Here is a 72,089-nt window from a genome sequence, read left to right on the forward strand (position 1 = left end):
TAAAAAACTGTGTATTGCATGGGAGCTGGGCCAGCATCCCCGTTGAAATACAAGAGCCAATCAAGCCGTTCCAGCGGCGAAAGGACGAGCTGTCCAGTTAGGCAGACTGCCTGTTGTGGGGTAACCGCGTAGTGCTGCCAAAAAAGTGCAGGGAGACGTTCATCTCGGATCTCCACAGCACACACCCGGGTATAGTAATGATGAAAGCGATAGCGAGATACCACATTTGCTGGCCCGGTATCGATTCTGACTTAGACTCCTGTGTACGGCAATGCAATTTATGTGCTCAGTTGAGCAACGCGTCCACAGAGGCACCACCAAGTTTGTAGTCCTGGCCTCCAGATCAGGGTCGAGGATCCACGTCAACTATGCAGGCCCATTTCTTGGTAAAATGTTCCTGATGGTGGTGGATGATTTTTCAAAATGGATTGAATGTGAAATAATGTCGGGAAGCACCGCCACCGCCACCATTGAAAGCCTGAGGGCCATGTTTGCCACCCACGGCATGCGTGCCATACTGGTCAGTGCCAACGGGCCATGTTTCACCAGTGCCGAATTTAAAGAATTCATGACCCGCAATGGGATCAAGCATGGCACCTCGACCCCGTTTAAACCAGCCTCCAATGGGCAGGCAGAGCGGGCAACACAAACAATCAAATAGAGCCTCAAACGAGTCACAGAAGGCTCACTCCTAGCCCTCCTGTCCCGAGTACTGCTCAGCTATAGCACGAGACCCCACTCGCTCACAGGGGTGCCCCCGGCTGAGCTGCTCATGAAAAGGACACTAAAAAGCAGACTCTCGCTGGTCCACCCCAACTTGCATGATCAGATAGAGTGCAGGCGTCAGCAACAAAATGTAAATGATGGTCGCGCCACTGTGTCACGGGAAATTGATCTGAATGACCCTGTGTATGTGCTAAACTATGGACATGATCCCAAGTGGATCGCGGGCACGGTGATCGCTAAAGAAGGGAATAGGATGTTTGTCGTCAAACTAGACAATGGATCAATTTGCAGAAAGCACCTGGACCAAACGAGACTGTGGTTCACAGGCTGCCCTGAACAACCCACAGCAGACACCACCTTTTTCGAACCCGCAACACATACCCAAAGGATCAACGACACCACCACGGACCAGGAAATCGAACCCATCACACCCAACAGCCCAGCAAGGCCAGACACACCCAGCAGCCCTGCAGGGCCAACAACACACCAGCCCAGCGAGGGCACAGCCAACACACCAGAACAGACATTTGTACCGAGGTGGTCCACCAGGGAAAGAAAAGCTCCCGACCGCCTCAACATGTAAAAACTTTTTACTTTGACTTTGGCGGGGGAGTGATGTTGTGTCTCTGTAGAGCATGCACTCCCATGTTCCACCACCAGGGAGTGCATCATCTGAAGTTCCAAGGGATCCCAAGAGACTGTTGGATGCTCCAGTTACAAGTTATTACTCTGGAAAGTTTCAGACCAGGCTCTTGTTCAGTGTTCCTGGAAGGCACAGTGACCGGGATATCCTCTACCCGGGGTTTTCCTGAGCCTGTGCTCGGTGTACGGGGAGCTTTGGTCCGGGTCCGAGATAGCTTGCATCATGTGACAATGTACCCCGGACTGCTCTTGTTCCATTTTATCGTCCACAAGTTTTCATTTCAAAAATGTTTCCGCCAACAGGCGCTCAATCCCTCTCTCAGCAAAACGTTCCTTTTACAAACATTTCTGTGACCGGAACTGCACCAAACAACAATGTTCCTTTCAAAGTCTTTAAACTCCCCAATTTACACGTCCGCAATTTTAAGGACAAGGACTGAAAGCGCATTGCGATCAGAAAATTGGCGGACCCCCTGTGGTTAATGACAGAGCTTTTGATGGTTGATCTCCGTACACACCTTGGAATTCAGGAGAACCTGTTTCGTGGTTTGAAGTTCGAGATAAACCCACGGGGCGGAGCCAACAGGCGCCTGGCAGCAATCAGCGACAGGAAGATGCAACTTGAGCAGGGCCGGCTATCAACGGCATTACCATCGCCGAATCCCCCGCCATCAACAGCCTGGGATCACCATTGACCACTAACTGAAGGGGATTGACTGGAGTGATGTTGAGAAGCCCGGCTAGCACAGTCGGTACAACATGAGGTTCTTATTCTCAGGGTCATGGGTTCGAGCCCCACGTCGGTTGAATTATTTTCCTTAAACTTTTATGTTGCTTTCACGAGAATTAATCTTCTTTTGCACAATGAAAGAAATGCTAACAGTTTTGGACTCCATATTTAAGGAGCGATATACTTACATTGTAGGCAGTTCAGACAAGGTTCACGAGGATGCAGGAAGAATGTTCCCGATGACAAGTTGGCAAAAATAATTCAAGTCTGTGAGATACTCAATCATTATTTCAATCATTAATCCACCCACAACATTTGAGATACAACAAGGATCCATAGCGTTGCCAAGCCCAGCTAGCTCAATTGGTCAAACATAAAACTCTTAATCTCAGAATTGGGGGTTTGAGCCCCACGTTGGGTAAATAGCTTTTGTTGCAAGCCAGTAATGACATGGACTCTTTCACGAATCCACCCCAACTTACAGTAACACAGTCCCGCCTAAAGAATGAGGAATTGTGGGTGACTGCATGTTGATCAGCAGAGAGCTTCCTCCTCTGCGAATCCACGAAGGCTCAGCCTCCCATGATCACCTCTCGACAGTACAGGCTGCTGTCCAGATCGATTATACAGAGGCTTGGAATACAAGAGCAGGGAGGTTATTCTTGAACTGTTCGGCCACAGCTAGAGTACTGCATGCAGTTCTGGTCACCACATTACAGCAAGGACGTGATTGCACTGGAGAGGATACAGAGGAAGTTTATGAGGATGTTGCCGGACTGGAGAATTTTAGCTCTGAGCAGAGATTGGATCGGCTGGGTTTGTTTTCCTTGGAACAGAGGATGCTGAGGGGAGACCTGATTGAGGTGTATAACATTATGAAGGGCCTGGATAGAGTGGACAGGAAGGACCTGTTTCCCTTAGAAAATGGGTCAACAACCAGGGGGCACAGATTTAAAGTAATTGGTCGACGGTTGAGAGGGAATTCGAGGGGAAATCACTGGAACTCACTGCCTAAAAGGGTGATAGAGGCACAAACACTCAGCACATTTAAAAAGTACTTGGATGTGCACCTGAAGTGCCGTACCCTACAGGGCTACGTACCGAGAGCTGGAAAGTGGGACTGGGCTGGGGAGCTGTTTGTCGGCTGGCACCGACACGATGGGCCGAATGGCGTCCTTCCGTGCTGTAAATTTCTCTGATTCCATGATGAGCAATTAACATTTAAAACCAGTCTCCTAAAACACAGAGTGAGTAAAGTCAGATGGGGGATAAAAATTCCTCAAGGGACACACAGGGTAAGATAAAGGAAAAAGGGAAGCTTAGGACAGATAGCGAGAACTCGACACTGCAGAAACTCGAGAGGAGTATAAAAAGAGCAGGGGTGCAGGATCAGAACAGCCACGATATTATTGGATGGTGGAGCAGGCTCGAGGGGCCGAATGGCCGACTTCTGCTACTTGCGTACTTATGTTAATTGTTGAATAATTCCCCATTGCACGCACTTTACTTGAGGTGTCTAATTCAGCATGTTCATTGTAACATGTAATGAACATGTAACAGTGTAATATCTCCAAGTTTGCAGATGACACTAAACTGTGTGGCGGTGTGAGCTGTGAGGGGGACGCTCGGAGGCTTCAGGGTGACTTGGACAGGTTAGGCGAGTGGGCAAATGCATGGCAGATGCAGTATACTGTGGATAAATGTGAGGTTATCCACTTTGGGGACAAAAACACTAGGGCAGAATATTATCTGAATGGCGGCAGATTTGGAAAAGGGGCGGTGCAACGAGACCTGGGTGTCATGGTTCATCAGTCATTAAAAGTTGGCATGCAGGTACAGCAGGCGATGAAGAAGGCAAATGGTATGTTGGCCTTCATAGCGAGGGGATTTGAGTATAGGAGCAGGGAGGTTTTACTGCAGTTGTACAGGGCCTTGGTGAGGCACCACCTGGAATATTGTGTTCAGTTTTGGTCTCCTAATCTGAGGAAGGACCTTCTTGCTATTGAGGGAGTGCAACGAAGGTTCATCAGACTGATTCCCGGGATGGCAGGACTGACATATGAGGAGAGACTGGATCAACTGGGCCTGTATTCACTGGAGTTTAGAAGGATGAAAGGGGATCTCATAGAAACATTTAAAATTTGGACGGGACGGGACAGGTTAGATGCAGGAAGAATGTTCCCGATGTTGGGGAAGTCCAGAACCAGGGGACACAGTCTAAGGATAAGGGGCAAGCCGGACTGACATATGAGGAGAGACTGGATCAACTGGGCCTTTATACATTGGAATTTAGAAGGATGAGCGGGGATCTCATAGAAACATTTAAAATTCTGATGGGACTGGTTAGTGCCAACTTTAGCTCAGCCGTTACTTCGTAAAACCAACTTTGTGAAAAGTTTGAATTTTTCTTAATGTGGTCAATGCCTGGTGTTTTTGTTGTCATTTTCAATCTCCTTCTTTCACACTGAAACAAATGGTAACCCTATTTGTAAATTAGGAATGCGAGATTTTTAGAGAGCATATTTAAATGCTTCACAAAAACATTCTGATCACGACAGCTACCGGTGTTCGATTCACAGTTGGAGAAGTAATTTTGTTACCACCGTTTTTAATTAAAGTGAAGTAATTTAATTAAATTACACAGATGACCCAAAGCACTTCAGAGTGGTGTCAAAACAAATGAGTTGGTAATTCGAAATAAGGAATGTCAGAAGTTGGATTTGAGTTTCTGGGATGGAGTATAAATAACCATCTGTGCAGTTGAACTGGGATCGGGGAATAATGAATAAGTTGATTCCGGGTTTGAAATGCGGCTTGTATCTGCTGATATTAACCGATAGCATTGTTTTGCAGATTGTAAGAAATGCTAACATGATCACTGAGGGACAGTCGAATCTTCAACAACTTAATTTTAATAATTTGTGAAACTTGAATCATTGCGAAGTTTTATTCCCTTTCTGATTTTACACACTCTGTATTTTAGGAGACTGGTTTTAAATGTTCCTTGTTCATTATGGAATCAGAGAAGTTTGCAGCACGGAATGAGGCCATTGTCACATGAACAATGAACATTTAAAACCAGTTTTTGTTTCAGAACTAATGTTTCCGCCCAGGCTTGAACCGGGGAACTTTCGCGTGTGAGGCGAATGTGATAACTGCTACACTAGAAGAAACTGGTGCCTTGTTCTATGCCCAGAGAGAAGTGTTCAGCAATAAGCTGAAATACTCAATCCCTCTCTCCACAAAAAGTTCCTTTCACAACATTTCTTTGACCGGAATTGCACCAACCAAAAATATTCCTTTCAAGTGTGCAAATTATTTTCGTTTAACATTTATTTTGCTTTCATGGGATAACATCGTTAATGAATCGATAATCTGCTTTTGCACAATGAAAGAAATGCTAACTGACGGAAAGTCAGTCGGTCAATAATTGGTTCTGTGCTCTGCATGTTGCTAATGTAGCCAAGGTGATCCAAAGATCGGTGGGAAAGCAAGTTGTGAGGAGGACACAAACAATCTGCAAAGCAATATCGATAGGCTCAGTGGCTGGGCAGTAATTTGTCAGGTGGAGTATAATGTATGAAATATGAGGTTATCCACTCTGGTAGGGATAATAGTCAGGCCATCCTGACTATTCAGTGCTGTGCGTGGCCACCTGCAGGTTGATTTTGAACTTTTGTCTCCTCTCACATGAAATAAATGAGGACAGCAGGCGTATCTCTGCCTGACACCGGGGAAACAGTGAGAGAGACCTTGGAGCAAGGGTCTGGTTCTTGCCAAACAGAAAAAAAAATATTAATTCTGGAAAAAAAATGTCTGACAGAACAGTGACCCCGACCTGATTTGAACACACAAAATTCGGATTTAAAGTAAGACACACTACCTTTCCGCCACGAGGCCTACATATTAAGCTGGAGATGTTCGTCGAAATGAAGGTTCCGCAATGCAAGTGGCTTGGAAATCAGGAGAACCAGTTTCGAGGTTTGAAGTTCGAGATAAATCCATGGTGCGGAGCCAACAAGCCCCTGGCAGCCATCAGCGACAGGAAGACGCAACTTGCGCAGTCAGGGTTAGATCAGTTCATCGTTTATGAGACTCTTAATCTCAGGGTTGTGAGTTCAAGCACCACGTTGGCCGATTTATTTTCCTTAAATTTTTATGTTGCTTTCACAGGAAAACATCATTAATTAACCCATAAATTATTTTGCACAATAAAAGAAATGCGACTGAGGGAGAGTTGATCATTTAATCATTTGTTTTGTGTTCTCTATAAGAACACAAGAACCAGGAGCAGGAGTCGGCCATTTGAGCCTGCCTTCTTTTGCACTGAAACAAATTATAACCGTGTTTTGAAATGAGCAGTGCGAGACATTTCGAGGGCACCTTTCAATGCTTCACAAAACCATTTATTTCGTTACACCCACCCGTAATCGATTCCCGGTTTGGGAAGTAACTTTGATATCACTGTTTGCAATTGAAGTGGGGTCATTGTATTAAGTTCGATGGATGTCCCAAAGCACTTGAGAGTGGTGTCCAAACAAATGAGTTTGTAATTAAAAACACTGAATGTCAGGAGTGGGATTTGAACACACGCCTCCAGAGCAGACTGCGACCTGAACGCAGCGCCTTCGACCGCTCGGTCAACCTGACTGTTGGGTGTTCAATTTGCAAGTTATTACACAGGAAAGTTTCAGACCGGTCACTTGTTCAGTGTTGCTGGCAGGCCCAGTGAACGGGATATCCTCTCCCCCGGGGTTTTCCTGAGCCTGTGCTCGGTGTACGGGGACTATTGGCACGGGTCCGAGGTAGCTTACATGTGTAGGCTGCTTGCTGGCATCAGGTGGTCTCTTACCAGTTTGCTCAATTCTTCAAACGACTTGCTTGCTGGTTTCTCGGGTGCCAGCAGATCCTTCATTGAAGCGTATGTTTTCGAGCCACAGCTGGTCAAGAGATGGGCTCTTCTCTTGTCTGCCTTATTGTTGCGAACCAGTCTTTGGTTACAAAGCTTTGCTGGAGCCTTTCTATAAAGTCCTCCCAATTTTCTCCAGCATTGTATTTTACATCTGAGCCGTTGGTCGCCATTCTGTGGATTCTGTAATCCCGTAACTCGTCGCCACTGAAAAGTCCTGACCCTGTAGTACAGACTCACACGAGGCACATACTGAAGTCAAGGTCACTCAGAACCTGCACCTTTATTACACAGCTCTCGAATGCCACACTTTCCTAAGACCTGTCCTCATATACCTGTCTGGCAACGGTCTCCAATGTCTCCTGCAAATGCACCCCTGGTGGTAAGGTAAGCTTGTGGTTACAGGTCATCTCTGGTTTCAGTCATGTATGGCACGGTAAGGTAGTTATGTACAGTAGTGTGAGATACATGACAGTACTGGTATTCATGGTGATTGCAGCAATTATTAATCGTCTCACAGACCTCAATTATTTTTATGCGATGAATTGATCGAGGATTGAAACCAGTTTAGTGCGCCAGATCTTAACCCCTCGACCACCAGGGAACAGTTACGATACATGTCGATATATTTATATATATTTATATATGAACCTGATTATCAACGGCTACCTACCTAGACCTCATGGTGCAACGGTAGTGTGTCTAACTTTGAGTGAGAGAAATTGTTCCACAATGACAACCATTTCACCTTTTGTTCACTTTTAAACACTAGAAACTGAGACAGGGGAATAAATAGAGAAACCAAAGCACATGGATATTGACAAGAGGAAGAGAGAAGGGGAAACATAAACATAGAAACATAGAAAATAGGTGCAGGAGCAGGCCATTCAGCCCTTCTAGCCCGCACCGCCATTCAATGAGTTCATGGCTGAACATGAAACTTCAGTACCCCCTTCCTGCTTTCTCGCCATAACCCTTGATCCCCCGAGTAGTAAGGACTTCATCTAACTCCCTTTTGAATATATTTAGTGAATTGGCCTCAACTACTTTCTGTGGTAGAGAATTCCACAGGTTCACCACTCTCTGGGTGAAGAAGTTTCTCCTCATCTCGGTCCTAAATGGCTTACCCCTTATCCTCAGACTGTGACCCCTGGTTCTGGACTTCCCCAACATTGGGAACATTCTTTCTGCATCTAACCTGTCTAAACCCGTCAGAATTTTAAACGTTTCTATGAGGTCCCCTCTCATTCTTCTGAACTCCAGTGAATACAAGCCCAATTGATCCAATCTTTCTTGATAGGTCAGTCCCGCCATCCCGGGAATCAGTCTGGTGAACCTTCGCTGCACTCCCTCAATAGCAAGAATGTCCTTCCTCAAGTTAGGAGACCAAAACTGTACACAATACTCCAGGTGTGGCCTCACCAAGGCCCTGTACAACTGTAGCAACACCTCCCTGCCCCTGTATTCAAATCCCCTCGCTATGAAGGCCAACATGCCATTTGCTTTCTTAACCGCCTGCTGTACCTGCATGCCAACCTTCAATGACTGATGTACCATGACACCCAGGTCTCGTTGCACCTTCCCTTTTCCTAATCTGTCACCATTCAGATAATAGTCTGTCTCTCTGTTTTTACCACCAAAGTGGATAACCTCACATTTATCCACATTATACTTCATCTGCCATGCATTTGCCCACTCACCTAACCTATCCAAGTCACTCTGCAGCCTAATAGCATCCTCCTCGCAGCTCACACTGCCACCCAACTTAGTATCATCCGCAAATTTGGAGATACTGCATTTAATCCCCTCGTCTAAATCATTAATGTACAATGTAAACAGCTGGGGCCCCAGCACAGAACCTTGCGGCACTCCACTAGTCACTGCCTGCCATTCTGAAAAGTACCCGTTTACTCCTACTCTTTGCTTCCTGTCTGACAACCAGTTCTCAATCCACGTCAGCACACTACCCCCAATCCCATGTGCTTTAACTTTGCACATTAATCTCTTGTGTGGGACCTTGTCGAAAGCCTTCTGAAAGTCCAAATATACCACATCAACTGGTTCTCCTTTGTCCACTTTACTGGAAACATCCTCAAAAAATTCCAGAAGATTTGTCAAGCATGATTTCCCTTTCACAAATCCATGCTGACTTGGACCTATCATGTCACCATTTTCCAGATGCACTGCTATGACATCCTTAATAATTGATTCCATCATTTTACCCACTACTGAGGTCAGTATATACTGTCCCCACCCAGAACTAATGCAGAAACCCCTCTGCTGCGCTCGGGGTGACCACTTGCAGCCTGGATACACTGATGTCCCTACAGCTCATTGACTGTCGGAGTGGGACCGTGCGGTGCTTCAGAAGACAGGTCGAAAAAGCAAAGTCACTGATTCCGTCTCATGTGCTCCTCCGATCAAGAACAGCAACACACCAAAAATGCTTCAATAATGGTTACACCTTATCTACACATTTGTTAAACAGTTGGCTCTTTGGTCTAGGGATATGATTCTTGCTTTGGGGTTGTTACTTAAATTTTGCGAGAGGTCCCGGTTTCAAATCCTGGACGAGCCCTCAGTTTCGCCAAGAAATTTGAAATTGCATCGAACTTTTGCAAAGAAGGACTTGAATTTCTACAACACCTTTCAGAAACTCATGACGCCCCAAAGCGCTTTACAGACGTTGAGTTATGTTTGAAGTGTTGTCGTGTGGGGAAAGATGTGCCCAAATCACCCCACACGAACTGCAACTCTTTGCGAAGGAGTTCGGTGTAAATAATTAGGTGCCTCAGGGACTTGGACTTTCTATGAATGAGTTCTGCTTGTACCTGCGTTCAAGCTGGAAAAAGTAACTGGGCTTCCATCTCACGGGAGCAGCGTGTAGCGGTTAGTGAGTCGGTGACCATATTGAGGTGCGCCACTTTCAATCTTTGAAATTTCACCAAACAAAGAAACGGTTAATCCAACTGTCACTGTAAGCAACGGATTGAAGTGGTCGGTGCTCCAAACAGAGCTGGAACACGCGCAGTGAAGTAATAGGGTCCGCAACATTAAATGTCAGAGTTATTAAGCAGACAATAATTAAACATACACTTAAGAACAGTACTTACACCCAAACCTTGCGAATGTTAGCCGAAGAACTCAAACATGTTACCTTTCCCAGGTCGGTGTACAAATTGATCAAACATTAACCGGATTCTAAACTATCTGTTCCAAATGCCACATTTTATATCTTTTCCTTACCCCTGCTACGTGACAATTGAAACTTTTAATAGTATTACCGAACACAACTGCCCAACTTCTAATGGAAGGTCATTAACCTGAAACGTTAACTCTGTTTCTCTCTCCACAGATGCTGCCTGGAGTGCTCATTGATTCCAGCATTTACTCTTTAATTCATCAAACTTATAATCAGAGTATCACTTCCCTTGTCATGTAACTACACTCCTTCCTGATATGTAGCCTTGTCCTACAAACAGGCTCCTTTCGCACGATATAGGCATTCATTGGAATTATAACTTCTTAACGATAACAATTATGTGATGTATGTAACTCTGTAATACTTGCCACCAGAGGGCGCGACTGTTGGAGTCCTAATGGTCACCTGCCCACACAGGGCCAATATAAAAGGTAGGCTGCCATGTTGTTCAGACACTCTGGAGTTGTAATAAAGAAGACTAAGGTCACACTAAGTTTAGGTCACAGTACTCAGCCTCGGGGAGTTTCTTCTATACACAACAATTGGCGACGAGTAACAGAATACGAACCTTCACCCAACCATGGCTGTTGTTGGAATATTAGAGAGATCCGTAGAGGGTGATGATTGGGAAGCATTCGTCGAGCAGCTCGACCAGTACTTTGTGGTCAACGAGCTGGAAGGAGACACTAACATGGCGAAGCACAGGGCGGTTCTCCTCACCGTCTGTGGGCCTAAAATATACAGCCTCATCAAGAATTTGCTCACACCGACAAAACCAACGGAGAAGGAATATTCAAATTTGTGCACAATGGTTTGCGACTACCTCAAGCCGAAGGAGAGTATCCTCATGGTCAGATATCGTTTTTACACGCACCATCGCTCCAGGGACCAGGACCTGGCGGATTATGTCACCGACCTGAGACACCTCACGGGAACTTGCGATTTTGCAGCTGCGTTGGGTCAAATGCTGTGGGACTTTTCCGTGCTGGGCATCAGCCACGAGGTCATTCTTCGAAAGCTGCTGGCTGCTGAAACCCTAGACCTGAGCAGGGCCATCGCGATCGCCCAGGCTTACATGGCCACGGACGATAACACGAAACAGATACCTTCTCAACATCGAAGCTCACCGGCAAGTACTGTGCATAAAATGATGTCGCTAGCAGGCCGTACTGCATATGGCAGGGCCCATACGTCTGTGGCTGCAAGACCTGTGATGACTCAGAGTGCGCCATCGGGGGTGAATGTGAATCTATGAGCACCGTGTTGGTGCTGCGGGGGTAATCATCGTGCCCATCAATGTCGATTCAAGCACTTCGTGTGCAAAGGCTGCACAATGATGGGGCACCTCCAGTGAATGTGCAAACGTGCTGTGACAAACCACGTGGCAGAGAATGATCGATCCGGAATGGATCACGCAGCACAGGCAATTCAACCCGAGGAACAAGGACTCCCAGGTGCCGCTGGGGATGTTGCATTTTATCAGGGAGGCTTTGAGTGTGTGCCCGAAAAGTTTCCTCTGCCTGTAAAATCCTGACCCTTGCAGTACAGACATGCACGAGGCACATGCTGAAGTCATGGGCACTCTGGACCTGCACCTTTATTTCACAGATCTCAAGTGCCAGTCTTGCCTGAGACCTGCCTTTATATACCTGTGTGGAACAGAAATGCATTGCCTCCTGCAAGTGCACCCTGGTGGTAAAGTACGCTTTGGTTAGAGGTCATATCTAGTTACAGTCATGTATAGCATGGTAAGGTACAGTTATATATAGTAGTGTGAGATACATGACATAACCCTCCCCCAAGGTATTATTGTCTTTATAGGTTCAGTCTCTCAGGTGGTCTCCGCTCTCGCATTAAGCGTCTTAGTTGTGGTTCAGTTGTTTGCCTTGGTGCCTGTTTTTCTTTCGGTGTGATTGCTGGTATCTCGCCTGGGCTGTCGTTTGAGACTTCCCTTTTCTCAGGTTGTTCCTCTGTCTGTCCACCAGGTGTGGTGTGAGTTCCAATTTGTAGTCTGCCTCTGGTTCTGCAGTGTTATCAGTGAATCTACTTTTTACTTGGCCTACATGCCTTCGGCAGGTTTGGCCATTGTCCATTTGTACCACAGTAGCCTGTTTACTTCCTTATATGTTACTGTCCCTGCAAACCATTTGGGACCCCGGCCATAGTTGAGCACAAACACTTTGTCCTCTATCACATTCCACCTCCCCCTCGAATTTCTGTCATCGTAATCAGTTAGCTTCCGGCGCTTTGCCTCAACAATTTCATGCATATCTGGGAGGATTAAAGGGAGTCTCGTCTTTAAGGTTCGTTTCATCAATAGTTGCGCGGGGGGAACCCCAGTCAACGAATGCGGACGAGGTCTGTATGTCAGCAGCAGTCGCGGCTCTGCAGCGTGGGACCTTGGATTTTTAGCATTCTTGTTTCACGATTTGCACTGCTCGCTCCACCTGGCCATTGGAGGCCGGCTTGAATGGTGCCGTCTGAACGTGATTTATGCCGTGGTCAACGATGAAATCTTGAAATTCTGCGCTGTTGAAGCACGGACCATTATCACTGAGCAATATGTCAGGGATTCCGGGCGTTGCAAACATGGTTCTAAGGCTCTCCACAATGGTGGAGGTGGTGCTCGAGTTTAAAATGGTGCATTCGATCCACTTTGAAAATGCATCAACGACTACGAGGAACATTTTGCCCATGAATGCGCCCGCATAGTCTACATGCACCAGCCACCACGGTTTGGTGTGCGAGGGCCAGGGGCTTAGGGGGGCCTCACTGGGGGTATTACTGCGTTGGACACAAATGGTGCATCGACGGACGCAGAGCTCCAAGTCCGCGTCAATGCCAGGCCAGCAGACGTGGGATATGGCTATGGCCTTCATCAGGATGATCCCTGGCTGCTCGCAGTGGAGCTCCGGGACAAACGCTGTCTACCTCGCAAGGGCATAACTACTCGGCTGCCCCACGTCAGGCAGTCTGCCTGTAGTGATAGTTCATGCATGCGCCTATGGAAAGGTTTGATCTCCTCGGAGCAGGCATCACGAGTCTCTGCCCAGTCACGAGTTAAAGCACATCTTTTGACGAAGGATAACGTGGGGTCGCTGGTCGTCTAAGCTCTGATTTGGCGAGCCGTCATGGGTGAACCTGTGGATTCAAAGGCATTGATTGCCATGACCATCTCACAGTCCTGTTCGTCGGACCCTTCCGTGGTCGCCAGGGATAGCCTGCTAAGCGCGTCGGCACAGGTGTCTGTGCCAAGTCTGTGCCTTATTGTACAGTCGTAAGACGCTAGCATGAGTGCCAACCGCTGAATGCGCGCCGAGGCGTTGGCGTTTATTGCCTTGCACTCGGATAGCAGGGACGTGAGGGGTTTGTGGTCAGTTTCTCACGCGAACTTGGCCCCGAAAAGGTATTGGTGCATCTTTTTGACACCGTACACGCACACGATGCCACCTTCTCAACCATACAGTACCCGAGCTCCGCCCGCGAAAGTGACCTGGAGGCGGAAGCTTTGGGTTGTAATTTACCCGCATCATTGACATGTAGTAAAATGCACCCGACCCCATACGCTGACGCATCACATTTGAGAACTAGCTTTTTACCTGGATCAAAGAAAACCAAAACACTGTTCGAACATGGAAGGTTGCATGCCTTATTGAAGGCGCGTTCCTGGGTCTCCCCCCAAAACCAATCGCACCCCTTCCTGAGTAGCACATGGAGAGGCTCCAGCAGCGTGCTCAATGTCTGCATAAAGTTCCCAAAGTAATTGAGTAGCCCGAGAAAGGCGCGCAGTTCTGAAACATTCCGGGGCCTGGGTGCCAGGCGAATTGCTTCTGTTTTGCATTCTGTTGGGCAGATTCCATCAGCGGCAATCCTTCTGCCCAAAAATTCAACCTCGGGCGCGAGAAACAGACACTTGGATTTCTTAACTCTTAGGCCTACCCGATCCCATCGACTTAGTACTTCCTCCAAATTGCAGAGATGGGAGTCGGTGTCCCTGCCCGTGATAAGTATGTTGTCTTGAAATACAACCGTCCCCGGGATGGACTTGAGCAGACTCTCCATTTTGTGCTGGAATATAGCAGCTGCCGACTTGATGCCGAATGGGCATCGATTGTACATGAAAAGGCCTCGATGTGTGTTGATGGTGGTGAGTAGCTTAGTCTCTTTGGTCAGTTCTTGCGTCATATACGCAGATGTGAGATCGAGTTTCGAGAAAAGTTTTCCTCCAGCCAATGTGGCAAATAGATCCTCCGCTCTGGTCAGAGGGTACTGGTCCTGTAGGGAGACTCTGTTTATGGTAGACTTATAATCCCCACAGATTTTTACGGATCCATCAGGCTTCATGACGGGGACGATGGGACTTGCCCAGTCGCTTAATTCCACGGGTGACATAATGCCTTCCCGCAGAAGCATGTCCAGTTCGTGTTCAATGTTTTCCCTCATCACATAAGGCACAGCTCTAGCCTTGTGATGGACCGGTCTGGCATCCTGTGTGATGTAGATTTTTACTTTCGCCCCTTTGAAGGCTGAAAGAGATGTTCAAAACGACTTGGAACTGTTGAGCAGGAGGTCCGTTCCTCTGACGACACGGTGTGAACATCATCCCATTTCCAATTTAGTTTTGCCTGACAGCTTCTTCCCAACAATGTTGGGAGATCTCGGGGGACAATCCACATGAAAATCGGTTCACTGTCCCTTTGTGTGTGACAGAGAGCATGGCGCTGCCAAGGACTGGGATGACTTCTTTGGTATAGGTCCTTAGTTTGGTGTCGATCCTTGTGAGTTTTGATCTGTTGCTTTTGTGCGGCCACAGATGTTCAAATTGTTGAACGCTCATGAGAGATTGACTAGCTCCCGTGTCCAGTTCCATGTTGACGGGTATCCCGTTGAGTAGGACCCTCATCATTATTGGAGGCGTCTTGTTGTAAGAACAGTGGACATTGATCGTGTTGACCCGCTGTACCTCGGTGTCCCGGGCACCTTCTTCTGGTCCGCTTTCCGACCCTTCTGATTCGTATACCAGCCGAGCTGCTGTTTTTTTGCACGGAGCCAGTTGTCCTGGAAAGTTGCAGTTTCTGCAAACAGCATGCTGAAATCGACACCCCCTTGTTGAGTGCCTTCCCCCACATTTCTCGCACAGACCGCTTCATTTGTTTCCGAAGGATGAGCTGCGTCTGGCTGATCTCTCTTGAGCTTCTCTCATTCTGAAGTTGATTGCTCGCATTGTGGGTAAATGAGGTGTGAATGGCCGTTCATTTGGCCCTTTATCGGCTTCTGGCGCCACTGGCTGCTGTGAAGCCCCGCTCTCCTGCCTTTATCTGTGCGTGGGGGTAGCGGCTTATTTCTAGCTGTGAACCCCTTGTTGCGATGTTTCGTTAGTTGTCGTACCCGCAGTGTCGATCAACCTTGTTTATTCTTCTCCTGCCAAGAATGTCTGTGCAATCAGTGCTGCTGCCTCTAGGGTCAAGTTCTTGGTCTCAATAAGCTTTCGGAATATGCCTGCGTGGCCTATTCCTTCAATAAAAAAGTCTCTCAGTACTTCTCTCCTTAGTTCATTGGAGAACACACATAAACTAGCCAACGTCCGAAGTTCCGCCACAAAGTCGGGTATGCTCTGGCCCACACAGCGTCTGTAGTTGTAGAACCTGTGCCTGGCCATATGTAGGCTGCTCGATTGCTTCAGGTGGTCTCTCACCAGTGTGCTCAACTCCTCAAACGACTTGCTTGCTGGTTTCTCGGGTGCCAGTAGGTCCTTCATTAAGGCGTATGTTTTCGAGCCACAGCTGGTCAAGAGATGGGCTCTTCTCTTGTCTGCCTTATCGTCGCCTAACCAGTCTTTGGTTACAAAGCTTTGCTGGAGCCTTTCTATAAAGTCCTCCCAATTGTCTCCAGCAATATATTTCTCATCTGAGCCGTTGGTAGCCATTCTGTGGATTCTGTGATCCCGTAACTCGTCGCCACTTTAAAGTCCTGACCCTGCAGTACAGACTTACACGAAGCACTTGCTGAAATCAAGGTCACTCTTGAGCTGCACCTTTATTTCACAGCTCTTGAGTGCCACACTTGCCTGAGACCTGCCTTTATATACCTGTGTGGAACAGGTGTGCAGTGTCTCCTGCAAGTGCATCCCTGGTGGTAAAGTATGCTTGTGGTTACAGGTCATATCTAGTTGCAGTCATGTGTAGCATGGTAAGGTACAGTTATATAGAGTAGTGTGAAATAAATTACACTGCTCACCTGGGGCTCGCTTACCGTGTCGGAATTTTGAGTTGAGCGCTTGCTTAGGGAGTCTCGTGTTGGGCATGTGGACAATGTGGCCCGCCCAGCGGAGCTGGTCGAGTGTGGTCAGTGCTTCAGTGCTGGGGATGTTGGCCTGAGCGAGAACACTGATGTTGGTGCGTCTGTCCACCAAGGGGATTTGCAGGATCTTGCGGAGACAGCCCTGGTGGTATTTCGCCATTGATTTGAGATGTTTGCTGTATATAATCCATGTCTTGGAGCAATACTGCGGGGCAGGTATCACCACCGTCCTGCACACCATAAGCCTGGTGCCAGATTTGACGTCCTGGTCTTCAAACACTCTCCTCCTCAGGTGATCGAAGGCTGTGCTGTCACACTGGAGGCGGTGTTGGACCTCGTCATCGATGTCTGCCCTTGCTGATAGACCGAGCTTACAGACTATCTGGCTTCTCCTGCCCTTTGCCAGGCACGTGTTCGAGGAAAAATTTTGTAAACAGGGTGAGTTCGCTGATTGCGGGGAGATGGTAGGAGACTCTGTGGCCCCATTGTGAGGATGTGAACACGGTGGCTGGGTGATTGGTGACATTTCTGTAAAGGTCAGCGGAGGAGAAGGATTGAGAACTTTCAGTGTGGGACAGAAGTTGTTTAAGGTGAGCCAACACATTCCCACTCAGCACAGAGGGAGCTCACTGGTCATTGTTCTTTTGGATATTGTCCTTCCAGAATTAATATTTCCTTTGCTGTGTCGAAATAACCAAACCCTTGCTCCAAGGTCTGTCTCACTATTTCCCCGCTGTCAGGCAGAGATACGCCTGCTGCCCTCGTTTCTTTCATGTGAAAGGACACAATAGTTCAAAATCAACCTGCAGGTGGCCACACACAGCACTGAATAGTCAGGATGGCCGAGCGGTGTAAGGTGCTGTGTTCACGTCACTGTTCTCCTCTGAAGATGTGGGTTCCTGTCCCATTTAATCATTAAGCGAAACCAATTTGTTTTGTGACCACCAATTCCTTAAATGTGCGATTCAGCAGTCCACCTGCTCGCTTAACATTTCCGTCTGACCTGGTGCTGAAGTTTGTTCATTCTTCTGTCGACCATCAATCATATATTTTGCTCTGAGCATGTCAGGAAAATTTATCCCGATCTCATTGGGTTTAACTTTGGTAATCTGGTGCTGAAAGTGGAGATGTTTCCGCAGTGTAACGGTTAACACGTTCGCCACCCACGCGAAAGCACCTCGGGGGGAAATATTTTCTGGAGCTTTCTCATGCATGTTCAGAGGAGAGTTTGTTCTTCTGTGAAAGGTCAAGAGATCAGAAGAACGTAAGAGTTAGGAACAGGAGTCAGGTACTCGGCCCATGTTCAAGTTTTCAAGATCTTTCCGCCCGGTTTCGGAACGGGGACCTTTCGTGTGTGAGGCGAATGTGATATGTACTTCACTACGGAAACACTGTGATAGAATCTATCTGAGGATAAAACCACAGCTCTAACCTACACAGCTAGCCGAGAATTCAGCAGCTTGTTTTAAGAGAATAGATTAAGGGTGCTATATTTAGGAAGGCTGTAAGTGCCTTTTCCACGCCTCGGGAACCTTTTCCACGCCTCGGGAACCTACTATCAGCAATGGCAGACATCGATGACGAGGTCCAACACCGCCTCAAGTGTGCCAGCACAGCCTTCGATCACCTGAGGAGGAGAGTGTTTGAAGACCAGGACCTCAAATCTGGCATCAGGCTTATCGTCTACAGGGCGGTGGTGATACCTGCAACGCGATATGGCTCCGAGACATGGACTATATACAGCAGACATCTCAAATCACTGGACAAATACCACCAGGGCTGTCTTCGCAAGATCCTGCAAATCCCCTGGGAGGACAGACGCACCAACATTAGTGTTCTCGCTCAGGCCAACATCACCAGCATTGAAGCACTGACCACACTCGACAAGCTCCGCTGGGCAGGCCACATTGTCCACATGCCCAACATGAGACTCCCTAAGCTAGCGCTCTACTCAGAACTCCGACATGGTAAGCGAGCCACAGGTTGCCAAAGGAAACGTTTCGGGCACACCCTCAAAGCCTCCCTGATAAAATGCTACATCCCCACCTGCACCTGAGAGTCCTTGTTCCTTGGGTTGAGTTGCCTGTGCTGCGTGATCCGTGCCGGATCGATCATCCTCTGCCACGTGGTATGTCACAGCACGTTTGCACATTCACTGGAGGTACCCCATCGTTGTGCAGCCTTTGCACACGTAGTGCTTGAATCTACATTGATGGGCCCGAGGATTACCCCCGCAGCACCAACACGGTGCTAATAGATTCACATTTACCCACGATGGCGCACTCTGAGTCATCACAGGTCTTGCAGCCACAGACGTATCGACCCTGCCATATGCAGTTCGGCCTGCTAGCGACATCATTTTATGCACAGTACTTGCCGGTGAGCTTCGATGTTGAGAAGATATCTGTTTGGTGTTATCGTCCGTGGCCATGCATGCCTGGGCGATCGCGATGGCCCTGCTCTGGTCTCGGGTTTCAGCAGCCAACAGCTTTCAAAGACTGACCTCGTGGCTGATGCCCAGCACGTAAAAGTCCCACAGCATTTGCCCCAACGCAGCAAGGTCCCGCGAGTTGTCTCAGGTCAGTGACATAATCGGCCAGGTCCTGGTCCCCGTGCGATGGTGGGTGTCAAAACGATATCTGGCCATGAGGATACTCTCCTTCGGCTTGAGGTAGTCCCAAATGAGTGTGCACAACTCTGAATATTCCTTCTCCGTTGGTTTTGTCGGTGTGAGCAGATTCTTGATGATGCCGTATATTTTAGGCCCACAGACGGTGAGGAGAACGACCCTGTGCTTGGCCACGTTAGTGTCTCCTTCCAGCTCGTTGCCCACAAAGTACTGGTCGAGCTACTCGACGAAGGCTTCCCAATCATCACCCTCTACGGATCTCTCTAATATTCCAACGGCAGCCATGGTTGTTTGAAGGATCGTATTCTGTTACTCGTCGCCAATTGTTGTGAGAGAAGAACTCCCCGAGGCTGAGTACTGTGAGCTAAATTTAGTGTGACCTTAGTCTTCTTTATTACAACTCCAGAGTGCCTGAACAACATGGCAGTCGACCTTTTATACTGGACCTGCACGTGTGGGCAGGTGACCATTCGGACTCCAACAGTCGCGCCCTCTGGTGGCAAGTATTACATAGTTACATAATTCACATAATTGTTATCGTTCAGAAGTTATAATTCCAATGAATGCCTGAATCATCCGAAAGGAGCCTGTTTTGTAGGACAAGGCTACATATCAGGAAGGAGTGTAGTTAGATGACAACGGAAGTGATTTTCTGATTATAAGTTAGGAGAATAAAAAGAGTAAATGCTGGTAACACTGAGCAGGTCAGGCAGCATCTGTGGAGAGACAAACAGAGTTAACGTTTCAGGTTAATGACCTTCCATCAGAAGTTGGGCACTTGTATTAGGTAATACTATTAAAAATTTAAATTGTCACGTAGCAGCGGTAAGGAAAAGGTATAAAATGTGGCATTTGAAACAGATAGTTTAGAATCCGATTAATTTTTGATCAATTTGTACACCGAGCTGGGAACTGTAACGTGTTTGAGTTCATCGGCGAAAATTCGCAAGGTTTGGTTGTAAGTCCTGTTGTTAAGTGTATGTTTTATTATTGTCTGTTTAATAACTCTGACATTTAATGTTGCGGACCATATTACTGCACTGCGCGTGTTCCAGCTCTGTTTGAAACACCGATCCCTTCAATCTGTCGCTTGACAGGGACAGTTGGATCACCGTATCTTTGTTTGGTGAAATTTCAAAGATTGAAAGCGGCGCACATCAACCTGGTCACCTACTCACTATCCGCTACACGCTGCTCCCGTGAGATGAAGCCGAGTTGCTGTTTCAAGCTTGAATGCAGGTACAAGCAGAACTCATTCAGAGAAAGGCCAATTCGCTGAGATACCTGATTCTTTGCACCGAACTCCTTCACAAAGAATTGCAGTTCGTGTGGGGTGATTTGGGCACATCTTTCCCCACACTCCAACACTTCAAACATAACTCAACGGCTGTAAAGCGCTTTGGGGCGTCATGAGTTCCTAAAAGGTGCTGTCGAAATGCAAGTCCTTCTTTGCAAAAATTCGATGCAAGTTCAAAATTCGTGGGTAAATTGAGGGCTCGTCCAGGATTTGAACCCGGTACCTCTCGCAAATTTCAAGTAACAACCCCAAAGCGAGAATCATACCCGTAGACCAACGAGCCAACTACTGCACAATTGTGGAGCTCAGGTGTAACCATTATTGAAGCATGTTTAGTGTGTTGCTATTCTTGATCGGAGGAGCACATGGGACGGAATCAGTGAATTTGCTTTTTCGACCTGTCTTCTGAAGCACCGCACAGTCCCACTCCGATAGTCAATGAGCTGTTGGGACGTTACTGTATCCAGGCTGCGGGTGGCCAACAGGCGCCTGGCTGCAATGAGCGATAAAATCCAGTGTTATCCAGAAGCCTGGCGTGCTCAGTCGGTAGAACATGAGACTATTAATTACAAGGTCCTGGGTTTGAGCCCCATGTTGAGCGATTGCATTTCTTTTAATTTTATGATGCTTTCATGGAAAATCATCATTAATTAATCCACAATCTTCTTTTGCACAATTAAAGAAATGCTAACTGAAGGAACTCCATAATTGAATCATTTCTTCTGTGCTCTGCAAGTCAACTCTGAAAACATAAACCATTTTACACACTGTGCTTTCGGGGTCTGGGTCAAAATGTTCATTGCTTATAACATCAACAGGAGACTGGGGAAACAGTGAGACTGACTTTGGAGCAAGGGTCCGGTTATTGTGAAACACCAAAGAAAATAGCAATTCTGGAAGAATAACATCGAAACGAAATGTGAGCTGACATCCTGAAAGAAGTGTTAAGGCAGAAGGTTAAATGCTGCATCCCTTTCTGCAAAAATTCCTTTCACAAATATTTCAATGTCCGAAACGGCACAAAGCAAAAATGTTCCTTTCAAAGTCAATAAACACCTGAATTTCCGCACCCCGCGAATCTCCTGAATCAGATGCCTCTATTTTGCCGACTCAATCCATGTCCCTTTGCAATGTTGTGCTCCCACCCACACTATGAAATGTGCCACTAACTTATAGAATCATGGAATGGTGACAGCACGGAAGGCCATTCGGCCAATCGAGCCCGTGCCGACTCTCAGAGAGTACCACTCCCCCGCCCTTCCCCCGTAGCCCTGCAATTGTTTTTCCTTCAGACACTTATACAACTCCCGTCTGAAAGATAAGGTTGAGTCTTCCTCCACCGCCTTTTCAAGCCGTGCATTCCAGATCCTAACCACGCGCTGCTAAATGGCCATCTCCTATTCCTATGTGTAAAGTCTGGGAAACACGAGATCAATTCCTGCCACACTCACAGCCTTCCTAAATATAGCAGCGTCATTCGATTCTCGTAAAACATGCTCCTGAAGTATCGGCCAGCTGTGTAGGTTAAAGCTCTGGTTATATTCCTGAGATTACCTGAACCGCAGCGTTTCTGTAGTGTAGCGGTTATCACGTTCGCCTCACACGCGAAAGGTCCCCGGTTCGAGCCCGGGCAGAAACATTGTTTTGGAGACTATTTTTGCTGTGAAATAAATTGAACAAAAGTCGCCCCAGGTTCCTTGTCGCATGAGCACTGAACATTTTAAAACAGTCTCCTAAATGCAGAGTGTGTAAAGTCAGATAAGGGAGAAAACTTCATCAATGATTCAAAATCCTTGAATGATTAAAGTTCAGTTATTGAAGTTTCCACTGACCCTCAGTAACAATTCTACAAAACAACGCTGTCGGTTAATGAATGGGCAATAAAACAAATAATCTTCACCCATCCCCATCCCCCGACACACAGTTTAATTCGTTGCATGTCATTATTTTAAAGATTTTGAATGAAATAGTTACTTTCTGAATCCGGGCTCCCTCTGTGAGCGCCGCACCACTGAACCAGTAGGAAACACATTAAAGAGTTTACCACAATTGCTGACATTTCTTAAGCTTTTGTCTTGTGTTTTTTCAGCTCTTCGTCCGTTTCAGCTCCTGACTGCGGATATTGCTGTGATTAAACCTGAACACAATGCAATGTCTCACAGCCCCTGCCTCGGTTAATACCAGCAGATCTAAGCCGCATTTCAAACCCACAAACAACTCATTAGTTATTCGCTCTTCCCAGTTCCAGAGCTCAGAGGGTTATTGTCCATTCCTGGGTTGCAAGCTACCTCGGACCCGGGCCAAAGCTCCCCTTACACCGAGCACAAGCTGAGGAAAACCCCGGGGGAGAGGATATCCTGGTGTGGGGGGCTACAGGGCCGTCGTACCCTTAAATAATCCCTCACAGCTCATCTGAAAGCAGCCGGAATGCGCCTGCCTCAGCCGTGAGGTTACACTTGTTTATTTATAAAAAGAGAAGCAACTATCCTCATTCAGCAGATATAAGGCAAGATATCATCAAAAGAGGTTTTTGTACATTTTAAGTGATGTGTTTAATGCTTCAGTCCTTTTTGTGTTTCATTCCCACCCCCTCTCTGGCTGTGCCTGCACTGAGCTTACTTCTAGGTAAGGTTGTTCTGAACTTACAAAAGTGGGCACTTACTCGAGCCGACGTTAGTTTGTATTACGTTTTCACTGCCGAAACTTGCAAAACAGGCCTGAGTGGCTGGACACGCCCATTTGTGAAAAAAAATACCTTACCTGAAGCCAACCTCAACTAACCTAGTAGACCTGGAGCAAACTATTATCCGAGAATTGCAATTTCTAACATTCTCCAAAGTAAACTAGTTGCTCCAAAAAACTAGGAGCAACTCCACCCGAAATTGGGCCCTCAGTGTGGGACAGAAGTTGTTTAAGGTGAGCCAACACATTCCCGATCAGCACAGAGGGAGCTCACTGGTCAGCTCCCCTCAGTTGGGACTGTTGTACCAGAAGTTTCTGTAAGGCAATAAACGGCAACGCCTCGGCGCGAATTCAACGGTGGGCAATCCTGCTGGCGTCCTACGACTATACCATAAGGCACAGACCAGGCACAGACAACTGTGCAGACGCGCTCAGCATGCTACCCCTGGCGACCACGGAAGGGTCTGACCAACAGGACTGTGAGATAGTCATGGCAATCAATGCCTTTGAGTCCACAGGTTCACTCCTAACAGCTCACCAAATCAGAGCCTGGACGGCCAGCAACCCCATATTATCCTTATAAAAAAGATTTGTCCTAACTGGTGACTGGGCAGAGGCTCGTGATGCCTGCCCCGAGAAATTAAAACCCTTTCACAGGAGCATGCATGAGCTATCACTACAAGCAGACTGCCTGATGTGGGGCAGCCGAGTAGTCATGCCTCTGCGAGGCAGAAAGGCATTTGTCCGGTAGCTCCACCGCGAGCACCCGGGGATCGTTCTCATGAAGGCCATAGCCAGATCCCATGTCTGGTGGCGTGGTATTGACGCGGACTTGGAGCTCTGCGTCCGAAGGTGCACTATTTGTGCCCAGCTCAGCCTTGCCCCCAGGGAGGCTCCACTGAGCCCCTGGCCCTCGCCTACCAAACCGTGGTCGCGGGTGCACATAGATTATGCGGGCCCATTCATGGGCAAAATGTTCCTCGTAGTAGTAGATGCATTTTCAAAGTGGATCGAATGCACCATGTTAAACTCGAGCACAACCTCCACCACTTTGGAGAACCACACGTGGAATGTCCCCGGTTTGAACCCGTGTAGAAACATTATTTTGGAGACTACGTTTGCTGTGAAATAAATTGAACAAAATTCGCCCCAGGTTCCTTGTCGCATGAGCACTGAACATTTTAAACCAGTCTCCGAAATACAGAGTGTGTAATGTCAGATAGGGGAGAAAACTTCATCAATGATTCAAGCTCCTTAAATGATTAACAAAAGAACATAAGAAATAGGAACAGAAGTCGGCCATTCGGCCCCTCGATACTGCTCTGCCATTCAATAAGGTCATGGCTGATCTGACCATGGACATTGAGTTAAGGGACTCGGGGGCATGTTCTCTCTCCCCTGAGAAGGTTCACGTTCTAAGAGTCCAGCCTGTAAAAGGCACCACTCTGTGCACAGTACTTGCCGGGTTTGAGTCCTGAGGATGAGTCATCTGCCTAGAGCCACAGGTCGAGGTCATGAATGCTTGGCTCATGGAGATGGCCTTCTGCAGTGTGACTATGGTATCTGCTGACAGTAGCTTATGAAGAAGGCCCTCGTTGCCGATTCCGATGACAAAGATATCCCGCAGTGCTTCAGTGAGGTGGGCACCAAAATCCCACGGTGCCGAATGCCTCCTGAGGTCTGCAGCATATTTCGTGATCTCCTGGCCTTCGGGCCGTCGGTGTGTACAAAGCCGCTGTCTGGCTGTGAGGATGCTCTCTTTGGGCTTGAGTTGTTCTTGGATCAGTATTACAAGCTCCTCGTACGCCTTGGTGGTTGTCTTCATTGGTGCCAGCAAGTCCCTGACGAGGCCACAGACCGTGGGCCCACAACTGGTTCGCAGGATAGCTCTGTACTTATCAGCCAGTGTGGCCGGGTCGTCACCAGCCAGGTCGTTTGCTGTGAAGAAATGGACAAGCCTCTCCACAAAGGCTTCCCAATCATCACCATCAGCAAAATGCTGCAACGTACCAAGGTTAGCCATTTGCGTGAGAAGATCTGGAATCTCGTCGCCAATTGTTATACCTTCAGATGCTCTGATGATGACTCTACGAGACAATGTGTCCTTTATTGATAACCACAGAGTGAGGATCACACCTGGTGGCCTGCCTTTTACACTAGGCCAGGCACACCTGCACAGGTAAGCTAAAAGTCTCCCACTGCAGTGCCCTCTGGTGCACACCTTGTAATAGTACAAGCAGTAACAATGTAGAACACATGACAGGTGTCACTGTGGAACAATTTCTCTCACTCAAGTTTAGACACACTACCGTGGGCACCACGAGATCTAGGTAGCTAGCCATTGACATTCAGGTTCATATATAAATATATATAAATATATTGAAATGTATCGTATCTGTTCTCTGGTGGTCAAGGGGTTAAGACCTGGCGCACTAACCTGGTTTCCATCCTCGATCAATTCATCGCATAAAAATAATTGAGGTCTGTGAGACGATTAATAATTGTTGTAATCACCATGAATACCAATACTTTCTGTGATAGACTGAGCTTACATACTATCTGGCTTCCCCTGCCCTTTGCCGGGCACTTGTTCGGGGTTTAATTTTGTAAACTGGTTGAGTTAGCTAATCGCGGGGAGACGGTAGGAGCCTCTGCGGCCCCACTGTGAGTCTGTTGAAGTGCACACGGTGGCTGGGTGATCCGTGACATTTCTGTAAAAGGCAGCGGAGGAGAAGGATTGAGAACTTTCAGTGTGGGACAGAAGTTGTTGAAGGTGAGCCAAAACATTCCCGATCAGCACAGAGGGAGCTCACTGGTCAGTTCCCCTCTGTTGGGGCGGCAGTACCAGAGGTTTTTGTTGTGCAGTGGTTATCACGTTTGCTTCACACGCAAAGGTCCCTGGTTCGATCCTGGGTGGAAACATTATGTTTAAACTTGCTGTGGATGAACAATCGGAGGCGAGTTTCGTCTCCCTGCAAATGCTGCCTGACCTGCTGAGATTTCCAGCATTTGCTGTTTTTATTTGCTATATATTCTCCTGGCAAAAGGGCTCCCTTATTCCTTAATTGCTTTTTATTTCACTTTAATAAATAGATAAATTTGAGTGAGAGAAAACGGATCCACCGAGGACCTTTCGCGTGTGAGGCCAACGTGATATCCGCTGCAATGCAGCCCATCAAAGGGCGAGAAACCACTGAATATAAAGGATGAGGTCACAAATATCAGGGGCAGTGCAGTCTGGTCAATGTCAAACCCTCCTTTCTTATTCAGCAGTGGCATGAACGGGAGTCAGACGTCACAAAGTTTAATTAAAGACACAAATACAAGGAACACTTCCAAATCTTTTCAGTGTAAAATTCTTTCACTTTATTTGAAATCGTACTGCGTTGAGTCTGAAAATACGCATAGTGGGATTTTATCTTCACTACTGATTGTATTTTGTGTGCACGGTAGGAATAACCGGTGCTGTTAAAGTTGATAAAAGTTGCCCCAGATTCGTGGTGTCATCGGCAATGAAGAGTTTGAACCAGAAATCTAAAATACAGTGAGTAAAATGGGATATGGTTTTCGAGTTAAGATGCAAAGCACAGCACAAATGATTGAAGTATGGAGTGTCCCTGAGTTAGCATTTGTTTGAATGTGTAAAAGAAGGTGAGGTGTTAATTAATAATGCTTTCCTGTGAAAGCAAGAGAAAAGTTTTCGAACAAACCATCCGGTGATAGTCAGGTGAGCGCTGCTTGTGATACCTGGTGGGAATGGGCGAGGATTTTAAAGCCCCTTTTATTGCAGAACCGTCATATAGACAAACATCCATTAACTACTCTGTAGACCTTGTGGTGCAACGGTAGTGTGCCTGACTTTGGGTTAAAGGGTTGCGTGTTCAAATCATGTTGGTGTCACTGTTCTTTTAGCAATTGCTGTTTCACCATAACCAGACACTTGCTGCAATGTCTCTCTCACTGGTAAGTAGTGGTCAGGTTGGTGACAGCATCAAACAAGAAAGAAGGGATGTGTGCAGTGGTGGGACAGCAGTTATCATGGGTGACTTTAATCTACACAGTGATTGGGCTAACCACATGGCAGTAATGTGGTGGAGGAGGATTTCATGGAGTGTGTTATGGATGGTTTTCTCAACCAAGAAGGGAGCTGGCCACCCTTAACTGGTGAATGTGTAACGAGAAGGGACTAATTAGCAATCTTGTTGTGCGTGACCCATTGGGGAAGAGTAACATAATATGGTAGAATTCTTCATTAAGATGGAGAGTGTCACAGTTAATTCGGAAACTTGGGTCCTGAAATTAAGGAAAGGTAATTTTGACGGTATGAGGTGTGAATTGGCTAGAATAGACTGGCCAAGGATACTTAAAGGGTTGACGGTGGATAGGCAATGGCAAATATTTAAAGGTCACACGGGTGACTTCAGCAATTGCACATCCCTGTCTGGAGTAAAAATAGAACGGAGAACGTTGCTGAACCGTGGCTAACAAGGGAAATTAAGGATAGTGTTAAAACCAAGGAAGAGACAGATAAATTGGCCAGAAAAAGGAACAAACCTGTGGACTGGGAGAAATTTAGAATTCAATGGAGGAGGACTAAGGGTTTCATTAGGAGGGGGAAAATGGATTATGAGAAGAAGCTTCCTTGTAACATACAAACTGACTGCAAAAACTTCTGTAAATATGAAGAGTAAAAGATTAGTAAAGACAACTGTAGGTCCCTTGCAGTCGGATTCAGGTGAATTTATAATGGGGAACAAAGAAATCGAAGACCAATTGAACAAATACTTCAGTTCCATCTTCACGCAGGAAGACACGAATAACCTTCCGAAAGTACGAGGGGACCGAGGGTCTAGTGAGAAGGAGGAACTGAAGGATATCCTTATGAGGTGGGACATTGATGGGATTGAAGGATGATACATCCCTGGGGCCTGATAGTCTACATCCAAGAGTACTTAAGGAAGTCGGCCTAGAAATGGTGGATGCATTGGTGATCATTTTCCAACAGTCGATTGACTCGGGATCAGTTCCTATGGACTGCAGGTTAGCTAATGTAAAACCACCTTTTTAAGAAGGGAGGGAGAGAGAAAGCGAGTAATTATAGACCGGTTAGCCTGACATCAGTCATGGGGAAATGTTGAAATCAATTATTAAGGATGAAACAGCAGCGCATTTGGAAAGCAGTGACAGGATCGGTCCAAGTCAGCATGGATTTATGAAAGGGATGGATTTATGCTTGACAAATCTTCTGGAATTTTTGAGGATGTAACTAGCAGAGTGGACAAGGGAGAACCAGTGGATGTGGTGTATTTGGACTTTCAAAAGGCTTTTGACAAGGGTCCACACAAGAGATTGGTGTGCAAAATCAAAGCACATGGTATTGGGGGTAATAGACTGACGTGGATCGAGAACTGGTTGGCAGACAGGAAGCAGAGAGTCGGGAATAAAGGGTCCTTTTTAAAATGGCAGGCAGTGACTAGTGGAGTGCCGCAGGGCTCAGTGCTGGGACCCCAGCTCTTTACAATGTACATCAATGATTTGGATGAAGGAATTGAGTGTAATATCTGCATGTTTGCAGATGACACTAAACTGGGTGGCGGTGTGAGCTGTGAGGGGGACGCTAAGAGACTGCAGGGCCACTTAGACTTGTTAGGTGAGTGGGCAAATTCATGGCAGATGCAGTATAATGTGGATAAATGTGAGGTTATCCACTTTGAGGGCAAAAATGTGAAGGCAGAATATTTTATGCATGGTGGCAGATTAGGAAAAGGGAGGTGCAACGAGACCTGGGTGTCATGGTTCATCAGTCACTGAAAGTTGGCATACAGGTACAGCAGGCAGGAAAAAGGTAAATGGTATTTTGGCCTTCACAGCTAGGGATTTGAGCATCGGAGCAGGGAAGTCTTACTGGCGTTGTACAGGGCCTTGGTGAGGCATCACCTGGAATATTGTTTTCAATTTTGGTCTCCTAATCTGAGGAAGGACGTTCTTGCTATTGAGGGAGTGCTGCGAAGGTTCACCAGACTGATTCCCGGGATGACTGGACTGACATATGAGGAGAGACTAGATCAACTGGGCCTTTATACATTGGAGTTTGGAAGGATGAGAGGGGATCTCATCGAAACATACAAGATTCTGATGGCACAGGACTGGTAAGATGGGGGTAGATTCTTCCCGATGTTGGGGAAGTTGGAGCAGGCTCGAAGGGCGAGATGGCCCACTCCTGTTCCTAATTCTTATGTTCTTATAGCAATTCTGGAAGAATAACATTGAAACGAAATGTGACCTGACACCCAGAAAGAAGTGTTAAGGCAGAAGGTTAAATGCTGCATCCCTTTCTCCAAAAAATTCCTTTCCCAAACATTTCTCTGACCGAAACGGCACAAAACAAAAATGTTCCTTTCAAATTCATTAAACTCCCGAATTTCCAATGCCCGCGAATCTCCTGAATCAGATGCCTCTACTTTTGCCGACTCAATCCATGTCCCTTTGCAATGTTGTGCTCCCACCCACACTATGCATTGTGCCACTAACTTATGGAATCATGGTATGGTTACAGCACGGAAGGCCATTCGGCCCGTCTAGACCGTACCGACTCTCAGCGAGTCCCACTTCCCCGCCCTTTCCCCGGAGCCCTGCAATTGTTTTTCCTTCAGACACTTATTCAACTCCCATCTAAGAGATAAGATTCAGTCTGTCTCCACCGCCCTTTCAAGCCGTGCATCCCAGGTCCTAACCACTCGCTCCTGTTCCTATGTGTGAAGTCTGGGAAACACGAGATCAATTCCTGCTACACTCACAGCCTTCCAAAATAGAGCACCATTATTCTATTCTCGTAAAACCAGCTCCTGATGTATCGGCCAGCTGTGTCGGTTAAAGCTCTGGTTATGTTCCTAGCACCATGTCAATCGCAGTGTTTCTGCAGTGCAGTTGGAATCACGTTCGCCGAACACGCGAAAAGTCCCTGGTTTGAAACCGGGTGGAAACATTTTGAACATTGTTCAATTAAATATTAGAAAAAATGGAATAATTGACATTAATGGTTGAATATTAACAAAGTTGGTGTTTGTTTCTGCTGATGTTAATAACCCTTCAACTTGGCTGGAGTTTAATCTTTTGATATTTCAAATAACAGTGTTGATATTTGATGTCTCCAAGATAAGAGAGGCTAATTGATGTCCTGTTTCTGACTGCTCCATTTTTGATCGGAGCGGAGGAGCGGTGAGAGATCGGGGCCCAGGAGCGTCGTGATCGGTGCTCAGGAGAGGCGAGGGACCAGGGACAGCACGGGCCAGCCCACACTGCGATCGATGGATAGTCGGCGCATGTGTACACACTAGGTCCATGCAGCAGAGCTTGGTCTCTGGTCGTCTTGGGTAATCCTTGCCACTGAACCAAGACCTCGCCCATGAACCAAGACCTCGCCCCCGTGTGGTGGCTGGTGTGCAACGGTCACCCCACATTGAAACAATCCACCCACAAGCATCTTCCACCCTTCAGGATGTAGTTCGGGACCTAGATTGTCAGATCCCTCATCGAAACAACTGTAAACTCATCGCTTTTTCGTGTGGAAACAAGTCATCATCGATACGAGGGACTGCCAATACAATACTATGAACAAAAATATAGTGTCTCACAGCCCTGTTACACTGGCTGGTTTCTCTGTACAGTTCTGTACACACTCAAACTCGACACAGTGTCTCTCACTCCCTCCCGTTTCAAGCCCTGACGGTGCAGAAAGCCCCTCTCAAAGCTGCACGTTCCGGCTGCTTTCAGTTGAGTTGTGAGAGATTATTAAAGGATCCTACATCTCCGCCTACTTGACAACAGCAGATTGAAGCCGAAAACAACCCATCGAATAATCGCTCGTCCCCAGCTCCAGAGGGAGTGAGGCCGGGACTGTCATGTATTCAACCAGCATTGTAACCCATGTATAATCTGACCTAAGTTGTACATTGCGAGAACATTGACCACTAGGTGGTGAACTTGTGGGAGACAATCCTAACCTGGATCTTCAGGTGCAAAAGGGGAAGCTCCACCCACTTCCATCACTTGAGTGCTAAGGAATAAAGGACAGGTCACAGACTGACCTTCTCTGAAGCATGGGCCTCGTGTGCATTTACACTGTATAATAAGGACGTATCAATGGCGACGAGAAACTGGGATTTAAACCACGCGAGCATGGCCACTAGCAGAACTGACGAGAGGTACTGTGTTAAGCAACGGTTGGGACAGAGATTCAACATTGTTAAAGCATCACACACTTCTCCAGGCAGCCAAGGGCAGTCAGGCATGCCCCAATATGTAGCCGAACCCAGAGGGGGAGTTCGACAGAGACAATGGCAAGCTGAACGGCGATTCACGTCATTGCAAGGGACAATGCGGCCAGTAATGGGGCCATCAACACCTGTTAATCGTGCACTCAAGGACAATCACGGGGCAGTCAGTGACGATCGACTGGCAAGAGACCTTTTGTTTCCAACAGCAGCTCATGTTGGAGGCGTGCAAGCACACACTCAGCCGGAGTTTGCAGAGATGAGCAAAATACCTGCAGAAATTGCAGAAATGGACACTGGGGGAAATCGCTGGAAGCTAAAGTTCAGCGAGTTCATGTGGAGCATGTATACAGTTCATACACAAGGACGCCACCGATAATGATGAAAGTGCTCCTCAATGGCATCCCAGTATCAGTGGCGCTAGACACGTGGGCCAGCCAGTCCCTGATGGGTATCAAATAGCTCAAAAGGTTGTGGGCGTCCAAGGACAGGAGGCCAAAATTAGTGCCGATTTACGCACAGCTGCGAACATACACAAATGACATCATTCCGGTGCTGGGCAGCGCCATGGTAGTCGTGACCCACAAAGTTGGCTTGCTGTCATGAACTGGAAATGGGAAGATGTCAATGCAATTTCCTCTGTGGAGCGAGTATCATGCTCACAGATCCTGGACAAATTTGACTCATTATTTCAACCCGGCATTGGCACTTTCATGGGGGCCAAGGTAGTGATTCACATAAACACGGACGCCAGGCCAGTACACCACAAGACCAGGGCGGAGCCGTACGTGATGCAGGAAAAGATAGAAGGCGAATTGGACTGCCTGCTAAGGGAAGGCTTCATATCGCCAGTCGAATTCAGTGACTGAGCGAGCCCGATTGTGCCGGTGCTCAAGGCGGATGGGTCGGTCAGGATATGTGGTGATTACAAGGCCACCATCAATTGGGTGTCACTCCAAGACCAGTACCCGCTACTGATAGCGGAGGACCTCTTTGCGACTCTATCCGGTGGCAAACCTTTTTCAAAATTATACCTGTCCTCAGCTTACATGACCCAGGAGCTGGCGAGTGAGGCGAAGAAGCTGACCACCGTCACGACACACAAGGGGTTGTTTGAGTACAACAGATGTCCGTTCGGGATTCGCTTGGTTGCCACGATCTTCCAATGAATTATGGAAAGCCTCCTCAAGTCGATTCCAGGGATGGTGGTTTTTCAGGACGACATCCTCATCACGGATTACGATAATGAAGAAAACCTCCACAATCTGTAGGAGGTGCTACGCAGACTGTACCGGATAGGGCTGCGACTGGAAAATGCGAAGTGCGTCTTCCTAGCTCCAGAGGTAGAATTCCTGGGGAGCAGGGTAGCAGCAGACGGGATCAGCCCTACTGCCTCCAAAACGGAAGCGATCCAGAGAGCACCCAGATCCCGTAACACGAGCTGCGATCGTTCCTGGGGCTCCTGAACTATTTTGTTAACTTTCTACCAAATTGAGCACGCTGCGAGAGCCGCTACACATGCTCCTACGCAAAGGTCGCGCATGTGTCTGGGGGGACAGCCATGAAAGGGCTTTTAATCGAGCACGCAATTTGTTATGTTCCAACACTCTGTTAACGCTATATGACATACATAGAAACATAGAAAATAGGTGCAGGAGTAGGCCATTCGGCCCTTCTAGCCTGCACCGCCATTCAATGAGTTCATGGCTGAACATTCAACTTCAGTACCCCATTCCTGCTTTCTCGCCATACCCCTTGATCCCCTAGCAGTAAGGACCTCATCTAACTCCTTTTTGAATATATTTAGTGAATTGGCCTCAACAACTTTCTGTGGTAGAGAATTCCACAGGTTCACCACTCTCTGGGTGAAGAAGTTCCTCCGCATCTCGGTCCTAAATGGCTTACCCCTTATCCTTAGACTGTGACCCCTGGTTCTGGACTTCCCCAACATTGGGAACATTCTTCCTGCATCTAACCTGTCTAACCCCGTCAGAATTTTATATGTTTCTATGAGGTCCCCTCTCATTCTTCTGAACTCCAGTGAATACAAGCCCAGTTGATCCAGTCTTTCTTGATAGGTCAGTCCCTCCATCCCGGGAATCAGTCTGGTGAACCTTCGCTGCACTCCCTCAATAGCAAGAATGTCCTTCCTCAGGTTAGGAGACCAAAACTGTACACAATACTCCAGGTGTGGCCTCACCAATGCCCTGTACAACTGTAGCAACACCTCCCTGCCCCTGTACTCAAATCCCCTTGCTATGAAGGCCAACATGCCATTTGCTTTCTTAACCGCCTGCTGCACCTGCATGCCAACCTTCAATGACTGATGTACCATGACACCCAGGTCTCTTTGCACCTCCCCTTTTCCTAATCTGTCACCATTCAGATAATAGTCTGTCTCTCTGTTTTTACCACCAAAGTGGATAACCTCACATTTATCCACATTATACTTCATCTGCCATGCATTTGCCCACTCACCTAACCTATCCAAGTCGCTCTGCAGCCTCACAGCATCCTCCTCGCAGCTCACACTGCCACCCAACTTAGTGTCATCCGCAAATTTGGAGATACTACATTTAATCCCCTCATCTAAATCATTAATGTACAGTGTAAACAGCTGGGGCCCCAGCACAGAACCTTGCGGTACCCCACTAGTCACTGCCTGCCATTCTGAAAAGTACCCATTTACTCCTACTCTTTGCTTCCTGTCTGACAACCAGTTCTCAATCCATGTCAGTACACTACCCCCAATCCCATGTGCTCTAACTTTGCACATCAATCTCTTGTGTGGGACCTTGTCGAACGCCTTCTGAAAGTCCAAATATACCACATCAACTGGTTCTCCCTTATCCACTCTACTGGAAACATCCTCAAAAAATTCCAGAAGATTTGTCAAGCATGATTTCCCTTTCACAAATCCATGCTGACTTGGACCTATCATGTCACCTCTTTCCAAATGCACTGCTATGACATCCTTAATAATTGATTCCATCATTTTACCCACTACCGATGTCAGGCTGACCGGTCTATAATTCCCTGTTTTCTCTCTCCCTCCTTTTTTAAAAAGTGGGGTTACATTGGCTACCCTCCACTCCATAGGAACTGATCCAGAGTCAATGGAATGTTGGAAAATGACTGTCAACGCATCCACTATTCCCAAGGCCACCTCCTTAAGTACTCTGGGATGCAGTCCATCAGGCCCTGGGGATTTATCGGCCTTCAATCCCATCAATTTCCCCAACACAATTTCCCGGCTAATAAGGATTTCCCTCAGTTCCTCCTCCTTACTAGACCCCCCGACCCCTTTTATAACCGGAAGGTTGTTCGTGTCCTCCTTCGTGAATACCGAACCAAAGTACTTGTTCAATTGGTCCGCCATTTCTTTGTTCCCCGTTATGACTTCCCCTGATTCTGACTGCAGGGGACCTACATTTGTCTTTACTAACCTTTTTCTCTTTACATATCTATAGAAACTTTTGCAATCCGTCTTAATGTTCCCTGCAAGCTTCTTCTCATACTCCATTTTCCCTGCCCTAATCAAACCCTTTGTCCTCCTCTGCTGAGTTCTAAATTTCTCCCAGTCCCCAGGTTCGCTGCTATTTCTGGCCAATTTGTATGCCACTTCCTTGGCTTTAATACTATCCCTGATTTCCCTTGATAGCCACGGTTGAGCCACCTTCCCTTTTTTATTTCTATGCCAGACAGGAATGTACAATTGTTGTAGTTCATCCATGCGGTCTCTAAATGTCTGCCATTGCCCATCCACAGTCAACCCCTTAAGTATCATTCGCCAATCCATCTCAGCCAATTCACGCCTCATACCTTCAAAGTTAGCCTTCTTTAAGTTCTGGACCATGGTCTCTGAATTAACTGTTTCATTCTCCATCCTAATGCAGAATTCCACCATATTATGGTCACTCTTCCCCAAGGGGCCTCGCACAACGAGATTGCTAATTAATCCTTTCTCATTACATAACACCCAGTCTAAGATGGCCTCCCCCCTGGTTGGTTCCTCGACATATTGGTCTAAAAAACCATCCCTTATGCACTCCAGAAAATCCTCCTCCACCGTATTGCTTCCAGTTTGGTTAGCCCAATCTATGTGCATATTAAAGTCACCCATTATAACTGCTGCACCTTTATTGCACGCACCCCTAATTTCCTGTTTGATGCCCTCCCCAACATCACTACTACTGTTTGGAGGTCTGTACACAACTCCCACTAACGTTTTTTGCCCTTTCGTGTTCTGCAGCTCTACCCATATAGATTCCACATCATCCAAGCTAATGTCCTTCCTAACTATTGCCTTAATCTCCTCCTTAACCAGCAATGCTACCCCACCTCCTTTTCCTTTTATTCTATCCTTCCTGAATGTTGAATACCCCTGGATGTTGAGTTCCCAGCCCTGATCATCCTGGAGCCACGTCTCCGTAATCCCAATCACATCATATTTGTTAACATCTATTTGCACAGTTAATTCATCCACCTTATTGCGGATACTCCTTGCATTAAGACACAAAGCCTTTAGGCTTGTTTTTTTAACACCCTCTGTCCTTTTAGAATTTTGCTGTACAATGGCCCTTTTTGTTCTTTGCCTTGGGTTTCTCTGCCCTCCATGTAAGAAACTTGTGTTAACGTGCGATGCGTCGTCCTATGGTGTCGGGTGTGTGTTGCAGCATGTCACTGCCAAGGGTCAGTTACAGCCGGTAGCTTAGGTCTCCAGAAGACTGTCCCAGGCAGAAAGGGGCTATGGGATGGTAGAAAAGGAGGCGCTCGCATGTGTACATGCGGTAAAGAAAATGGACCAGTACCTGTTTGGCAGGAAATTTGAGCTGGAGATAGATCACAAACCCCTAACGTCCCTTTTGGCCGACAACAAGGCCATAAATGCAAACGCATCGGCCCGCATACAGAGGTGGGCACTCACGTTAGCCGCCTATGACTACACAATTCGGCACAGACCGGGCACCGAAAACTGCGCCGATGCAATCAGCAGGCTCCAACTAGCCACCACTAAGGGGGCTACCGAGCATGGTTCTGAGATGGTCATGGCTGTTGAAGCTTTCGAAAGCGAAGGCTCACCCGTGACAGCCCGTCAGATTAAAGTCTGGACAAATAGAGACCCGCTATTGTCTCTGGTCAATAAATGTGTCCTGAAAAGGGACTGGGCAGCCACGTACAGGGCATGCCCTGAGGAAGTTAAACTATTCCACAGGCGCAGGGATGAACTCTCGATTCAGGCCGATTGCCTACTGTGGGGAAACCGCGTAAAAACCACATGGGCAGAGAGCTGTTCATCGGAGAACTCGACAATGAGCACCCGTGCATTGTCATGAGGAAGGCAATTGCCAAGTCACACATTTGGTGTCCAGGGATAGACGCAGATCTGGAACTTTGTGTTCGCAGGTGCAACACGTTTGCCCAACTGGGTAATGCGCCCAGGGAAGCCCCCCTTAGCCCCTGGTCCTGGCCCACCAAGCCTTGGGCACGCATCCATGAGGACTACGCAGGTCCTTACAAAAATGTTTTTGGTTTTAGTCGACGCCTACTCCATAAGTAACATAAGAAACATAAGAATTAGGAACAGGAGTAGGCCATCTAGCCCCTCGAGCCTGCTCCGCCATTCAACAAGATCATGGCTGATCTGACCGTGGACTCAGCTCCACTTACCCGACCGCTCCCCGTAACCCTTAATTCCCTTAGTGGTTAAATATCTATCTATCTGTGACTTGAATACATTCAATGAGCTCGCCTCAACTGCTTCCTTGGGCAGATAATTCCACAGATTCACAACCCTCTGGGAGAAGAAATTCCTTCTTAACTCGGTTTTAAATTGGCTCCCCCGTATTTTGAGGCTGTGCCTCCTAGTTCTAGTCTCCCCTGCCAGTGGAAAAAACCTCTCTGCCTCTAACTTGTCTAACCCTTTCATTATTTTAAATATTTCTATGAGATCACCCCTCATCCTTCTGAACTCCACCGAGTAAAGACCCAGTCTCCTCAATCTATCATCATAAGGTAACCCCCTCATCTGCTGAATCAGCCGAGTGAATCATCTCTGAATCCCCTCCAAAGCCAGTATATCCTTCCTTAAGTAAGGTGACCAAAACAGCACGCTGTACTCCAGGTGCGGCCTCACGAATACACTGTACAGTTGCAGCAGGACCTCCCTGCTTTTGTACTCCATCCCTCTCGCAATGAAAGCAAACATTCCATTCACCTTCCTGATTACCTGCTGCACCTGCAAACTAACTTTTTGGGATTCATGCACAAGGACCCCCAAGTCCCTCTGCACCGCAGCATGTTGTAATTTCTCCCTATTCAAATAATATTCCCTTTTACTGTATTTTTTCCCAAGGTGGATGACCTCACACTTTCCGACATTGTATTCCAGCTGCAAAATCTTAGCCCATTCGCTTAACCTATCCAAATTTCTTTGCAGCCTCTCTTTGTCCTCTGCACAACCCGCTTTCCCACTAATCTTTGTGTCATCTGCAAATTTTGTTATCCTACACTCTGTCCGCTCTTCCAGGTCATCTATGTATATTGCAAACAGTTGTGGTCCCAGCACCGATCCCTGTGGCACACCACTAACCACCGATTACCAACCTGAAAAGCACCCATTTATCCCGACTCTCTGCTTTCTGTTCGCCAGCCAATTCTCGATCCATGCTAATACATATCCTCTGACTCCGTGTACCTCTATCTTCGAAAGTAACCTTTTGTGTAGTACCTTATCGAATGCCTTTTGGAAATCTAAATACACCACATCCATCGGTATACCTCGATCCACCATGCTCGTTTATTCCTCAAAGAATTACAGTAAATTAGTTCAACATGATTTCCCCTTCATGAATCCATGCTGTGACTGCTCGATTGCACTAAGCCTATCTAGATGTCCCGCTATTTCTTCCTTAATGATCGTTTCAAACATTTTCCCCACGAGAGATGTTAAACTAACCGGCCTATAGTTACCTGCCTTTTTTCTGCCCCCTTTTTTAAACAGAGGCGTTACATTAGCTGCTTTCCGATCCGCTGGTACCTCCCCAGAGTCCAGAGAATTTTGGAAGATTATAGCCAATGCATCTGCTATAACTTCCGCCATCTCTTTTAATAACCTGGGATGCATTTCATCCGGACCAGGGAACTTGTCTACCTTGAGTCCCATTACCCTGTCCAGCACTACCCGCCTAGTGATAGTGATTGTCTCAAGGTCCTCCCTTCCCACATTCCTGTAACCAGCAATTTCTGGCATGGTTTGTGTGTCTTCCACTGTGAAGACCAAAGCAAAATAATTGTTTAAGATCTCAGCCATTTCCACATTTCCCATTTTTAAATCCCCCTTCTCATCTTCTGAGGGACCAACATTTACTTTAGTCATTCTTGCCGTTTTATATATGGGTAAACGCTTTTACTATCTGTTTTTATGTTTTGCACAAGTTTAATTTAGTAATCTATCTTTCCTTTCTTTATTGCTTTCTTAGTCATTGTTTGCTGTCGTTTAAAATTTTCCCAATCTTCTAGTTTCCCACTAACCTTGGCCACCTTATACGCATTGGTTTTTAATTTGATACTCTCCTTTATTTCCTTGGTTATCCACGGCAAGTTATCCCTTCTCTTACTGCCCTTCTTTTTCACTGGAATATATTTTTGTTGTGCATTGTGAAAGAGCTCCTTAAAGGTCCTCTGCTGTTCCTCAATTGTGCCACCGTTTAGTCTGTGTTCCCAACTACTTTAGCCAACTCTGCCCTCATCCCACTGTAGTCCCCTTTGTTTAAGCATAGTACGCTCGTTTGTGACACTACTTCCTCACCCTCAATCTATATTACAAATTCAACCATACTGTGATCACTCATTCCGAGAGGATCTTTTACTAGGAGATCGTTTATTATTCCTGTCTCATTGCACAGGACCAGATCTCAGATAGCTTGCTCCCTTGTCGGTTCTGTAACATATTGTTCTAAGAAACAATCCCGTATGCATTCTATGAATTACTCCTCCAGGCTACCCCGTGCGATTTCATTTGACCAATCAATATGTAGGTTAAAATCCCCCATGATTACTGCCGTTCCTTTTTCACATGTCTCCATTATTCCCTTGATTATTGCCCATCCCACCGTCAAGTTATTAATTGGGGGCCTATAAACTACGCCCACCAGTGACTTTTTCCCTTTATTATCTGTAATCTCCACCCACAATGTTTCAACATTTTATTCATTAGAGCCAATATCATCTCTCACAACTGCCCTAATATCATCCTTTATTAACAGAGCTACCCCACCTCCTTTCCCTTCTTGTCTATCTTTCCGAATTGTCAGCTACCCCTGTATGTTTAATTCCCAGTCTTCACCACCCTGCAACCACGTTTCTGTAATGGCCACCAAATCATACCCATTTGTCATGATTTGTGCCGTCAACTCATTTACTTTATTTTGAATGCTGCGTGCGTTTAGGTAGAGTGTTTAATACTAGTATTTATACCATGATTTTTTGTATTGACCCCTCCTGCAGCCCCTTTATATTCATACATATTGCCCCTTCCGATCACCTTGTGGTTTACACATACCCCAGTGCTACTCTGCTCTGTTGCCTCCTGCTTTTTGCATTCTTTCTTGAGGTCCTGTTTATCTGTGCTCTCACCCACTCTAACTAGCTCAGAGCCCTCTCCTGCGTTCTGAACAATCCTCGCATTGAGGCACCGTGCTTTCAGGCTTGCCTTTTTATTACACTTTGACCCTTTAGAATTTTGCTGTAAAGTGGCCCTTTTTGTTTTTTGCCTTGGGTTTCTCTGCCCTCCACTTATACTCATCTCCTTTCTGTCTTTTGTTTCTGTCTCCATTTTGTTTCCCTCTGTCTCCCTGCATTGCTTCCCATCCCCATGCCATATTAGTTTAACTCCTCCCCAACAGCACTAGCAAACACTCCCCCTAGGACATTGGTTCCGGACCTGCCCAGGTGCAGCCCGTCTGGTTTGTACTTGTCCCACCACCCCCAGAACCGGTTCCAATGCCCCAGGAATTTGAATCCCTCCCTGCTACACCACTGCTCAAGCCACGTGTTCATCTGAGCGATCCTGTAATTCCTACTCTGACTAACACGTGGCACTGGTAGCAATCCCGAGATTACTACTTTTGAGGTCCTACTTTTTAATTTATCTCCTAGCTCCTTAAATTCATCTCGTAGGACCTCATCCCTTTTTTTACCTAAATCTTTTGTACCAATGTGCACCACTACAACTGGCTGTTCACCCTCCATTTTCAGAATGTCCTGCACCCGTTCCGAGACATCCTTGACCCTTGCACCAGGGAGGCAACATACCCTCTGGAGTCTCGGTTGCGGCCTCAGAAACGCCTATCTATTCCCCTTACAATCGAATCCCCGATCACTATCGCTGTCCCACTATTTTTCCTGCCCTCCTGTGTAGCAGAGCCAGCCACGGTGCCATGAACTTGGCTGCTGCTGCCCTCCCCTGATGAGTCTTCCCTCTCAACATTACTCAATGTGAGGCCAAAGTGATATCCGCTACACTGCAGCCCATCAAAGAGCGAGAAACCACTGAATATAAAGGATGAGCTCACAAATATCAGGGCCAGTGCAGTCTGGTCAATGTCAAAACCTCCTTTCTTATTCAGCAGTGGCATGAACGGGAGTCAGACGCCACAAAGTTGAATTAAAGACACAAATACAAGCAACACTTGCAAATCTTTCCAGTGTAAAATTCTTTCACTTTATTTGAAATGCTACTGCGTTGAATCTGAAAATGCGCATGTTGGGATTTTATCTTCACTACTGATTGTATTTTGTGTGCATGGTAGGAATAACCGGTGCTGTTAAATTTGAAAAAATTTGCCCCAGATTCGTGGTGTCATCGGCAATCAAGATTTTGAACCAGAAAGCTATAACACAGTGAGTAAAATGAGATATGGTTTTCGAGTTAAGATGCAAAGCACAGGACAAATGATTGAAGTACGTACTGTTCCTGAGTAAGCATTTGTTTGATTGTGCAAAAGAAGGTGAGGGGTTAATTAATGATGGTTTCCCGTGAAAGCAAGAGAAAAGTTTAAGAAGAAACCATATGGTGCCTGTCAGGTGAGCGCTCATTGTGATACCTGGTGGGAATGGACGGAGATTTTAAAGACCCTTGTATTACAGTACCTTCATATAGAGGAACATCTCCAGCACGCTATGTCGGTCACATGGTGCAACGGTAGTGTGTCTGACTTTAGATCCGAAGGTTCCGTGTTTAAATCACGTCGGGGTCACTGTTCGTTCGGATATTGTTCTTCCAGAATTAATATTTCTTTTGCTGTTTGGCAATAACCAGACCCTTGCTCCAAGGTCTGTCTCACTGTTTCCCCGGTGTCAGGCAGAGAATATTTTTTTCTTTAAAAAAATACTTTATTCATATAAAAATTTATACAGTTCATTCAAAAGCAGTTCAGTACATTTAGCTGCGGTCAGTAATCCCATACACTACATTTGGGTTCTGACGGCAGTTCCTGTCGATATATTCCCTTGCTTTTCAGTTCCAGTACAATTCGGTACAATACGGGATACCTTGTAGTACATTCAACAAATTACATCACACGTGTCACTGTACAGTACATGGAATGGGTAACGGTACATTTACACTTTTTTTCAACGTGCATCACGAAACAGACCTTACATTGTACATGGCACTACAGATGTGTTTACAGATCATGGTGCTCCATGTACACAATAAAGAAGTTACAAGTACGGCCCGAGGGGAGTTTTATATTGATTCTTGCACCGGGGTTTACCGTGTCAGAAGGGCTTTAAACTGTGGCCCTTCCCCATCCTGCCTTTTCGGCAACTGCACCACCTTTAAGTGCGTCCCTCAGCACGTAATCCTGGATATTGCATTGTGCCAGTCTGCAACACACAGAGGTGGACATCTCCTTGCTCTGGAAGACCAGCAAGTTTCGGCAAGGCCAAAGAGCATCTTTGACTGAGTTGATGGCCCTCCAGCAGCAGGTGATGTCTGTCTCGGTGTGTGTCCCGAGGAACAGCTCGTAGAGCGCAGAGTCCTGTGTTACGGAGCTGCTTTCTCACGGCTGCGACCCGGGTTCGATTCCCCGTCAGGGAAATTGTACTTTTAATTCAAAACCTTGTAAAAAAAATAGTTCATCTCTTTTACACATCTTTATGCATCTACTGTGTAAAAAAAATAGAAGCTTTGATTTAAACATCATTTATTAATTCATAAAATTCTATTGTCATATGATATATTTTGGTCTGAGCATATGAGGAAATTTTCTCCCGATCACATTGGGTTTTATTCTGGTAATCTGGTGCTGAAAGTGGAGATGTTTCCGCAGTGTCGCGGTTAACACGTTCGCCTCACACGCAAATCATCGACACCGTCAGAGGCAGTCCCTCGGGATCGAGGAGGACTTGCTTCCACTCCCAAAGTGAATCCTTTGATGGCTGAACAGTCCGATATGAGAGCCACAGATCCTGTTACAGGTGGGACAGACATACGGCGAGGGAAGGGGTCGTTGGGACTGGTGTGCCGCGTGCTCCTTCCGCTGCCTGCGCTTGGTCTCGTCATTATCGTTGCATCGAGCCTCAAAGAGCTCAACGCCCTCCCGGATGGACTTTCTCCAGCTCGGGCTGTCTGCGGCCAGGGTCTCCCAGGTGTCAGTGGTGATGTTGCACTTTACCAGGGAGGCTTTGAGGGTGCCCTTGTAGCTTTTCCGCTGTCCTCCTTTGGCTCGTTCACCCTGAAGTAGCTCCGCATAAAGACGTAAACATAAACACATACGGATTAGGGGCCGGAGTTTGCCATTCGGCCCCTCGAGCCTGGTCCACCATTGAAGAAGACCCTGTCAGTTCTTCAACAGCAAGTTTTAACATCTGGGGCAGAGCCAACAGGCGCCTGGCTGCAATGAGTGATAAAAACGTGTGTTGGTCAGAAACCTGGCTAGCTCAGTCGGAAGAGCATGAGACTCTTAATCTCAGGGTCGTGGGTTCGAGCCCCACGTTGGGCGATTTCTTTTCATTTCATGTTGCTTTCATGGAAAACCTCTGACCGAAACGGCACAAAACAAAAATGTTCCTTTCAAAGTCATTGAACTCCGAAATTTCCACGCCCCGCGAATCTCCTGAATCAGATGCCTCTAGTTTTGCTGACTCAATCCATGTCCCTTTGCAATGTTGTGCTGCCACCCACACTATGAAATGTGCCAATAACTTATCGAATCATGGAATGGTTACAGCACGGAAGGCCATTCGGCACAACGAGCCCGTGCCGACTCTCAGCGAGTTCCACTCCCCCACCCTTTCCCTGTAGCCCTGCAATTGTTTTTCCTTCAGAAACTTATCCAACTCCCGTCTGAAAGATAAGATTGAATTTGCCTCCACCGGCCTTTCAAGACGTGCATCCCAGATCCTAACCACTCGGTGCTAAATGGCCATCTCCTGTTCCTGTGGGTGAAGTCTGGGAAACACGAGATCAATTCCTGCCACACTCACAGCCTTCTTAAATATAGTACCTTCATTCTATTCTCGTAAAACCAGCTCCTGACGTTTCGGCCAGCTGTGTCGGTTAAAGCTCTGGTTATATTCCTAAGATTACTTTGCCCACAGTGATTCTGTAGTGTAGCGGTTGTCAGTTTTGCCTCCCACCCGAAAGGTACCCCGTTCGAGAATGGGTGGAAACATTATTTTGGAGACTATTTTTGCTGTGAAATAAATTGAACAAAATTCGCCCCCGGTTCCTTTTCGCATGAGCACTGAACATTTTAAACCAGTCTCCAACATACAGAGTGAGTAAAGTCAGTAAGGGGAAAAAACTTCATCAATGATTCAAAATCCTGAAATAGTTAAAGTTCAGTTATTGAAGTTTCCACTGTCCCTCAGTAGCAATTCTACAAAACAACGCTGTCGGTTAATGAATGGGGAATAAAACAAATAATCTTCACCCATCCCCATCCCACGACACACAGTTTAATTTGTTGCATGTCATTATTTTAAAGATTTTGAATGAAAGATTTACTTTCTGCATCCGGGCTCCATCTGTGACAACCGCATCACTAAACGAGCAGGAAACACATTCAAGAGTTTACCACAATTGCTGACATTTCTTAGCTTTTTTCTTGTGTTTTTTCAGCTCTTCGTCCTTTTCAGCTCCTGACTGCGGATATTGCTGTGATTAAACCTGAACACAATGCAATGTCTGTCTCACTGTTTCCCCGGTGTCAGGCAGAGATATGCCTGCTGCCCTCATTTATTTCATGTGACAGGACACAAAAGTTCAAAATCAACCTGCAAGTGGCCACACACAGCATTGAATAATCAGGATGGCCGAGCGGTCTATGGTTCTGTGTTCAGGTCATTGTCTTCTCTGAAGATGTGGGTTCATGTCCCCTTTCTGATATATTTTTTGAACCAAAAACTAATGTGCGATAAAATGGAACAAGAGCAGTCCGGTGTGCATTGTCACATGATGCAAGCTACCTCGGACCCGAACCAAAGCCCCACACACCGCGCACATGCTCAGGAAAACCACGGGGGAGAGGATATCCCGGTCACTGGGCCTTCCAGTAATACTGAACAAGTGTCCGGTCTGAAACATTCCAGAGTAATAACTTGCAACTGGAGGATCTAACAGTCAGGATGGCCAACCGGTCTAAGGTGCTGTGTTCAGTTCACAGTCTCTTCTGGTGGTGTGGGTTCAAATCCAGCTCCTGACATTCAGTGTTTTTAATTACAAACTCATTTGTTTGGACACCACTCTCAAGTGCTTTGGGAGATCCATCGAACTTAATGAAATGACCCCACTTCAATGACAAACAACGATATCAAAGTTGCTTCTCAAACCGGGAATCGATCCTGGGTGGCTGTATCGAAAGGAATGGTTTTGTGAAACATTGAAATGTGCCGTTTTAATATCTCGCACTGCTAATTTAAAAACACGGTTATAATTTGTTTCAGTGCAAAAGAAGGCAGGCTCGAAGGGACAAATGGCCGACTCCTGTGCCTGGTTCTTGTGTTCTTACACAGAACAAATGATCAAATGAACAACTCTCCCTCAGTTCGCATTTCTTTCATTGTGCAAAAGAAGATTGTGGGTTCATTAATGATGTTTTCCTGTGAAAGCACCATAAAAGTTGAAGGAAAATAATTCACCCAACATGGGGCTAGATCCCACGACCCGGAGATTAAAAGTCTAATACTGTGCCGACTGAATGAGCCGGGCCTGCTAAAGTTGCATCTTCCGGTCGCTGATTGCTGCCAGGCGCCTGATGGCATCGCCCCGTGGGTTTATCTCGAGCTTCATACCACGAAACTGGTTCTCCTGAATTTCAAGGCTTGTAAGGAGATCAATCATCAAAAGCCGTGTCATTAACCATAGCTGGGCCGTCAATTTTCTGATCGCAAATTTCTTTCAGTCCTTGTCAATATCTCTTGTCTATTTGCCGGTGTTTCCCGATTCTGTCAGTCTCTCTGGCTCTCTTTAGTTATGTGTGGTCACCTGCAGGTTGATTCTCGATGAATGCCTGTTTTTGTGTCTTCAACAACAACAGAAAATGTTTCTTATATATTTCTTACGTTCTCTCCAATGCCTTGATATCCTTCCTAAATTGTGGTGCTCAGAACTGTAAACAGTTCTCCAACTGAGACCTAAACCAGGATTGAAAAGTTATGGTATAACTTCCTCGCTGGTGTCCTCCATTTCACGACATATAAAGCCAAGGGCCCTGTATTGTTTTTAAACAACTTAGCAACTTATCTACCCAGCTTCAAAGATTTATGTGTGTAAATCACTCAATCCTTCGACTATCCTTTTAACATAATACCATTTAGTTTATGTTTTCTCATATCACCTCCCTTTGTTTCCCAGACCTTACACACAGGTACAGGAGGAGGCCCATTAAGCCCCTTGAGCCTGTTACACAGGAACAGGAGGAGGTCCATTCAGCCCCTTGAGCCTGTTACACAGGAACAGGAGTAGGCCCATTCAGCCCCTCGACCCTGTTGCACAGGAACAGGAGGAGGCCCATTCAGCACCTCGAGCCTGTTACACAGGAACAGGAGGAGGCCACTCAGCCCCACGAGCCTGTTACACAGGAACAGGAGGACGCCCATTAAGCCCCTTCAGCCTGTTACACAGGAACAGGAGGAGGCCCATTCAGCCCCTCGAGCCTGTTACAGAGGAGCAGGAGGAGGCACATTCAGCTCCTCGAGTCTGTTACACAGGAACAGGAGGAGGCCCATTCAGCCCCTCGAGCCTGTTACACAGGAACAGGGTGAGGCCCATTCAGCCTCTCGAGCCTGTTACACAGGAACAGGAGGAGGCCATTCAGGCCCTCGAGCCTGTTACACAGGAACAGGAGGAGGCCATTCAGCCCCACAAGCCTGTGACACAGGAAAAGGAGGAGGCCATTCAGCCCCTCGAACCTGTTACACAGGAGCAGGAGGAGGCCATTCAGCTCCTCGAGCCTGTTACACAGGAACAGGAAGAGGCCATTCAGCCCCTCGAGCCGGTTCCGCCATTCAATGTGATCATGGCTGATCTGTGACGAAACTCCATATACCCACCTTTGGCCCATATTCCTTAATAATTTTGGTCAAAATGCGATGTAAAATAAACAACTACCCCGCACCAACTGCCCTTTGCAGAAGGGAAATCCATTCCTCTCCCACCATGTGTGTGTAGGAATGTTTCCGAATTTCACTCCTGAAACGTCTGGCTCTAATGTTTAGACTATGGCCCCTAGTCTGGTACTCCCCAAGCAGCGGGAATCATTTCTCTCCACCTAATCTATCTGCTCCCTTATTATCTTGAAAATTTTTATCAAATCACTGCTCGACCCTGTAATTTCCAGTGGGTGTAATCTCATATCTTAATGTAAACCTTGGAATCCAGGTATCATTATGGGAAACAGACACAGTGCTCCCTCCAAAGCCAATATAGCCTTCCTAAGACAAGGTCAGTGAAAACTGAATCAAGGGACGGGTCTTACTAGATTTAATCTGATGGTTTCCAGCAGGCATTTGGAAAGGTCCCACACATCATCATCATCATCATCATAGGTGGATCCTCGAACGAGGAAGGCTTACTTCCACATGGGTTAACAGGTGTTTCAATGAAGGACCCGATGTTGCAGTCCTGAACTCCAATCAAAGGGTGGAAGATGCCTGTGGGTGGATGGTTTTAATGTGGTGTGACCATTGCACACCAGCCACCACACGGGCTTGACAGAGCGAGGTCTTGGTCCAGTGGCAAGGGTTAACGAGGACGTCTGGAGACCTGCTCTGCTGCACGTCATAAACACCCAGGTCGCCGTTTGGTGCATGGGCAGCAACATCGGCGGGACCCAGGTACAGCGGAGGAATTCGAAGGTCAGTGTGGAGGAACGGTGAGAGATCGTGGTGGAGGAACGGTGAGAGATCGTGGTGGAGGAACGGTGAGACATCTTGGTGGAGGAACGGTGAGAGATCGTGGTGGAGGAACGGTGTGAGGTCGTGGTGGAGGAGCGATGATAGGTCGTGGTGGAGGAGCGGTGAGAGGTCGTGGTGGAGGAGTGGTGAGAGGTCGTGGTGGAGGAGCGGTGAGAGATCTTGGTGTTGGAACGGTGAGAGGTCGTGGTGGAGGAGCGGTGAGAGGTCGTGGTGGAGGAGCAGTGAGAAGTCGTGGTGGAGGAGTGACGAGAGGTCGTGGTGGTGGAACGGTGAGAGGTCGTGGTGGAGGAACGGTGAGAGATCGGGGCGGAGGTGCGGCGAATGTTAAACACAAGGGATATTGGCAGAAATCAAAGTTGAGGCAATGTATGTGTTGTGTATCTGCAAAGCATGCACTCCCATGTTCTGCCATCAGGGAGCTCATCCCCTGAAGTCCCAAGGGATCCCAGCACTACTTGGGAGCACTGTATGTAAGCCGGCCCCTAAGGCGAGCTTCTCACTCTGGAGTGTCTTATGAAAGACTGAGGTCACTCTTACTTTAACCTCCCTGTGTGCAGCTTCATCTGTGTTAGGACCACAATAACTGGCGACGGGGATACGAATCCAACACAAACTTGCAGCAAACTGTTGGCATCCTGAAGAAGTTCTCGGAGGGTGAGGACTGGGAATCCTATGTCGAATGGCTAGACCAGTACTTTGTAACCAATGAGCTGGACGGAGAATGAAGTGCTGCAAAAAGGAGAGCGGTCCTCCTCACATTCTGTGGGGCACCGACCTACAGCCTCATGAAGAATCTTCTGGCTCCAGTGAAACCCACAGATAAGTCGTTTGAGGAGCTGTGTACACTGGTTCGGGAGCATCATAACCCGAGGGAGAGCGTGCTTTGGTGAAGTATCGGTTTTACACGTGCCAGCGATCTGAAGATCAGGAAGTGGCGAGTTACGTCGCCGAGCTAAGGCGACTTGCAGGATAATGTGACTTTGATGGCTACCTGGAGAAAATGCTCAGAGACTTTCTTGTACTGGGCATTGGCCACGAGACCATCCTACGAAAACTTTTGGCTGTAGAGACACCGGCCCTCAGTAAGGTCATTGCGATAACACAGGTATTTATGTCCACCAGTGATAATACCAAACAAACCTCTCAGCACACAACTGCTAGCAATCTTCATAAATTAAGTGGAACTGTGTTTGTCAGCAGACATGTACAGGGCAGAAACCACGAGTCTGCAACTGTCAGCAGGCCTCAGGTGACCCAGAAGACTCAGAGTCCCCAACAAAGGATGAATGCAAGGCAATTCACACCTTGTTGGCGTTGTGGAGGCTTCCATTCAGCCTATTCAGCCACTTCAATGGGTATGTTTGCAAGAGCTGTGGAAGAATGGGGCATCTCCAACGGCCTTGCGAATGAGCTGCAAGCTCTGCAATACCTGCTAACCACCATGTGGCAGAGGAAGATCGGTCCATGGTGGATCAAAGCAATTTCGAGCCTCAGAGAGAGGAGGCAAATGCTGAAGTACACGGGGTGCACACTTTTTCGACGAAATGTCCACCTAAACTGCTAAATGTAAAATTGAATGGCTTACCCATAACCATGGAACTAGACACTGGCGCTAGCCAATCCATCTTGAGTAAAAATATGTTTGAGAGACTGTGGTGCAACAAGGCATTCAGACCAGCCCGAAGCCCCATCCACACGAAACTGAGAATGTGCACCAAAGCGCTTACCACTATCCTGGGCAGCGCCATGGTCAAGGTCACCTACGAGGGCACGGTGCACAAACTGCCACTCTGGATTGTCCCGGGCGAGGTCCCCACAGTGCTTGGGAGGAGCTGGCTGGGCAAAATCGGCTAGAACTGGGATACCATCCGAGCGCTATCACATGAAGATGAGGCCTTATGTACCCAGGTTCTGAACAAATTTCCTTCCATTTCTGAGCCAGGCATTGGAAGCTTTTCCGGGGCGAAGGTGCGGATTCACTTGGTCCCAGAGGCACGACCCATTCACCACAAGGCCCGAGCGGTACCACACATGATGAGGAGAGAGTGGAAATCGAGCTGGACAGGCTGCAACACGAGGGCATCATCTCCCTAGTGGAATTCAGCGAGTGGCCAGCCCGATTGTTCCAGTACACAAAAGTGATGGCACGGTCAGGGTTTGCGGCGATAATAAAGTAACTATAAATCGTTTGTCGCTACAGGACCAATACCCGCGACCTAAGACAGACGACCTATTTGGCGCGCTGTCAGGAGGCAAGGCGTTCACCAAGCTTGACCTGACTTCGGCCGACATGACGTAGGAGCTGGATAAGTCTTCGAAGGGCCTCACCTGCATCAACACGCACAAGTGACTATTCAGCTACAACAGATGCCCGTTTGGAATTCGGTCGGCTGCAGCGATCTTCCAGAGAAACATGGAGAGCCTACTCAAGTCAGTACCACACACGGTGGTCTTTTAGGACGACATATTGGTTATGGGTCGGGACACCACGGAACACAGGCAAAACCTGGAGGAGGTCCTTCAGCGACTGGATCGTGTAGGGCTGCGGCTGACGAGGTCGAAATGCGTCTTCATGACATCAGAAGTGGAGTTTTTGGGGAGAAAGATCACGGCGGACGGCATTCGGCCTACTGACGCCAAGACAGAGGCTATCAGGAATGCGCCCAAGCCACAGAACGTCACGGATCTGCGGTCGATCCAAGGACTCCTCAACTATTTTGGTAACTTCCTACCGGGGTTAAGCACCTTTTAGAGCCAATACATGTGTTATTGCACAAAGGTGAGAACTGGGTATGGGGGGAAAAAAACAAGTAATTGCTTTTGAGAAAGCCAGAAACCTTTTATGCTCCAACAAGCTGCTTGTATTGTATAACCCATGTAAAAGACTTGTGCTAGCATGTGATGCGTCCTAGTACGGTGTCGGGTGTGTATTACAACAAGCTGACATTGCGGGCAAGTTGCAAACTGTCGCCTATGCTTCCAGGAGCTGTCTGAGGCCGAGAGGGCCTACAGCATGATTGAGAAAGAGGCATTAGCATGTGTGTTCGGGGTAAAGAAAACGCATCAGTACCTGTTTGGCCTCAAATTTGAGCTGGAAACCGATCACATACTCCTCACATCCCTGTTCGCTGAAAACAAGGGGTTAAATACTAATGCCTCAGCCCGCATACAAAGGTGGGCACTCACGTGCTCAGCGTATAACTATACCATCCGCCACAGGCCAGGCACTGAGAACTGCGCGGATGCTCTCAGTCGGCTACCATTGCCCACCACGGGGATGGAAATGGCGAAGCCTGCAAACTTGTTGATGGTGGCGCAGTCATCTGATTTGTTGATGGTTAGGGAAGCGTTTGAAAATGATAAATCACCTGTCACGGCCCACCAGATTAGGAATTGCACCAGCCAAGATCCTCTGCTGTCGCTAGTAAAAAAAACTATGTACTGCATGGGAGCTGGGCCAGCCTCCCCGTTGAAATGCATGAGCCAATCAAGCCGTTCGAGCGGCAAAAGGACGAGCTGTCCAATCAGGCAGACTGCCTGTTGTTGGGCAACCGCATCGTGCTAACAAAAAAGGGCAGGGAGACGTTCATCTCGGATCTCCACAGCACACACCCGAGTATCGTAATGATGAAAGCGACAGCCAGATCCCACGTCTGGTGGCCCGGTATCGACTCTGACTTAGAGTCCTGTGTATGGCAATGCAGGGTATGTGCTCAGTTGACCAACGCGCCAAGAGAGGCACCACTAAGTTTGTGGTCCTGGCCCTCCAGACCATGGTCGAGGATCCATGTCAACTATGCGGGCCCATTTCTAGGTACAATATTCCTGGTGGTTGGTGGATGCTTTTTCAAAATGGATTGAATGTGAAATAATGTCGGAAGCACCGCTACCACTACCATTGAAAGCCTGAGGACCATATTTACCACCCACGGCCTGCCTGACATTCTGGTCAGTGACAACGGGTCATGTTTCACCAGTGCCAAATTTAAAGAATTCATGACCCGCAATGGGATCAAACATGTCACCTCGACCCCAGTTAAACCAGCCTCCAATGGGCAGGCAGAGTGGGCAGTACAAACCATCAAACAGAGCGTTAAACGAGTCACAGAAGGCTCATTCCAAACCCGCCTGTCCCGAATACTGCTCAGCTATAGCACGAGACGCCACTCGCTCACAGGGGTGCCCCCGGCTGAGCGACCCATGAAAAGGACACTTAAAAGCAGACTCTCGCTGGTCCACCTCAAACATCATGATCAGGTAGAGAGCAGGCGTCAGCAACAAAATGTAAATGATGGTCGCGCTACTGTGTCACGGGAAATTTATCTGAATGACCGTATATGTGCTAAACTATGGACATGGTCCCAAGTGGATCGCGGGCACGGTGATAGCTAAAGAAGGGAGTAGGTTTTTTGTCGTCAAACTAGACAATGGACAAATTTGCAGAAAGCACCTGGACCAAATGAGGCTGCGGTTCACAGACTGCCCTGAACATCCCACAGCAGACACCACCTTTTTCGAAACACAGTAAGCCCATGGGGGAAGACAAGCCATCGTGGGCAACAAGGCGATCTTTTAAAGTCGCGAGTGCCTTTCTGCTGGATCTGACAGCAGCTGCGTGTGCTAGTAAAGAGCTCAAATGTAATAGAGCCCAGTGCAGGCAGAACAGAAAAAGTACATTTATTGTGAAAGTTAAAATATAGGGAATGTATGTAATTATACGTATATATAAATACTTATATATCTATATATATATATAAACAAAGTTAGTCAGTCAGTCAGTCATGTCTTGTCTTGCCTTGTCTTGATTTGATTTGTATATGAAAATAAGGGGGAAGGAACTCATCATGTCACACAGCCCATACGCAGCCTCTCCCTAAAATTGCTATGTTTCTAACTTATGGCATTTGCCATCTTACAGATGTGGAATAACAAAATCCCACAGCAGATTCTTCTCCTGTCAGGCAGTCCTCGAATGCGTGTTCAATCAAATCAGTTATCCATTAGGCCACGCGGCCGCTGCCATCGGTACAAAATGTGTTGTTTTTTATATTGAGAGCAAATTTGGGTCAAGGGTTATTTCAAGGAATTAATGTTGGAAAACTTGAGCATATTTCGAGTAAGGAATATATGCGCTGCGATATGGATGCGCACCGGCACAGGCAATGTCAATGTAGCTTTAAACACAACAATTTAACAATTCAGTCATCGCAGCTGAAATCACACTCCTTTTAAAACGATACAGGATGATCCAGATTATGAGAAAATACGTCATAAAGGGGCAAATTTGGAACCGGAACTGACAACCATATCGTTTAAGCAGACACCGAATGATCCTGAACATTCCTATTACAAAGATATAGAATGTCCCTTGACTGACAGCAGTTCGCTTTTAATAGAATAATGTGGGATTTCTATCATTCTTGAAGGCAATTGTGCTGTGCGTGAGTGAGCGTGGTGCTCAGGACAAGTCGGGGCTGGGACGGTTCTTGATGCCACAGGTAATAGACAGGCAGGAAGGAGGGTGGGAAGAAAACCAACCCAGAAAAAAAGACAATTTAAAATAGCTATATATTATCATAATAAGAAAATAAATAAATTTACATTATTTTTTGTATAAAATTGAATTTGATTTGATTTCAATAAATAAATAATGTTTCATAATCTATATATTTTTGATTGAACGAAGGCTGTGTGACTGGGTGAATTCCACTGGGAATCAGCTGGTGCAGTCAGTAAATACGCAAACACAGTCAGACCATGGTGGAAGACAAGGCACGATGGAAGATTGGGCAATAAATGCGATCTTTTTAAGTCACGAGTGCCTTTCTGTTGGATCTGACAGCAGCTGCGTGTGCTGTGAAAGAGGTCAAATGTAATAGAGCCCAGTGCAGGCAGAACAGAAAAAAGTACAATTATTGTGAAAGTTAAAAAGTCGGCAATGTATGTAAATATACGTATATACAAATATTTATATGCATATATATATATATATATATATATATAAAAACAAAGTTAGTCAGTCAGTCATGTCTTGTCTTGTCTTGATTTGATTTGTGCATGAAAATGTAGGGGAAGGATTTCATCATGTAACACAGCCCACACACAAGCTCTCGCTAAAATCGCTATGGTTCTAACTTATTTAATTTTCCTTCTTTCAGATATCCCACAGCAGATTCGTCTTCTGTCAGACAGTCCTCCAATGCGTGTTCAATCAAATCAGTGTGGCTTCAAGTTGCAAATAATGCCTTTTTTCTCACATGACATGAAATGCACAGTAAGATCGCGCAGCACGTTTGCACGCACTCTCTCGCTTAAACAAATACACAAACAAATTAAAATTCCTGCACCCTCCAAAGGCAGTTTTTGAAATTTGAAATTGAAATCCGGGACAGACAGCACATCCCTTTTAAACAGACACAGAACGAAACGGGACTGATCGCACACCATTTTCGAGAGACAGAGAATGACCCCGACCATCAGCACATCACCTGAAAAGGGATACTGAAACAGAATGAACAAAATCAGAAAATTCCTTAAAACTCAGCAGGTCGTGCAGATTCTGTGGATGAAGATCCCGGGTTCACATTCAGTCAGATGATCATTCCGATATTTTAGGAAAACATGTAAAGTTTACAGATTTTTGAACAAAAATAACGCCTGAAAAAATAATCAGCGAGGAAGCACAAAAGGCAATATCTGTGATACAGTGGAGCATAGGAGTGATTGAATAATAAATGTCACAATGCGAAAAGGCAAAGTGGGTGGTAAGCGGGCAATAAAGTAACAAAGAATTGGCCAGAGGAGGTGTTCGTGGGAACAGCAGAACCATTACCAGACAATGGGAGCGGTGCTTATGATCCGATACGCTGAACCTAATGTTGAGGCCAGAAGACTATAACATGCCTGAAATAAAGGGTGTGAACGCCTTTTAATCACACCAGGCAGCTTGGCCACCCCGGATTGATTTCCTGTACGGTTTGAATTCGGCAACCAAGGGACTAATTCAAAAGCCAGCTTCTCACATCTCTTCGGCGCGAGAGAAAAAGGACGCACCCATATTCAGGGCAGAGTATGTTTCACGTTGAAGTGGAGATTGACGCCGAATGTATGCTTATCCTTATGGAGGTGAGCTCATGCATGCAGAAATGAAGATATACTGATCAAGTATTGGCCGGAAACAAACACGTGTTTAGGTTGTCCAATGAGACACAGAGTCGAGCACATCTGAAATGCTTTCATTTTACTCAATTCGGTGAGTTTAACTTTACTCCTGGGAAACTTCAGGATTTGGACGATGTGGGAACAACGGAGTGAAATCACACGTTTTAATTTGAAATTTATCTGTTTAACCATTTGTCGACAGGCTCAGAAGCGGTTCTTTTACGAAAAATTGACAGGGCTCGACCGTGAATTGACCCCGTGACCTATCGCAATTCCAATTATGAAAATCTAGAAGCGAGAAACGTACACCTAGACCAACGAGCCTCCGACATGAATGACCGTAGCTCTCAGATTCTGACGGTAATTTACCATTCGGCCCATCGTGCCTATGCTGTCTCTCAGAGACCGATCTAATGAGTCGCCCTATGCATAGTCCTGTTAATGTTTTCCCTTTGATGAATATATTATTAATTTGTAACATTACATTACCAAAGAGCTGCATCCTTGTCAGTAAAAGATGAATTTGGTAATGAGATTAAGTGTGATTGACACAAAAAACAGAGGGGTCAAATGACGTTGGTGGGTGCACACTGGATTTGCAGTCCATCGCCTGAACCTCTCGGCCACCTCGCCTCCTATTTACAGCGACGTCAGACATCCATCCCTTACTTTTTGCATCCAAACAGGTATAATGTGCAAGAGAGTCTACTTCAGCGCCTGTTCTGCCCGTGCAACCAGATCGGCAGTGATGAAAATGTACCATTAGCTTCTTAAAGCAAACAAGCATCCTTTACTTAAGGTGAGTGACTGTACGTGATGGTTGGTTTTGAGGCAGAATCATAATAATAAATATAACATTTCACGCGGCGAGTAAGTTGACCGCGGCAAGACTCGAATCTGCAATCTTCTGATAACAACGCGGTTACAACCGAAGTCAGACGCCTTATCCATTAGGCCACGCGGCCGCTGCCGTGCATGCAACATTTGTTGCTTTTTATATTGAGAGCAAATATGGGAAAGGGGTTTATTTCAATGAATGGATGTGGGACACCATGAGCATGTTTCGTGTAATGAATAGATGCGCTGCGATATGGATGCGCACGGGCACAGGCAACGTCTCTGTAGCTTGAAACTCAACAGTTTAACAATTCGGTCATCGCAGCTGAAATCACACTCCTTTTAAAAATACAGGATGATCCGGCATTCTGAGATATTTCGAATTAAAAGGGCAAATTATGAACCGGAACTGACAACCACCCCGTTTAAATAGACACCGAATGATCCTGGACTGCAAGTACATCCCTCTTACAGATGTAGAATGACCCTTGACTGACAGCAGTTCCATTTTAAAAGAATAAAGTGGAATTTCTATCATTCCTGAAGGCAACTGTGCTATGCGTGAGTGAGCGTGGGGCTCAGGACCACGCGGGGCTGGGACGGGTGTTGAAGCCACACGGAAAACCAACCCAGACAAAAAGCCAATTTGAAATATATATATATTTATCATAATGTGAAAATAAATAAATTTACATTTTTATTTCAAATGATTGAATTTGATTTGATTTAACTAAATACATAATTGTTTCATAATCTTTATATTTTTGATTGTACGAAGGCTGCGTGACTGGATGAATTCCACTGGAAATCAGGGGGTGCAGTCAGTAAATACCCAAACACAGTCAGCCCATGGTGGAAGACAAGCCAAGAGGGAAGATATGGGCAACAAATGCGTTCTTTTAAAGTCGCGAGTGCCTTTCTGCTGGATCTGGCAGCAGCTGCTTGTGCTGTGAAAGAGGTCAAATTAATAGAGCCCAGTACAGGTAGAACAGAAAAAGTACATTTATTGTGAAAGTTAGCATGTAGGGAATGTATTTGAATATACAAATATATAAATATTTATATATATGTATATATATATATATATATATATATAAACAAAGTAAATCAGTCTTGTCTTGCCTTGATTTGATTTGTATTTGAAAATAAGTGGGAAGGAGGTCATCATGCCACACAGCCCATACGCTAAAATCGCTATATTTCTAACTTATGTAATTTGCCTGCTTTCAGATATGGAATAGCAAAATCTCACAGCAATTCTTCTCCTGTCAGGCAGTCCTCGAATGCGTGTTCAATCAAATCAGTATGGCTTCAAGTTGCAACACAGTGAGATCTAGCCTGGTGTACAAACTTTGTATCTTTATGAACACTTCATAACACTAGCCTGGTGTGCAGGCTTTGTATCTTTATGAACCATTCAACAGAACATTAAATCAACAGATGTAATTAGAATTGCTGATTGACAATGTAAGTTTTGCCAAAATTTAACTGCAGTGTGAGAACAATCACAATTATCATTGTGCTTCCATGTACGTTTTGGCTCTACATCACCCGAAAATCCTAGCTCATCACAGCACAGCTATCAGGCAATTCATAGCCAGTGTGCAAACATGCACATTTTGAACTTAGCAACGTGGGCAAGACTGGAATCAGAAAGTGCCTGGTCCGTGGGAAGTGATAAATTAATTTGAGCGTTAAGTTTTTCATTGTCATTATACATTACATTAACACAATCTGATCTCCGAGAAGTGAGGTCTGAGTGGGCGAGACATTACCTTCCGGGGTTAGGTTTTTTTTCCAAAAGGTGTGAGAAAATTCTGGTTCACTTCCTTGCAGTCCGATATATCTCAGTTCGGAGAGCGTTAGCGTTAAGACCAAAAAGTACCTGCTTCAATTTCGGGTTTCGGCATTTTTTGATTATTTTGTTTAAGGGGAGAGGCTGGTTTTGTATGGGGACAGGTCTTGAGGGATGGGCTGTTCAGCGGTTCCATGATAATTTTCAAAACGAATTTTGTTAGATGCAGCGCTCTTTTTCTGTTACTTTCTATTCACACTCTGCTCAGTTTTGAATATGAACAGTGAAAAATGTTTAAGCGATGTGATGTGTTAAATGTTTATGCAGTGACTCTGTCACATAGTATGAGCCGGAAACACAATCCCGTCAGGCTGGGTTTTTACACACCGTCAGGGCACTTGGTGGTCAGTTAGCTTAGTTTGTTAGAGCAGGGTGCTACTAACGCTAAGGCCGCTGGTTTGATCCCTGTGCGGGTCATTTGAATGCAATTGATATCTTTTTCGGTTTTTCATAACATTTAAAATGCAATCTTTATAATGAAACAAATCTATACAATATCCCAAGGGTTGGGAATTATTTGGACTAACATCCATTGCTTCTTTGCCGCCGGGGTGGAGAGGCACATCCTTCTGTTTATTTGTGTTTCTTGGTCTGCTGATAAACAATAAACTGGCGGCCTGTTCCCGTAAATGGTCATTAGCAGGAACGGACAGACAGAACGGTTCTGTCCCCCGAGATAAGACAAAGGTTCCAGTTCAGGACAAATACACCAAATGAAATTTTAACCCGGCACCGAGAGAGAATAACCCAGAGAAAAGGACATAATGAAATAGATTTCAGTGGATGCCTACCCGCACTTAATGCTGTGGTTGCACGGACATGCCTTTCCAGTTCTCAGCAAAATTGCCATTTGCTACGAACAGTTTTACCTGGCACGAATGTGATATGAATATCGAAGGAGCAAGGAGGAAAGACTGCGTTTGTCTGCTTGCTGGCAAAGTCACTTGCAGCAGCTTCCCTGGTGGTCTCGTGGCTAGGATTTGCACTTTCACTGTTCGTGCTCAGGGTTTGCTTCCCAGTCAGGGAACAGTGTATTTTGGGTTGCTTGAACTGCAAGGTAAACGGCTGCTCCTGAACAAATTTGCAGCTCACCACAGTGCTGCTGCCCCAACCTTCAGCAGCGCATCATTCGTTGCAACAATACAAGATACTTCTGTGCTTGCTATTTCAAAGTCAGCAATAAATGACTAGATCACTCTCAACAAATGGAACTAGAATTGCTTATTGATGGTGTAAATGTTTATAATCATGGCTATCATTAGTCTTCCATGTACCTTTTTGCACCACATCACCCTCGTTTATCACAGTACGACTATTAATCAATGCATTGCCAGTGTGGAAAAATTCAACATTTTAATCTTAGTAACTTGTGCAACACTGTAATCAGAGAATGCCTGGGCCATGGGCTTATCCTGAACATTAAGATATCCATTTGGCCTGGCCCTTCCTGGATTGCACATTGGCTCACTGTATATCTATGTTTAAGTTTCACAGGCGATTTCCCAGATCTGAATTCCCCAGCAGAGACTTCATGGAGTGTCTGATCTAAAGGAGATTCAACATCAGTACATTTAACTCTCTCCTTGTTTCACGACTCTTATCTCTCTTCAGCATCTCACTGCTAATGACTGAACCTGTTATAATTTCACCTTGGCTCGAATTCAGTGCGGCTCAGTGTGACTTCGGCACATCTCCCATTCACATCCCATCAGTGCCATCAAAAGAACGGGGAATTTTACTAAAATTTTATATTCTGAAATTTGAATAAACACACCAGCATATTTCACTGTGTCTTCAACACTTTGAGATGAAGCCTGGTGAGCTTTGCATCTTTATGAACACTTCAGCAGAACATTAAATCAACATATGGAACGAGAGTTACTGACTGACACAAATTTTTCCCACATTTAACTGCTGTGTGAGAACAATCACAATTATTATTTGGCTTCCATTTCCGTTCTAGGGCGGCATCACCCTAACAAACCTAGCTGCTCACAGCACGGTGGTCAGTCAATTCATTGCCAGTGTGGAAAAATACACATTTTGAACTAAGCAACGTGTGCATGACTAGCATCAGATACTGCCTGTGCCGTGGCCAATGATAACCTAACCTGAACGTTAACATATTCATTATCATTATACATTACATTAACACAACCTGAGCTCCGAGATCAGTTTGGGACCCATTGCCTGAGTGGGCGGGGCAATTCCTCCCGGGGTTAGTTTTGCTTTCAAAAAAGTGTGAGAAAGTTTTGCTTCATTTGCTTTCGGGCCGAAAAAGCTCAGTTGGGAGAGCGTTAGGCTGAAGATCTAAAGGTCCCTGGCAGGGCACAAATCTTGGGTTTGGGCAATTTCTGTTTATTTTGTGTTTTCTTCAAATTGAAGGGGAGCAGCTGGTTTTATATGTGGATAATGCTTGAGGGACAGGCTGTTCAGCGGTTGTGTGATAATTATTAAAATGAATTCTGTTATATTCAGCGCTCTTTTTCTGTTACTTTCCATTTACACTCTGCCCAGTTTTGTATATTAACAGTGATGAAAATGTACCATTAGCTTCTTAAAGCAAACAGCCTTCCTTTACTTCAGGTGAGTGACTGTACGAGATGGTTGGTTTTGAGGCAGAATCAAAACAAAGAATATAAAAATTCACCCGGCGAGTAAGTTGACCGTGACAGGACTCGAACCTGCAATCTTCTGATAGCATCGCTGTTGCAAGCGAAGTCAGACGCCTTATCCATTAGGTCACGCGGCTGCTGCTGTCGGACGAACATTTCCGGTTTTTTATATTGAGAGCAAATTTGGGACAAGAGTTATATCAAGGAATAGATGTCGGAAAACATGAGCATATTTCGAGTAATGAACAGATGCGCTGCGATATGGATGCGCACGGGCACAGGTAACGTCAATGTAGCTTCAAACATAACAGTTTAACAATTCGGTCATCGCAGCTGAAATCACACTCCTTTTAAAACTATATAGGATGATCCGGATAGTGAGAAAATACGTCACAAATGGGCAAATTATGAACCGGAACTGACAACCATCCCGTTTAAGCAGACACCGAATAATTCAGAACAGCAAGCACATCCCTATTACAAAGAGGTAGAATGACCCTTGACCTCAGCAGTTCCCTTTTAAAGGAATAAAGTGAGATTTCTATCATTCTTGAAGGCAATTATGCTGTGCGAGATTGAGCGTGGGGCTCAGGACCACGCGGGGCTGCGGCGATTGTTGCAGCCACAGGTGATTGACAGGCAGGAAGGAGGGAGGGAAATAAAACCAACCCAGACAAAAAGCCAATTTAAAATATATATATATTTATCATAATAAGAAAATAGATAATTGTACAATTTTATTGCAAAAAAGTGAATTTGATTTGATTTATATAAATAAATAATTGTTTCATAACCTATATACTTTTGATTGAACGAAAGTTGTGTGACTGCATGAATTTCACTTGAAATCAGGTGGTGCAGTCAACAAATACCCAAACACAGTAAGCCCATGGTGGAGGGCAAGCCACGAGGGAAGATGTGGGCAACAAAGGCAATCTTTTAAAGTCGCGAGTGCCTTTCTGCTGGATCTGACAGCAGCTGCTTGTGCTGTGAAAGAGGTCAAATGTAATAGAGCCCAGTGCAGGCAGAACAGAATAGGTACATTTATTGTGAAAGTTAAAAAGTAGGGAATGTATGTAAATATACGTAAATATAAATATTTATTTATATATATATATATAAACAAAGTCAGTCAGTCAATCATGTCTTGTCTTGTCTTGATTTGATTTTTATTTGAAAATAAGGGGAAAGAAGGTCATCATGTCACAGAGCCCATATGCAAGCTCTCGCTAAAATCGCTATGTTTCTAACTTTTGAGATTTGCCTTCTTTCAGATGTGGAATAGCAAAATCCCACAACAGTCTCTTCTCCTGTCAGGCGGTCCTCGAATGCATATTTCAATCAAATCAGTATGGCTTCAAGTTGCATATAATGACTTTTTTCTCACATGAAATGAAATGCACAGTAAGATCGCCCAGCACGTTTGCACGAAATCTCTCGCTTACACAAACACACAAACAAACTAAAATTTCTTCACCCTCCAAAGGCAGTTTTTGAAATTTGGACGCTGTGGGAACAACGGAGCGAAATTACACGTTTTGATTTGAAATATGTCTGTTTTCTCACATGTCGACCGGATCAGAACCGGTTCTTTGACTAAAAGTTGGCAGCGCTCGTCCAGGATCTCTCGCATTTCAAATATGAACGTCCCTAAACAAGAATCATACACCTACAGCAAGGAGCCGCCGACAACGAGGAGCGTAGCTGTCAGATTCTGACGGGACTTTACTATTCGGCCCATCCTGCCTGTGCTCACTCTCAGAGACGGATCTGATGAGTCCCCCTCTTCATAATCCTGCTTAGGTTTTCCCTTTGATGAATGTATTATTACATTGCATAAACAAACTGCAGTATCCTTGTCAGTAAATGTTGAATTTTGCCTTGATTGATTGATAAAAAAAACAGAGAGGTCAAATATTTAACACAATAACGACGAGGGTAGGAGCACACTGGATCAGCAGTCCATCGCCTGAACCTCTCGGCCACCTCGTCTCCTATTTACAACGACGTCAGATATCCATCCCTTACTTTTTGCATCCAAACAGAAATAATGTGCATGAAAAACTACTTCACCGCTTGTTCTGCCCGTGCAACCAGATCGACAGTGATTAAAATGTGCCATGAGCTTCTGAAAGCATACAGCCTTCCTTAACTTCACGTGAATGACAGTCCGAGATGGTTGGTTTTGAGGCAGAATATAACAAAGAATATAAAAGTCGACAAGGCGAGTTAGTTGACCGCAGCTGGACTCGAGCCTGCAACCTTTTGATAACATCGCGGTTACAATTGAAATCAGACGCTTATCCATTAGGCCACGCGGCCGCTGCAGGCTACAGAAAATTTGTTGATGGTTATATAGAGAGGAAATTTTGGACAAAGGTGACATCAAGTTGTGGATTTCGGAAAACATGAGCATATTTCGAGTCATGAATAGATGCGCTGCGATATGGATGCGCACGGGCACAGGCAACGTCAATGTAGCTTGACACATAACAGTTTAACAATTCGGTCATCGCAGCTGAAATCAACTCCTTTTAAAACTATACAGGATGATCCGGATTATGAGGAAATACGTCTTAAAGGGGCAAATTATGAATGGGAACTGTCAACCTTCGCATTTAAACAGACATCGAATGATCCGAGACTGCAAGCACATCCCTCTTACACAGATGCAGAATGACCCTTAACGGACAGCAGTACCCTTTTCAAAGAATAAAACTGGATTTCTATCATTCCTGAAGGCTGTGAGTGAGTGAGTGTGGGGCTCAGGACCAGTCGGGGCTGGGACGGTTGTTGAAGCCACAGGGGATAGATAGGCAGGAAGGAGGGAGGGAAGTAAAACCAAACAAGACAAAAAGCCAATTTAAACTATATATATATTTATCATAATAATAAAAAAATAAAAAAATTTATTTCAAAAAATTGAATTTGATTTGACTTAAATAAATAAATAATTGTTTCATAATCTGTATACTTTTGCTTGGACGAAGGCTGGGTGACTGGATGAATTCCATTGGAAATCAGGGAGTGCAGTCAGTAAATACCCAAACTCAGTAAGCCCATGGTGGAAGACAAACCACGAGAGAAGAAGTGGGCAACAAAGGCGATCTTTTAAAGTCGCGAGTGCCTTTCTGCTGGATCTGACAGCAGCTGCGTGTGCTGTGAAAGATGTCAAATGTAATAGAGCCCAGTGCAGGCAGAACAGAAAAAGCACATTTGAAGTCAAAGTTAAAAAGTAGGGAATGTATGTAAATTTGCTTCTATATAAATATTTACATATGTATATACATAAACAAATTCAGTCAGTCAATCATGTCTTGTCTTGTCTTGATTTGATTTTTATTTGAAAATAAGGGGAAAGAAGGTCATCATGTCACACGTAAGCTCTCGCTAAAATCGCTTTGTTTTATCCAGCTTTTACCTCTATGCTGGAAAATTCAGCTCATGATTTGCGGCGGTGCAAAAGCTTACCTGCCCGCCTTCTAGTTTCACTGAAATTATGATGTCAATCGTCATGCAGTGCTCTGCCAGCACCCCGGATGGAAAATTAGGCCCTAACGCCTCATTATACGCCCTCACCAGGAAACGCCTGAAAAACCAGACATTCGCAGGGTGCAGCAGGCAGTATTTGCGGCGTATTTAAATAGAGTGATGAGGATCCTACGTCGCAGGTCACATTGACTGTAACAGTTCCGCACAGCACACTGGCTGAAGTTCCGACTTGAAAGCGGCAGTTTTATTTGCCATTACAGTGTTGTAACAACGTCAGTGGTGCAGGTAAATATCTCATGGTCTCAGTAGCGAGAAGTCTGACCTTTTCGATGTGCAGTTAAAATCAGTAGAGTTTAGTGGGAATTCCATCGCATGAGGTGTTGTGACGTTAAAAAGCTGTCTAGCAGCCAATCACAATGCAGAATTCTCACAGCCAGCGAACCATTCAGATGGAGAGTGACACAGTTAATTCAGAAACTAGGGTCCTAAATTAAGGAAAGGTAACTTCCATGGTTTGAGGCGTGAACTGGCTAGAATAGACTTGCAAATGACACTTAAAGGGCTGACGTTGGAAAGGCAATGGCAAACATATAAACATCACATGGATGAACTTCACCAATTGTACATCCCTACCTGGAGTAAAAATAAAATGAGGAATGTGGCTCAACCGTGACTAACACGGGAAATTAAGGATAGTGTTAAATCCAAGGACGAGGCATATAAATTAGCCAGAAAAATCAGCAAACCTGAGGACTTGCAGAAATTTAGCATTTAGGAGAGGAGGCCAAAGGGCTTAATTAAGAGTGGGAAAATAGAGTACGAGAGGAACCTTGCCGGGAACATAAAAACTGACTGCAAAACTTCGATATATATGTGAAGAGGAAAAGATTAGTGAAGACAAATGTTGGTCCCTTGCAGTCGGATTCATGTCAATTCGTAATGGGGAACAAATAAATCGCAGACCAATTGAACAAAAGCTTTGGTTCAGTCTTCATGAAGGAAGACACAAATAACCGTCCGGAAGTACTCGGGGACCGAGGATCGCGTGAGAAGGAGGAACTGAAGGATATCCTTATTAGGCGGGAAATTGTGTTAGGGAAATTGATGGAATTAAAGGCCGATAAATCCCCGGGGCCTGATAGTCTGCATCCCAGAGTACTTAAAGGAGTGGTCCGGAAATAATGGATGCATTGGTGATCATTTTCCAACAGTCTATCGACTCTGGTTCAGTTTCGATGGACTGGAGGGTAGCTGATGTAACACCACTTTTTAAAAAGGGAGGGAGAGAGAAAACGGGTAATTATAGACCGGTTAGCCTGACATCAGTCGTGGGGAAAATGTTGGAATAAATTATTAAGGATGAAATAGGAGCACATTTGTATAGCTGTGACAGGATCGTTCCAAGTCAGCATGGATTTATGAAACAGCAGATTTTTCTCCTGTCAGGCAGTCCTCGAATACGCGTTCAATCAAATCACTGTGGCCGAAAGTTGCATGTAATGCCTTTTTTCTCACATGACATGAAATGCACTGTAAGATTGGATAGCACGTTTGCACGCACTCTCTCGCTTACACAAACACACAAATAAACTAAAATTCCAAAGGCAGTTTTTGAAATTTGAAATCCGGGACAGACAGCACGTCCCTTCAAATAGACACAGATTGATCCGGGACTGATAGCACAGCATTTTAGAGACACAGAGAATGACCCCGGATAGACAGCACATCACCTTAAAAGGGATATGGAAACAGAATGAACAAAAACAGAGAATTCTGTAAAACTCAGCAGGTCGTGCAGGTTCTGTGGATGATCATTCCGATATTTTAGGAAAGATTTAAAGATTGCTGATTTTTTTCAACATAATTAGCACCTGGAAGAAATAGGCAGCGAGGAATGACAAAAGGGGATGTCTGTGACACAGTGGAGCGTAGGAGTGATTAAATAATAAATGGCACAATGCGAAAAGGCAAAGTGGGTAGTAATCGGGGAATAAAGTAACAAAGAATGGTCCAGAGGAGGTGTTCGTGGCACCAGCAGAACCATTACCAGACAATGGGAGCGGTGCTCGTGATCCGATACGTTGAACCTAATGTTGAGGCAAGAAGACTATAACATGCTTGAATTAAAGGATGTGAACGCCTTTTAATCAGACCAGGCAGCTTGGCCATCCCGGAATGATTTCCTGTACGATTTGAGTTCGGCAGCCAAGGGACTGATTCAAAAGCCAGCTTCTCACATTTATTCAGCGCTAGAGAAACAGGACGCACTCATATTCAAAGCAGAGTATGTTTCACGTTGAAGTGGAGATAGACGCGGAATGTATGTTTATCTCAATGGAGGTGAGCTTATGCGTGCTAAAGGAAGATATACTGATCAAGTATTGGCCGGAACCAAACACGAGTTTAGGTTGTCCAATGAAACACAGAGTCGAGTACATCTGAGATACTTCAACTTTACTCAGTTCGATGAGTTTCACTTTGCTCCTCTGAAGCTCGATGATTTGGATGCTGTGGGAACAACGGAGCGAAATCACAAGTTTTAATTTGAAATATGTTCGTTTTCTCACATGTCCATTGGCTGAGACGCGGTTCTTTGATTAAAAGTTGGCAGGGGTCGTCCTGGATTTGAACCCGACTCCTCTCGCATTTTAATTATGAATATCGCTAAATGAGCATCATACTTCGAGAAAAGCGAGACGCCGACAGTGAGGAGCGTAGCTCTCAGATTCTGACGGTAGTTTACTATTCGGCCCATCGTGCCTGTGTTGACTCTCAGAGACCTATCTAATGAGGCCCCCTCTCCATAGTCCTGCTAATGTTTTCCCTTTGATGAATGTATTATTAATTTGAGACACAACTTAAACAAAGTGCAGCATCCTTGTCAGTAAAAGTTGAATTTTGAGATCAAATGTGATTGACAAATAAACTCGACGGCTTAAATGTTTAATACAATAACGACGAGAGTGGGAGCACACTGGATTAGCAATCCATTGCCTGAACCTCTCGGCCACCTCGTCTCTCATTTACAGCAACGTCAGACATCCATCCCTTACTTTTTGCATCCAAACAGAAATAATGTGCACGAAAGTCTACTTCACCGCCTGTTCTGCCCGTGCAACCAGATCGGCAGTGATGTAAATGTGCCATTAGCTTCTTAAAGCTTTCGCTTACTTCAGGTGAGTGACTGAACGAGATGATTGGTTTTAAGGCAGAATCAAAACAAAGAATATAAAATTTCATGCGGCGAGACAGTTGACCTCAAACAGGACTGGAACTTTCAATCTTCTGATAACATTGCGTTCAACAATCGAAGTCAGACGTCTTGTCCATTACGCCACGCAGCAGCTACCGTCCGCGCAACATTTGTTGCTGTTTTTCTTGAGATCAAGGAGTGCATTTCGGAAAACATGAACATATTTCGAGTAATGAATCGTTGCGCTGCGATATGGATGCGCACGGTCACAGGCAACGTCAATGTAGCTTGAAACACAATAGTTTAACAATTCGATCATCGCAGCTGAACTCACACTTCTTTTAAAACTATACAGGATGATACGGCATTATGAGAAAATCGGACTTCCATGTTCAAATTATGAACCGGAAATGACAACCATTCGGTTCAAACAGACACCGAATGATCCGGGACTTGAAGCATATCCCTCTTTCACAGAGACAGAATGACCCTTGACTGACAGCAGATCCCTTTTAAAATAATAAAGTGACACTTCTATAATTCCTGAAGACAATTGGGTTGTGCGTGAATGAGCGTGGGGCTCAGGACCACGTGGGGCTGGGACGGTTGTTGATGTCCCAGGTGATAGAAGGCAGGAAGGAGGGAGGGAATTAAAACCAACCCGACAAATTCAATTTACACGTTTTCACGTTCAGTCGGATAATCACGCCGATCTTTTAGGGAAAAGTAAAAGATTACTGATTTTTTTCAACAAAAAAAGAGCCTGGAAAATATAGGCAGCGAGAAAGCACAAAAGCGAGCGCCTGTGATACAGTGAAACGCAGCAGTGATTAATTAATAAATGGCACAATGGTAAACGCCAAAGTGGGTGGTAATCGGGCAATAACGTAACAAAGGATGGTCCAGAGGAGGTGTTAGTGGGAACAGCAGAACCATTACCAGACAATGGGAGTGGTGCTTCTGATCCGATACTTTGAAGCTAATGTTGACGCCAGAAGTCTTTAAAATTCCTAAAATATAGGTTGTCAACGCCTTTTAATCAGACCAGGCAGCTTGATCACTCCGGATTGATTTCTTGTACGTTTGAATTCGGCAGCCAAGGGACTAATTCAAAAGCCATCTTCTCACAACATTTCAGCGCGAGATAAACAGGACGCAATCATGTTCAGGGCAGAGTGTGTATCACGTTGAAGTTAAGATTGACGCTGAATGCATGCTTATCCCAATTGAGATGAGCTCATGCGTGCAGAAAGGAAGATTTCCTGATCAAGTATTGACCGAAATTAAACACTGGTTTAGGTTGTCCAATGAGGCACCGAGCCGAGTATATCCGAGAGAGTTTAATTTTACTCAGTTATTAAATTTCACCTTGTTCCTGTGAAACTCTGCGATTTTAACGCAGTGGGAACAACTCTGCGAAATCACACGTTTTCATTCTTAATTTTTCTCACATGTCGACCGGCTGTGAGAAGCGGATCTTTGACTAAAAGCTGGCGGAGCTCGTTCGTGCTTTGAACCCGGGATCTCTCACATTTCAATTTGAAAATCCCAAAACAATCCTACCCCAAGACCAACAAGCCGCCGACAGCGAGAAGCGTAGGTCTCAGACTCTGACGGTAGTTCACTATTCGGCCCATCCTGCATGTGCTGTCTCTCAGAGACCTATCTAATTAGTCCCAAATGACCATAGCCCTACTAATTTTTTCCCTTTGATCAATATATTATTAATTTGAACATTACATGACCGAAGTGCAGCATCCTTGTCATGAAATGTTGAATTTGGCCATGACATTAAATATGATTGAAAAAGTAACTGAAGGAATCAATTGTTTAACCTGCACAGCACACTGGATCAGACGTCCATCGCCTGTCATTCGCAGCCACCTCGTCTCCTATTAACAGCTATATCAGCAATTGAATTTGTTGCTTTTTGCATTCAAACAGAAATAATGTTAAAGAAAGTCGACTTCACCGCTTGTTCTGTCCGTGCAACAGGATCGATATTGAAAATGTGCCATTACCTTCTTAAAGCAAACAGCCTTCCTTTCCTTCAGGTCAGTGACTGTACGAGATGGCTGGTTTTGCAGCAGAATGACGACAAAGAATATAACATTTCACGCAACGAGTTAATTTACCGCGGCTGGACTCAAATCTGCAAATTTCCGATAACGTCGCGGTTACAATCGAACTCAGATGCCTTATCCATAAAGCCACGCGGCTGCTGCCACGAGGAAAAAAATTGTTGTTTTTTATATTAGGAGCAAATTCGGGGCAATAGCTGTACAAAGAAGTGGGTTTTGGAAAAGATTCGCATATTTCAAGTAAATGAACAGAAGCGCTGCGATCTATGCGCGCACTTTAGCTGGGCTTCGAACTTGGAACACAACAGCTTAACAATTCGGTCATCACAGCTGAAATCAGACTCCTTTTCAAAATATACATGGTGATCTGGGACTATGAGAAAATCTGTATTTAAGAGAAAGATTGTGAACCGAAACTTACAACCATCCCGTTTAAACAGACACAGAATGATCAGGGACTGCAAGCACATCCCTTTTACACAGGTATAGAATGACCCTTCACTGACAGCAGTTCTCTTTTAAAAGAATAAAGTGGGATTTCTATCATCCCTGAGCGCAAATGTGCTGTGCGTGAGTGAGTGTGGGGATCCGAAACACGTGGGGTTGGGAAGGTGATTGAAGCCCAAGGTGATAGACAGGCAGGAAGGACGGAGGGAAGTAAAACCCTCCAGAAAAAAACCAATTTAATTACATTTATCTACTTAATTTTTTAAGAAATGTATTGATAAGAATTTTAGTTAACAAAAATTTAAATTGATTTGATTTCAATAAATATATAATCAATTAATAATGTATTTATTTTTAGATCGAACGAAGGCTGTGTGTGTCTAGATGTTTACCATTGGAGATAAGGGTGTGCACCCAGTAAATACCAACAGGCACCGTCAGCCCATGGTGGATGACAAGCCACGAGGGAAGATGTGGGAGGCAACGGCCATCTTTTAAAGTGACGTGTGTCTCTCTGCTGTTTTTCAGATATGCAATATCAGGATCCGACAGCAGCTGCTTGTGCTGCGAAAGTGGACAAAAGCAATAGAGTCAAGTGCAGGCAGATCAGAAAAAGCACATTTATTGTGAAAGTTAATAAGCGGGGAGTTATACATTGTATATAAGTCTACACTCACACACTCACACGTATACACTTATAAATATATATATAAATATATATATATAAACAAAGTCTGTCAGTCAGTCAAGTCTTGTCTTGTCCTGTTTTGATTTGATTTGAATTTGAAAATAAGGTGGTTAAGGTCATCATGTCACAAAGCCCACACGCAAGCCCTCGCTGGAATCCGTATGTTTCTAACTTGTGTTTTTTTGCATTTTTTCAGATGTGAAATGGCAAGATCCCACAGCAGATTCTTCTCCTGTAAGATATTCCGCGAAGGAGTGTTCAAGCAAATCGGCATGGCTTCAAATTCCATGTAATGCCTTTTTTCATACATGATATGAAATGCCAAGCACCATCGCACAACACGTTTGCACTCTCTCCCTCTCTCTCTTACACAAACTCACAAACAAGCTTAAATTCCTACACCATCCAAAGACAGTTTTTGAAATTTGAAATTTGAAATCCGGAATAGACAGCACATCCCTTTTAAACAGACACATAATGATCCGGGACTGATAGCATATCCCTTTTAAACAGACACATAAATTTGCGGGACTGAAAGCAAATCCCTGTGAAGCAGATATAGAATGTTCTTGGACTGAGAGTTCTTTAATTTTAAACAGGCCCAGAATGACCCGGGACTGAGAGCAAATCCCTTTTAAACAGACACAGATTGATCCTGGACTGACAGCATATCGGTTTAGAAAGAGACAAAATGTCCGTGACCTCTAGCATTTCCACTGTGAAAATCACAAAGAGAGATTCAAGGCCCGGGACCAACGAGCAGCCACCAGTAAAGTGCGTAACCCATTCTATATTAAAACGGCATATTCTGACCGTAGTGAAGAAAGCTATTCGGCCGCACGTGGCTGTGCTGTGTCTCTGAGAGAGCGAATAAATTAGTCCCCCTCTCCATAGTCCTGCGAATAACAACATAAGAAATTAAATTTTATCTTTAATGACTATATTGGGCCTGAAGTCCTTGTGCTCGGCTTCCCCCAGGCGCTCGGCTGCAAATAGTGATAACGTTCCACGCCGACCTTTTGCTCCTGCACCCTCCGCATCTGAGGCCTTCTCTTCCCGCGCTTCACAGCGCATTCACGTCTTGGAGCTGCGGAGGGAGAAGCTGAATTCACCTTTCTCTGGACAGCCAATGAATGTACAGTATTATCATTCGTAATAATAGCATCTCCGGAAGTCGGGATTCTCAGTGTTACGAATGAAAACACCCCCATCACCCAAACACACCTAAAAAGTAAAAAAAAACACCTCACGTATGTAATATTAATTTAAATTAAAGTTAACAAATTTGTTAGAAAAATTAAATTATTCGGATTTTTTTTTTAAGTTTGATATTTTGGGTTTAAATAAACCTTCCTTAGTGGACAGAGTTTTTAAACATAAAAATGTTATTACATTTTCTTTCTATGTTTTTATATTTTTTACATGTTTAAAAACTCTTATGCTGATAAAGGCAGGCTATGCACCTGCTTTTCCCAGGCGCAAGCAATTTAAGGACATTCGCTGGGCAATTGATGGGCGAATAGCGCATACACACGCGAATGTCCTTCTCCTGAAGAAGCGTTGGGTCTGTCAAGCAAGAATTTGACATTGGAAAACCTGGTTTTCAGTGCATGCGCCTCGCACGTCAAAGAAGGGCTTTTGTGGGTGCTTGCCGGTTGCGTACGTACTCCATACAGACCCAGTCAGGCCGGAATTACAGGCCCTATCTTAATTTGAGACATGACATGACCAAAGTACAGCATCCTTGAAAGTAAAAGGTATTTACGTGATTGACAAAACAACAAGAGGCTTCAAACGCTTTACACAATAACGACGAGTATGCGATTCGGAGCCACGCATGCAGATCACAATGGATGAGCAGGTATTCGCCTGAAACTCTGGGCCACCTCCTCTCAGGTTTGAAGC

The 72,089-nt window shown here is 45.7% G+C and overlaps 2 non-coding genes across 2 annotated transcripts; both read left to right on the forward strand.

Annotated features, from left to right (window-relative positions):
- The first annotated feature begins 22,001 nt into the window (after positions 1 to 22,001).
- Positions 22,002 to 22,074, forward strand: trnav-cac (transfer RNA valine (anticodon CAC)). Its single transcript has one exon. It is a non-coding gene; the product is annotated as a tRNA-Val (tRNA).
- A 21,251-nt stretch (positions 22,075 to 43,325) lies between these two features.
- trnak-cuu (transfer RNA lysine (anticodon CUU)) lies at positions 43,326 to 43,398 on the forward strand. The gene has a single exon. It is a non-coding gene; the product is annotated as a tRNA-Lys (tRNA).
- The last annotated feature ends 28,691 nt before the right edge of the window (positions 43,399 to 72,089 follow it).

The sequence above is a fragment of the Pristiophorus japonicus genome, chromosome 33 (genome assembly GCF_044704955.1).
Source record: "Pristiophorus japonicus isolate sPriJap1 chromosome 33, sPriJap1.hap1, whole genome shotgun sequence".
NCBI lineage: Eukaryota > Metazoa > Chordata > Chondrichthyes > Pristiophoridae > Pristiophorus > Pristiophorus japonicus.